We start from the raw sequence: 72,089 nt of genomic DNA on the forward strand, positions 1-72,089 counted from the left end.
CTGCCAAACTCAGTTCTATCATAATAATTCTTTACAAACTTCTTTAGAAGATAGTTATGTTTTTCAACCAAGCATCCTAAGCAATTAGAGGTAGTTGCTACCATTTTCAGAATGGTAAAAAATTTTTTATTAAATTTTAATTAAATTTAAATTATTTTAAATATGTTCCCTTTAAAACTACCTTAAAATATATCCACCTAATGCAATCCTGTAAGTTTACTTGCCTGTACTTGATACTTAGGGGAAAAGATAGAAACCAGTTGTATCTAAAATGATCTTGTATGCCCTTCTGTTTTCCCAACACCAGTGATTTACAGGCTTCTTGAAGCAGAGGCCACATCCACACCACAGTTTTTCCCAAAGAGCCCACCCTATACAAGTGCACCAAACCCTTCAGCCACTTGTCTGGACTAGCTGGGCACAGGAAAGGAGGCAGAGGACACTGGAGGGGAAGGGGAGTGCATAAAGGGGTTGTTTCACAGCAAGACACAGCTGAACCTGGCAGGAGCTGCTGGAGCACTTCTCTGGTGAGAGAACTGGGAGCTACACAAAGTCTCATTAGCCTTTAGTCCCTGCCAGCTTGACTTCACAGCTGGTGTGTATCTCCTGCACATGTGTGGTGTGTGGCAGCCAGAGGGGAGCTATCAAAGGCTCTGAATCAAGGGTTATGCTGCTATAAACACAAAACCAGCAGGATTTAGGGCTCCCTGCTGAGCTGCATTCAGGCCAGATGGAAGCAGGCAGGAAAAAAATTGTAAAGGAATAGGATGTGGGCGCTAGTTGATCATCAAATCCTCAGATTACATTTTATCAGCAGATTCTGACCCATTACTTGTCATTTTCAGGGCTGTGGCATCTTCTAAGACAGTCTCATTTTCAGCCTCATAAACCTATAAAAATTCAGACCTTTCCAGTGTCACAAGTAAGCCCAGTCAGTGAATAATAGCACTGTTGTATCTGAGTCAACTGATCTAATTATTTCTCATGGCTTAGAAGGGATTTCAGACATTCACAGCTGCTTACACAAAGCATCACCTTTTTAGTATGAGAAAACATGGTACTAAAATTTCACATGATTATTTCAGCTCAGGCTGAAATGTTGCTGGTTTAAGATTGGTCACATATTTGCAATTCACTTAACTTGTGTGCTCCTGTCCTCCTCATCCTAACCCCTGCTTGTGTAATTTATGTTGGTGCTCTCCCTAAGGCTCAAAACACATCCAACTCCATGCTCAGTACATCTCTTGCATGTCTCTGATAACAACCAGCTTTTCTTTTACTACCAAACTTGAGGTAATCTTTTAACATTAAATAATGAAAAATATTGATGTGTAAAATCCAGAATGTTGATATTATACAAGCACAGTAGTTAGAGGTAAATATATACATAGTTCATCTATCATCTCTGTAACAGATTTAGATCTGTTTTATGAAAATTTAAGGTTTACCTTTTGCTTACATGATCTACAGCCATTGACAGAAACAGTGTCCACAGCTGCAGGAGCATTTAAGCCCCTTCTGACTCTGTGCCTAACTGTGCCATTGTGCAGGAAGGAAAATGGTGTCTATTTTCCCCTCCTCTGCTGTGCAATCTAGAGATAGGATCCAATACTGAAATTCGTAATAAACATTCACTCATTGCTCTCACAGCTCCATGTCCTTCTCTACCAAAATGCTGTAAACACAAGTTTCCTGCTGGAGGACCCTGTGCTAGAAGAAGGCAGGGGGTTGGCATTGGGCATGTGTGCCATGGGAGTTGCCTGCCTCCAGCTAGACATGCACCAAAAAAAAAAAAAAGCCAGGTCTGATGGAGCCTGGAAATAATGTGAATTAGCTGCCAGCCATAGCTTTGGTACTTGGAAGAGGCCAGTGCTGGCTCCTGCCTCAGCTTGGGTTAGGTGGTGACAGAAAGTGGGACCAGGGACGAGTTTCTGTCACATACCAAGCTAATGTGGTAAGTGTGCCATGACCCAAGAAGCTCTGACTTTCAGTGTCAGGGGTTTTTTTTATTATTTTCTCCACGACCACCATTGGTGCCATCCTGTTCGTCCCAGTTACATTCTTAGGTGCATATAGGTTCAGTGCCTCCCAGACATCACAGGCTGACACCACTTATTTTGTTCTCATTATAACTAAGGAATGCTGCCCTGAGCTTCTTTTATTTATCTTTTCTTTCCCTTACTCCACACCCTAGCTCTCCACTCAGTTTCTCTGCTTTTTTTCTGAAGCCTTTCCAGCTTATCAATGCCTTCCCTATAACGTAGTGCACTGAACTCAGTGATTCTTTAAGTTGGGTGGAATTAAATCAACATGAAGAAACACAGGCCCCATCTTGTTTTATCAGCTGTAATTCTGATAGAAACACCTCAGAAAAGATTCGCAACTTTAGTTTGTAGCAGCCAGAGTGTTCTTCAAACTCAGCTGAATTTTAGTGTTCTCCCTCAGATTTAGGGTTTTTTCTGACACTTACCATTAACCTAATTTTTTCCTTCCTATTTGTACAGACAAAATCCTTACAGAACTCCCTTTTCCTCCAGAGATTTGATTTTTAAAATTCATAACTTTTAGAAATACATCAGCCTAATTCTTTGCCACATGGTATCATTGTTTTCTGTTGATGCTTTTTAGTCTTAGATTCTCTATGCATCTTCATTGCTGTTTGCGTTGCTTCCAATACTCATTTACATTTTAATTAATTAGTTTTATTTTATATCTTAATTTAGATCCCTCATTAAAAATCCATTACATTTGAGAAGTAACATTAAATTAATAGAATGGAATAGGAACATCTGGGAAGAATATAAAGCACATATAAATTATCTTCTAATTTGCCTGACAGTTTTCAAAAAGGAAAAACTGATGGAGAAATTCTCAGAACAAGGACTTTGAAGAACAGGATTACCCTTCGCTCTAAATGTATTATCTCTGATTTTTTTTCTTGAGATATTTAGGATCTGTGAAAAAAAAATCCTAAAGTTCAAACAACAGAATTATCACTCTTTTCCTATGCCCTTAGTAGCAACTGATGAGCTGTATTTTAGGATAGTAACAACACTTACTCTAAACCCTTGCAGAAAAGGGAAGTGAATGTTCCAGATAAGCAACTAGAAAGAGAATGAGATTCAGAAAGAGAGGTTTTTTTTATCTTGGGAGAAGCACTGCTCCATATAAGTATGGGCAGAAGGAAATAAAGAGTTGAGTAGAATGAAAATGGTGGAGATTCGTGTATATATATATATATATATAAATTTGTGTGTGTGTGTGTGTGTGTGTGTGTGAAAAAAAAAAAAAAAATATATATATATATATATATTCTGGGATATCAGAACCCCACCACTTGCATTAGAAAAATTAATTTTTCTGTTGAAGCGAACACATTGTGAACAACTGTAGGTCACTAAAGGCCACATTTATCACTGCTAACACACTTATTTTATTTAGGGAACAACTAATAGGCTTCTTATTCAAGCAGAATCTATAGATGAGGAAAAGTTACAATAAAAGTTTTAGTCTTGAACTATGTGGGAAAGTCTTTTCAGTACATGACTTTATGTTAAATAATAAAGGCAGGAAAACCATGTGGCTTGTGGCTTTAACTGCTGTGTTTTGCTTTGGCTTACCCTATGTCAGTCCAAGAGGAGTTTTAGTATGCACAGCTGTGCACCTTGGCTCCAGGGGTAGTTATGCTGGTATAACTGACAGAGCCTCTCTTGCAGGCAAGCCCCTGGTTTTCCAAGGTCTGGTGCATGGGGAACAGCCATGGCTTCAGGAACATCCTGAAACATTCACCCCAACAGATCTTGCCTGAGCAGCAGTTTAAAATATCTGCTGGGACACATTAGACTGCCATTTGAATGATACACTGTGATCATCCCAATCAAACCCAACTAAAGCAATTAAGTGAATAGCATTGGTCTGACAGCCTTCCAATTTTGCATTCTTACCCTTCTTACAGGCACCAAAAAGATTGTGCCTGCTTGGATGAGCAGTGACAGAGAAAATGCTTCTCTCCATTTTCTCTGGCAAAAAAAAATGCCTCTTTGTACTCAACTTTTGCTTGTGATATACATCCTTCAGCTTATCCAGGCTTTCCAATGTATCACACATATTTCACTATAACAGCCCCTGCTCTACTGCTGCTAAAATTCCAGAATAAAGAAAACATTAATCATCAGTCTTAACTTTCCTGTATTTTTTTCTTCCCTGTGAGCAAGTCATTACAGTATGTCTGATTATTAGGAACAAGGAATAAACATTTCCCCTCTGTGAAGAACAGGAAACAATGTTTGGAGAACAATCAAGTCTATTCTCCATGGAAAAAAAATGTAGCAATGGGGGAGAGAGGCTTGACCTTTTTCCAAATTAAAAAGAAAAAGAATTCCACTTTCATCTGAAGAAAAAGAAATTAGCTTATGTATTCACCCAGTCTGACCTCTTTTCTAAACATGTATTTCATTGTAAAGTACACTTAAATATCAAGTATATCTAGGAAAAGAAACCAAAACACTAGGAGTTTTGGACTTTGTATTTTGCTTTCATCTTGTGAAATTCTTGTTTATATCTGTCTGCCATTGTAAATTACATTTTCAGCTGAACATGAAAAAAATGCACAAGATTCAAAGAGAGGCCATTCCCCTCCATGAAGCACACATGAACATGCACTGCCACCTGCTCACAGCTGTGGTTTACATGGGAAAGTCAGCCTGGGAAATAATACCAGCAAAAGCACAGAAACTGCTCCCTGACCACACAGTCCAGCTGAGGTCTTGTAAACATCAACAGATCTCTGTGGTTTTCATTTTGTTCTGCACTTTTTCCAATTTTTATTAAATAGAAAAGAAAAAAAGGGAAAAGAAAAAACTTAAAAGACACAAATGAGTCTGGCAGCACTATGTGCAGTGGTACCTCCATTTCTAAATCAAACTCAGTTCAAAGCCATCTCCTGTGTGTCTCCTGTCACCTGTCCCATCCCATCGCATTTGGCACTACACATTTCTGTTGTATTTCACAGTCCTTCCCTTTGTACTAATAACTAATTCTTCATTGTGGGGCAATATGTAATTTTGTTGCCAGAGCACCTAAGGAGTCACAATATGGTTCCCAGCTTGGCCCAAAGGGAGGAAGTAACAGATGCCAATTTTTAACTGATGAACAATGCTTTCCTGTGTGTCAGCTCAGACATGTGGTTTGTGCATCTGGGAGCTCAACACGAGGTTCAGATGTTCCCACTCTCACCCCACACAGCAGAAATCCGATGGAAATGTTTCTCCTCACCGTGCAGTCCAACAGCTGCTCCCAGTGTTGCAATATCTCCATTAAAGCCCCCGGGCTGGTGCTCCCCCTCTGGCCCCACATCAAGAGCCATGAGAGCACTGCCACCTCTGTACACTGCATTTCAGAAGAAAAAACAAATCTGCCAGTCATATGCAGCCAGTCATACGCAGCAATGGTGTTGCCGAAGCTGATGGTTTTAGTATTAATTTTTCCCTTTTGGGTGGTATTTCCCAACCTGCAGCAGCAAAATGTCAGGGAAGGGAGACACCTCTATTTCTCTTTTTAAAGCATATTTCTAGATCTTTCAGTTAGGGGGAAAGAAATGTCTTGGGAAAAAATGAAATATACACAATTGTTGGGGCACAGAAGGCAGGGGGCCACAGCAAAGAAGCTAATAGCTCATTTTCATATTTTTTAATTCATCATTGTGGAAGGGGCTAACAGCGGGCCTGTTAGCTAAAGGAGCGAGAAGAAGCTGAGAAGTAAGAAGAAACTGATAAGGAGCTCTCTCCAAGGCTGTAACCAAGGAGACCGAGAGAGGAGGGACAGAAGAACTTTGCAGCTGGATGAAACATTTTTAGAAAGTTAATTAAGTCACCGTAACTTTTTCACCAATAGTATTATGTTGATCTATTGTGGCCAATAGTAAGGATAGAAGAAGGATAAACAACTGGAAAGTGTATAAAAATCAGCCATATTCAATAATAAAGTGTTGCCAACTGAGACTGCTTGTGGTCTCTGCTTTATGTCGTGACCGCCTCGACAGCGACACATCATTTTACCTGTGAACTCATTTTTACAGACGAAATCTTGGGGTTCAGACACCTGAGTTACGGAAACTGTAAAGAGAGCCTGCAGCCCCTCTGCATGCCCAAAGTGTCACATTTCCATCTCTGAGCTCCCAGCCTTCATTGCTGCTTAGCAGGAACAGTGTAGATGGTCTGATCTTACCTTGACCAAAACCAAGACAAGAAAGGGCAGCAAGAAGATCTGAACTGTTTATTCAAAGAGGTGAAAAACATGTTGCAAAGGAAAATACAATGAGTGATGTCTGTCAGGTACAAATTCCTACTTGGAGCATACAGGAGAAATGAAATATTGTTCTTTAAAAGGCTTCATACTTGAAAATTGCCATGAACTGTAACCCTGAAACTCATTGCCATTACACTACAAAGCTTGAAAAACATCAAGAAGATTGATGCATATAGGAAAATTCAAACACTAACATGCATTTGAATTTGAGCTAGTGAGCAGGAAATGTATGACGCAGTACCTGCAGCATGTAAAGATTACTGGGGTTTTATCCCAGAAAATAATACTCCATTGGTGCTTGCCAAAGCACTCAGCCTCCATCTGACATCAGACTGAGAGCTTGTTGATTAATATGTACAGGATAACCTTTCTGGCACATTTCTTTAAAATTACTGGTTGCACTGTAGCTGTGTTTCAGATTTTACTCCCTCCAGAACCAGACAGTCTGTTAAATGCACTCAGCAAATAATATGTTTACTGAATTTCATGTTGTATTAAAAAGCTATTATTCAAAGGAATGTTCTCAATGGTTCATTCAGCTCTGGGCAAGGCTCTGCCATATGGGCTGCTGTTGACTGAATTTGCAAATCCTCCTACACATGCAGCAAAATACCAAGGCATCCCAAGAACAAGTTAACTTTACAAATCTCAGTCACCTTTTCCCTTTGCTTGAAACAATGCTGCTATTTGATTATTTGTAAAATTCCACTTGGGATATAATGATCTTTAGTCCCAACATATCACTGCACTGCCACATATTAACTTTCACTTAAGCAATTAATCTTGCCAACTCAAAACATTTTCTCTTTTTGTCTAAGAAATCTCATGTCTGGGGGCTACTTTAAAAATATAAGGAGCAAATCTGCCAGTAGTTGTCTCAACACTGAGTACAGAGCAAAAGGCTGATAACCATTTCTTAAAGATTTAGTTGAACACATCATAAACTATGGGAATATTCTAGCAAGTTATACTTAGCATTCATTAATCACAAAAATTGATTAATTTATATTTTGACTTTCCATGCAGGTTTTAATGCATATTATGGACTGGATTCCACCTTCCTTGCGCACATTTTCTATTTTAACTCAGTTTTTAAACTGGCTTATTTGTTTTGACTGGCCTCTGGTTGATACCACCTCATTTGTAGAGTTAGAGTTAAAAAAGAAACCAAACCAGAAGCTGGCAGTTGTACACTCCTTCATATCTTTTTAATTGTCCTAAAGAAATTACATAGTATTCAAAAAAGTTTATTTTCCAACTGTATTTTTGAACAATACAAAATTAGGGCTCTCCATGGGCCTGTATAAGAGGCCATCCTCTGGGAAAACAATAGCACAGTGGTAGTGACACCATTTCTACTCTGGCAATGCACAGTCCAGAGCCTGTTGGTTTTGGCACCAGCATATGAAGGGTTTGCCATTGAGACATACCATAAAGTTATTGAAAGGAAAGACAATGTTGGCAGCTGGGGTGTTTGGGAATTGAAAGCTACAAGAAGAAGAGCTCCTGTGGTCTTTGCTAGTTTCATAGAATCATAGAATATCCTGCATTAGAAGGGATCATCGAGTCCAACTCCTGGCCCTGCACAGGACAGCCCCAAGAATCACACTGGGATGTGATGCCTGAAAGCATTGTCCAAATGCTTCCTGAACCCTGTCAGGCTTGGGGCTGTGACCACTTCCCCGAGGAGTCTATTCCAGTGCCCAACCACCCCCTGGGTAAGGAACCTTGTTGCAGCATCTAACCTAAACCCTCCTGACACAGCTTTATGCCATTCCCTCAGGTCCCATGGTTGGTCATGACAGAGAAGAGATCAGTGCCTGCTCTTGAGGAAGCTGTAGGCTGCACTGAGGTCTCCCCTCAACCTCTTGCAGGCTGAACAGACCAAATGACCTCAGCCACTCCCCATAAGGGTTTCCTCTTCCCCCATGTACACACTTCTCTTTTGGACACTCACTAATAGCTTTATGTCCTTTTTCTATTGTGGTGCCCAGAACTGCCCCCAGCACTCGAGGTGAGCCCACCCCAGTGCAGATCACAGCAGGACAATCCCCTGCCTTGCCTGTGATGCTGGTGACGCTGTGCCTGATGCTCCCCAGGACAAGGTTGGCCCTCCTGGCTGCTAGGGCACCATGACTCACATTCAACTTGCCATCAACCAGGACTCCCAAGCCCCATTCCTCATCACTGCTCTCCATCCCCTTGTTCCCCAGTCTGTCCCCACACCCAGGGTTGCCCCATCCCCACAGTGATAATATGAATGGCCCCATGCATGGCTTTAGATCTTTTTTCTATAAAGGCATGACTCCAGGTGTGACATGAGAGCTTGTATGGAACTGCCAGCTGTGGGTGCAAGGGAGAAGGCTGTGTCCTGGAGAAACTGCACAGAACTTCAAAGCTGAATCTGACGGTGAAGTTGCAGGTCTGAGTGAGAAGCTGGCTGCTGATGTTGTCCCCAGGGACAGGGGACATGTCTGCAAGGATTTGAGGAAAAAGATTCATATCTTCATTAGACTTTAGCAGCTGGCAAGAATCCCGTAAGATGATATCAGGCAGAGGCCAGTCAAAACAAGCTGGAGGTTTGATATTTCAAGTCAGTTTTAAAAATATAGACAATGAAGAACTGTTTGAAACAATGGTGAACTTTCAAGCTGCTTTTAGAGTTTGTCTTGAATTTTTCCCAGAAGAATGCAATCTTATCTTGGTGTGAAAAATGGCATACAAGAAGGAAAAAATTTCCTACATTTCTGCATTTTCAAAGAACAGAAAAGGATACAGAATTAATATATATTTGGTGCAAACTCCTCTCCACTCCTCCTAAGTGATCCTTAGCAGCTGTCCATTTCACTGTCATCTCCCAACAGAAAGTTTTGTATTTTCATGTTCTGCCTTCCACTGGAGAAAATCTGACCTTGTCTGAGCTATACTGTGTAAGTACATATTGCACACATGCTGTGCCTGGCCACATGGACTTGCCTGGTGGTCACTACACTGTTGGCTTGGTTTCACAGCACCCACTCCGTCCCTCTGGCTAGGGAGAGGTGACAGCACTTGTCCCTGCCAGCCTCATCTGCCAGTCTGCCTCCACTCCCATTGGTCCCTGAGATAAAAGCATGGGGTCATCTTCCACTGTTCTCCTTGCTCCCCCCACTCCTAAAAATGCAATTCTTTCTCTGGGGCTAACGCTGGGAACCTGCCTTTCAAGGCAAGGCTTTCAGCTGAATAGTGCTGAGATATGCTTACTCTTGCTCTTGTCTTCTCTGCTTGGTTCCATTTTTGAGCTAACTATATGACAAACAGCCCAGCCTAGATAAACAATCCCATACCTCAACCTAAAGAAGACAATTGTTTCCCAATTCCTATGTGGCTGGAAGATGCCAACATCTTTCTGCATGAAGATTTTGGCTCTGGCATTGTCTGTTTCACAACTGAATGCTCCCTTGCCCCACAATGTCTCCTTCATTAACACTAAGTGGTTCAGAGGATTTACCAAGTCGTGCATTCACTTCCCAGAAGAGCAACAGGCTCAGGAGAAACTTCCTTGAGCAGTTCTACCAAAGTGGGCAAAAGTTTTCAAGGAGATGCTTTATGGTGTTCATTTTCCAGCGGCTGACTTGACTTGCCATGCTCCATTAAGACAGCCTTGTGTACTAAGCACGCCTCAGAAATGGAAAATTGTATCTTACGGTAAATTAGACGCCATCCCCCCACAAAACAAGATTAATTCCTATAGGATATGTTCTGGCACAGTTTCAAGCAGCTGGGTTTGCACAAAGCAGCCTTTTCTTTCTTTAATAGATTCTGGTGAAGTTTTGTCCCTGTCTGTACAAGTTGCCTGTATTATCCTGAAAATAGAAGCAATTGAGCTTTCCCTGACCTGATCTGGAGGAAACATGAAAAAAGTTCATTTAGTTATGAAATCTATTTAAATTATGCTCTCAAAGTTTATCACAAAAACTTTGTTGAGAATTATTTGGGAAAGCAAGAAGTGCCTCCAACATGCTGTTAATTACCATCCATTTTGTGGCTGTCACCCATTCTGATTCCAGGGCAGTGCTCTAGAAGCTTTTTGTGTGCAACAACTGCACAACAGTATCCAAGCCAGACACAGGATTTCCTAATATACTCCAGTTTCATGCTGGGGAACTACTGAAAACATCTATTTGTGTGGCTTTCTGGGATGCAAGGTCAGGTCCCCAGCATCATCATATTGCTTTTGCAAATGAACACAAGCACAGCTGTGCCCGAAACAGAGATCCTCATCCTGCATGAAGGTTTTATTCCACAACAAGGAATATCTTTCAAACAATCACACCGTGTTGAATAGTCAAAAGACATTTAAGGATTTATTCAATTTTTAATTAATGCTTTCATGCTAGTTTTTGTTTTCAGTCAGATCAGCTTTAAAATGTTTATAAAGCGAGATTGGAAAGCTCAAACAGTGAGTTCTGTATGCCTTAATTATACAAAAATAAACAAAACTATAATTCTAACACCAAAATTATCTAGATGTCCTTTTGGATTTTTCATTTTCCATGGGATTTTGTTGTCTGGGATTCCTTTTTCCTTTTTTAAAGCCTGTCTTCAAAGTATTGCTCTGTTTTGGACCTTATCTCTTGCTTTAAAGAACTTAATTTCAAATATGTCTATAAAACATACAATTTTTAATGACATCACTCATTTTAATCTCAAAATTACACGTATTTCCATCCCCCACTAGATCTCTCTTTATTTGTTGAAAGTGTGATCAAGCCTGGATTAAGGAATTGAGGCTAAGTAAATGTTCAACTTGAATGTAGAAAGAAGTCTATGTATCCAATGTATGCCTCCCTTTATTGTAGGAGGCATCTTCATCTTTGAGCAAAGCAATTTAAAGAAATAGGTGATAGTTTTTGAGGTATTACTTGATACACTGGGAAAATATAGGCAAATTTTCAGGTGCAGAACCCTAATCAATTGTAACTCAATGATACCTCTGTTTCAATTTCGAATGTAGTTACTATCACAGGTCAATACACCAAGCAAGAATCACCATTTTCCCAGGTGAACCAAAGTGCTATCCAAATTATATTCAATTAGAGACTTAACACACTCACAAACCTGTGCTCTAGCTCTTTGCAGAAAGCATGCAGGGCATCTAAAGTGCAAGAGACCTGACAACTTGTACCTGAACTGGACACCCATTCCCACACAATATAATTAGGTCTTTCTGCCAATGCTTTTTATATGCAATTCGCTTTTTAACTCCTTGCATCTTACTTTCAGGCAGAAAGAAAATGACACAGAACAATAACTGTGTAAAACCTGAAGATAGATCTCAGACAAACTCTGCATGCAAACTGAATCTGAATTTGAATCCTTCCAAGTTAACAAGTGCTTCCAAGACTCAAATAAAAACCATCTGAATGCATGTAATTTTTAGCGTGCTCTGCCTTTTTCAACCCATCATGTTTCCTAAATGCTCTTTTATATGTAACTGAAATGTCTTAGATGTGTGAGAAGTTTCATACATTTGAAGTTCTGAACTATATCCAAGCTCCAGGAAACAGGCCCGTTTAACAGGAGGTAGATCTGTGTAGGTGCAGATAAACTACTTGACAGACAAAATGCCTACAGCTCTGATGCTAGGCTCTAACACTGATATTGCTAACTACTGAAACACACTTTTGTCCACTCTCAGGGCTACAACAAAAAATTATCACTACAAGAAACAGCTGCCTGTAGAGATACAGAAGAAACCCACAGAAAAGTAGGAGATGAAAAGGAAATATGTGTTAACAAGAGCCAGTGGAAGCACACAGGGCTTCATTAAGAGCCTTCTGGTCCCTTGGGGGCTTTGCTTCACAGCCCAACATCCCCCATCTGAGCCAAGCAGCTGGCAAGTGTCACCCCTTCCAGGACTTGGCTCCAAATCAGAATGGCCTAATTAAAGATTAATGCTCTCTGACAAAAATTAGTAACTCCTTCCCATGCTTCAGAGAATTCATAAAAATATTTTCATAAACTTTCAAGAAAATTAAAGCTACCTAATTAGAATGCAGCTTCGGGAACTGCAGGTATTCACCTGGACATACTCTTGTGATAGTTTCAAAGCTGATTTGAAGCTGTATTGTCACGCAGTGTACATCACTCAATTGACTGGCTTCCAAGGCTGCTATCAGATCCTAAGTCAGCTGTAACTCACAGAATTTTAGGAAATATTTTTCAATAGTAACATCAGGTTCATGTGAAATTTTCTAATTAGAGTTTAAAATCACCCATCAGATCATCAAAGGGAGAACTGAAAGGGAAGCCAACTGTCTCAGTGTATCATACTTTTACTAGAGTATATCTAAAATTATATGTAATGAATGTCCATTTTAAGAACTGTTTGATTGCATAATTCTGTAACTAATTAATTAATTTTATATGGCATCTAATATTACATCTTTAATAAAAAAGAAAACAACCAATTATATGAATGAGCCCAGAAAAAGGTATTATGAGCAGGCAGTATCAGAATCAATGCACAGTCCTATCCTTTGATAGCTTTTCCTCTGTGGTGTCAGGCAGAAATGACTCCCACTCAGTGATTAAAAGAAGTTGTCCTCTCAGAATGCATTGTGATGTGCACACACTTTGTCAGCAGAGATTCTGTAACAAGCAGGAGGGTAGTTTTTCATATGGCTACACTGGAAAATGTCAAATGTTTAAAGTTTTCCAGCATCTGTGTATTATAAGAGAACTCACCCACACAAAATGGAGCTTTCTCCAAGAAAACTTCCTTGGTTTTAAGCCTGTTTCATTTATTCATCTTTTCCATCATATTTAGACTTATTTTGCTGCTTTATTTTTCTTTTTTGTGTTTTGATTTTGATTGTCTCCTTGGAGCAAAGTGCTTGATGATCTTCTATTTTGGAAATCATAGATCTAACACACCATGCTGGGAAGACAGATTAACCTGACTCTCAACTGACTGTGTACCATCATTATGAGGAGCCTGAGCCAATGGTTATCATATTCCCTTGGACTGCTGCCATTAGGTCTTCAGGGAATGTCCCACCAGATTTTAAATGAGGAATGACCTCCAGATAAAATGGCTGCATCCAAACAGTTTAGACATCCTGTTTTAGCTGGAAATGCGTGTTGATCTGAAATTACCTTAAGATTTCTTTTCTGATGTAAATATTCTGCTATAATTGATCCATATTAATTTGCAATTTGAAACTGCAGCATTATGTAAAATGTAGCACCCAAGTTAGTAGCTTTTGAACTGATCATGAAACCTGAACAAGAACAGAACTTTAAATGGACAAAAGTTCATGATACTACACCTTTGTATTAATTCAAAGGTGAAAGATGTTTTAGAAAGCACTAATGTCCTTCCTTGTGAACCACATTTGCAATATCTAATTTACCATATCCTTCTATATTGGAGGCTGCAAAATTGGTTTAAATGAAAAACTACTCTGAACTGTATTTGCAAAATGTGTAGAAGAACACTTGGATTCACAGACCCATAGAATGTCTTGGTTGAAAGATCATCTAGTTCCAGCCCTCCTGCTATTGGCAGGGACACTTTGCTCCAGACCAACTTGATCAAAGCCCCATCCAACCTGGCCTTGAATGCTTCTACGGGTGGGGCATCTACAATTCCTCTGGGCAACCTGTTCCAGTATCTCACCACTCTCACAGTGAAGAATTTCTTCCTATTATCTAATCTAAATCTACTCTTTTTCAGTTTGAAGGCTTTTTCCATTGTTTTATCACTACATGCTTTTTGTAAGAAATCCCTCACTGGTGAAAACTTCCTATGTGGATAAAAATATATTCATTTTTCATGTGTTCTTTCGAGACCCTTGGAGAGCATTCACAGGATATCTCTGTGACGCATCCTTCCATTAACTCCAGATACAAGATTTTGTATCTGCAGCTAATGGAAAGATGTGTCACACCACACCTAATCTAGCAGTGCAATGTTATCAACTGTGCTTCTGAAAAGTTGATACTTATTTTAGCAAATATAGAATATATTTGGGGCTCATTTAACATGTTGAAGCACCTTACACTAAATTTCCTGTACAGAATTCTCTATTATATAACTGCCAGCATAAATAAGAACCAGAACCCCGTTAGGAACACATTAAGAACTAATGTGGATAATTTGAAGTCTCTATTTTTTGTGAAATCATGCCCAGGGGTGTATTTAAACATTGCTAATGTTTAGGGAGGAGCTGGGAAAATTAAGAGAGAACCTAGATACAACCCACTATTACCTAATCTTCCATTAGCCATCTTCTTTCCAAACTATCTTGCTAGCCCCTTTTTTGCCTGTGACTCATGATGTGAGAGACACACCACAAAACACAACTCCGACTGGCAATGTCCTAATTTAGCCAGAAGAATATGGTGAAAGCTGGACGTCTACATGGAGGAAATCACCTATTTTCATTGGGAATTAACAGCTGCAAACTTGGCCAAAAGGGTCTTTTTCTGGAGAATTCTAGTGTTTTTTCTCCACTGAAAAATATGAAAATTGCATAATCCATATTGAGTTCACTCCAGAATGCTTGAATGGATCTTGGTGACACCTGTTTGCCAAGTAAGAAACAGGAAACAATTGCAGAAGTTTCCCTAGAACTGGAGGCTCAGATGTGAGCCTTAAAGAATGCAGCCTTTGCTTTCACTAATGCAAGTAAGAACTTAATTACGAGTAAGGACTTGAAACATATGCATGACAAGGAAGGAATCCAGCAAAGCTGACCATACAGTGTGTTGTAACACAAGCCTGTTGTGGCTCCAAGAAGTTGTAAGAGTGGCCCCCAGGGATGGGGGCTGGAGGAAAGCAGATTACAGACAGCTACATGAGAAATTATGGCCTCCCTTTATCTGGATCCCACAGCGAAAGTCATCCAAAGTGCGGGACTTTTCCAGGCTTTACTCAACATATAGTGACAGGGAGGGTGGCAGTTTATAAAAAAAAATTGGTCAAGGAGATTCTCCTAATTTTCTTAAACATTCATCCAGTCCTTAAAAAGTGGAATAGCCACAATATTGAGCTCCACAAGTGATTTTTGCAAAACTGAATGAGTATCAAACAACATTTTCAGACCTACACTTCTGAAGTATGCTTTTTTCTGATGATCTGCAGTCCCTTCTTATAATGCATATTTACACAGTTTTTGGCAGGACTTATCCCCAAACCAAGAGAAAAAATTACTTATTTTTGTTTGCTAATTATACCATTACCTAAGCTTAAAATCAGGGAAATCAAATAGGTAGAAAATTTTACCCTAAACTATATGTGGGAGGCAGGTTGCCAAGAAGTACTGAAACACATGTAAGTTTTGTTTTCTTAGCAGGAAAGAGAGCAATTGTGAAAGCCCAGGGATATCTACACTGGGTAGTAAAGCTAACAGCAGAAAATCAAAGAAATCTTAGCACTAAGCCAACAGTGTAACAAAAAATAGGAGTCAGCTCTTCGTGGCCATGCAGATTATCACTCTGATAAGACTGTGATAGAGGGTAAGAATTCTTTCCCGGTATGGTGTTGACACTGCATAAGCTTTAATCTGTTGCTCTTTGGCTTTCAGATCTCTTGCTTCGCAACACAAACACTAACAAATTGACAAAAGCTGTGTTTGCACATTAGAGCTACTTGCAAACTAGCATTTCAAGTTCAAGTTTGGACACAAAAGCACACAAGGCAAAATGAAGTGGAAAGCTGTGATTTTAATGGGGACTTAATCTCTTTTGTTCTCTGACCTTTGGCGGCTCTCAGAATACATCAACGCTTCTGTCGCATGAGTTGCCTTACTGGCTTAGCTCATGCTGATACAGCCAAGCAAGCATTCAAGTGTGACTGCAGTGTAGAGTTTGATGGTGTATTGCACTCTTCCTAGCAGCAAGTACAAGAGTCTTATCAGCACTACCCAATGGGGTACAAATCCCATCAATCAGCCCAGGTCCAGCTGTGATCCCAAGTGCAGTGACTCCTGCAGCTGGACAGAAAGAGCCACAGAGCTCAGTCAGAAAGTAACTTTAGAAGGAATGGCTCAGGCAGCTGGCAGTGCATTGAGTCTGGGGGAAACACCAAGCCAGCTGAGTATCTGTCCTGCAGAAGGTCAGAGAAAGGCTGAACAGCACTGAAACAGGACTGCAACACAGTTCCATCAAGTCTGATTATTAAGAAAACAGAATACTGAATTTAGTGTATGTAATAGGGGAGGTCTATTTCCCCTTCCCTTTTAAGCCACAAAGTCTTCTCATCTAAAAACCCTGTAATGGAACTCTCCCAATCACAAGTGCAGCAGGAACTGAATGACTACAAAAGGAACTCACAGGAGAAAAAGAACCCACAGCAGGAGAAATGAGGGCTGCAATAGTGACCAGTCAAGATGGACCCAGCAATTCTTTGTGGATTACCTGTATTATAACAGGTCTAACATTCTTCCACTAAACTATTAAAGAGAAGAAAAAAACCCAATGACTAGGCTTCTGACATTTCTCATAACAATCCTTCTCTTACCTGAGCCCGCTTTTCAAAAATTCAACTGGGTACAGTCTAATAATGATACAAAAGAAATGAATTGGGAAGTTCTTCCAAGCATTTTTCTATCCAAGCTGCAACTGAAATTCTGGATAGTAGCAGTGATATCTGCAATAACAGGAACATTATATGGAAGAAAAAGATCTGGTAAGGGAAAAAGATGTCACATTTGTAGTTGAAATCTGAGAAATTATTGGTATCAATGCTTAGCATTGTTAGAGATCACCAAGAGAAAAATTCCTGGTTAATGATCAGCTGCAAAAGAGATCTGTATTTTGTAGGGATCAGATGTAACATAAAAAGTGCAGGTGTAGTGTTCAGAGTTTTTCATGTAAGTGATTCAGTCCCAGAGGGAGAAAAAGTTAAGCCTATTACATTGAAAGAACCAACAAAATTTAGGCATATACTGGGTATTCTAACACATTCTAATTCAATTTCTATCTAATTTCAAAAACCTTCATGTTATAAGCCAGTGAATTGTGATGGAAGAACTGTTCATGTGATCAAGAAAAGCAGTAGTAGAATGAGTGAATGGGAGTTTGGGGAGTGAGCTCCTACAGTCTTTTGGGCCTGATCATATCTCAGATCAAAAGCCCCAGATATCCCTCAGGGGATATCCCTCACATAATGAGGGTTTCTAAAGTTAAGTCTTGTCATATATAACAGGAGGAATCCTTTCATCTTCCTTCAGGACCATGTTTTTATCAGGCAGGTCTTGCTTTCGTTTGGGTTTCACCGCTGTACCGCAACTATGCCACAGCTGTATTCAGAGTATGCTTCAGCCAGTTCTCACTTTTACTTTTTGACTGCATATTTCTATTTTGGGAGACCTGAGGTAGGGAAAAAAAATGCCAGATGACCAGAAAGACCCTGTCTTAAGCATGAGATATGTCCACTTACATCTGAAAATTAAGTTGTGTGACCTGCAGCTGTTTCAGAATTCCCAGAGCATAGGAGCACGTTGGACTGCTAGTTTGTACCATCCATCTGGGATAATCCTCACACTTCAGAAGGCTGGACTTCACACAGTTAATAAATTCCATCCAAATCTCAAAGTGTTTCACATAGCCAGCTGAAGAATACCTCTGATAAGGCGCGTTTGGACAGCTTAACAGACCTCCATGGAATGCCATGCCAGCTTTTCCATGGAAGGAAACAGAGATAATGTTCCTGAACAGTGAATGCTGAAACAAAATGATTAAATAAGAATTAAATGTACTGCAGAAGACTAAAAAGGAAATAACTACTGAAACTGAACTAATTTTTAGAGAAAGCCACTTATTTCAGTCACATAATGGTACTGGTATACCCAGTGCCAAATATAGAAAGGACAATGCATCACAGTAAGGAAAAAAAAAGTTTCTGCATTTTTGTTCATTTTGTTTTTTCCAAAAGAACAAAATCCATGGAAATGCTTTTGGAAAATTATCTTTAGGCATTAGAAGTTTGCCCTCTGTTTTCCTTCTCTTCTTTCATCAAAGACAAAGCAGATTCACAATACCCCAAGCATCCCCATACTTGCACACAAAGATAATTCTATATATTCTTATTTATAAGGGGAAGCCTGAAGAACTTACAATATTGCATCTGGCTGAATAGCCTTCAAATACAAAGATATGTGGAATTTCCTGCTTGGTGCCACTCAGCCCAACAGTACAGCTCAGACTGTGAGCTGAGAACATGAGCTTGGGGCATTGGCTGTGGCCCCTTTCCCTTATATTCTCCAGCACCCAGAATTGTTGTATCAGGAATGTTAGAGGATAAAACCTTACCTAATTCTTACAAAGTCCATATATAAACTTGTTGTCCTTGAATTTATCTAATCCTCTTTGAATGTCCTGACACACAGAAATACAAGTGGAACAGGCTGAAAGTCTTCAAAGTACACTTGTAGATCCTTCTTGGATACCACAGATATTGTTTAGAGAACTTACATTCTAAGTTATATATTCATGCTATATTTCAGGAAACTGTCCATATTAATATGTCACTCTCCCAAGGCCTCACTTTGACCTGACAGTTCAGTTCTCCAACCTCTGAGAATACAGATTAATCTGACTTAAATTGTTTTATCTGGAAATGGGATAATTCAGTGAAAATGAAATTAATTCACACAAATGTATCTGACAGAATTTTACCTGAAGCATGCAGTAATGTGCAAAAATAAATAATACTTTTAATAAAACGAACTACTTTTTGTGGGAAAGAGAATGTTTTAAATGTTTCCGCATCTTTGTGTTTCCCATTAGTCTCTCTTGGATCGTGACAAAAACTAAAAACTTCAGAGGCCAAAAGTTTTTAGGCTACTTTAACTCTGTGTGAGTCTCTATACCACATGGAGTCCAGTGTCTCTCTGCTATTCCTGTGTTTGCTCATGGCATGTTGGAAAGTTTACAAGTCATTGACCAATGCTTCTGTCCTGGCATTATAAATGAGCATGGCCTTTTCTGCTCAATGTTTGTGTAAGTGGCTATTGTCGAATGGCTAAAGAAGGTAGCAAATACCCACGCTGTAGTAACCAGAAGATTCACAGCTACACTGAACAGCTTAGTGAGAAAGAGTTGCAAGTCTCATGAGTAAATAGCTAGAAAATATTTCTACAGAAAGATTCCTATGATCTGTTTTGGATTGTTTCTATGAAGAAGCAGTTTCAAGGCCATAGTTCTTTCTAAATAGTAACTAATGATCCCCGTATTACAATAATATGTATTAGGGTTCTTTTATTGGAACTTAGAGATCTGAACTGAAAATCTGATACAGATATTTCTTTATTTTGGATAGGTCTACATATTACATGACAATAGCAGCAGAGATTCAAATGAGTCATTACCTGTGAAAATACTGTTACTGTTACTGATTAAAGTACAAATAGACTTTAAAAATTCACAAATTCCAAACTAAAATGTAAATTCAATATCTAGTATAAAACATTTTTAAAAATCTGAGTTGATATCACTCTGGAAGTTTAGCACAGATACATACTGCTGTTTTACTCTACAACTGTCAGTAAAAAACTTTTAAGATAATATAAATGTGCTAGCAAAGGAAGAGTTAATCCTTTGAGGACAAAAGTTTCATCTATTATTTTGTTTAAACTTCAACTTGTGTATACCAAAAATTGGACTTAGGCTCACAAATACAATTCTTCATGTAAACAGTAAATTATATAAACAGCTCACTCTTTATTAGCCAAATTGACCATTTTATAGAAAAAGCCAAAGTATAAATACATGTACAAGTATTTTTGTGTCTGCATACACATATATGCATGAAAGTGTTCCCAGGTTTGCTGTGGGAGCCTTGTCCCTTAATGTACCCTGAATCTGCATTAGTAAGTTTGAAACCACAGAATTAATCTGTTATTTATTTATTTTAATATGGTGTTATATAGAATACCCACACAAGAAAAGAAAGAAACTGCTCTCACAGTGCTCCCCAGTTTTCATGTCCTCAGCTTCTGGAACATTTAAGACTATTAACTTGCTGGCAGGCTCCCAAGGAATTTTAAGGCATCTGTGCCTGCGCTACTTATTTTAAGCTCTGTCTTCCAGTGTTATGAAATCTCAAACTCTTTTGAGAGCAAACTCTTCTGACTTTCTTAGTAATTCCACTTCATGTGGTTCTGGCTTTCAGGCAGATTCAAGAATGACATAATCGCCTTTTCCCACCCACAGGTTTTCACTGTTGCTGTTGGTTACACCCTTCCACGTAATGTGCAACACGAATCCTTGTCTGATCCCAAATGCCCAGAAATGGAAGACAGCCCAGCAAAGAGGACTGAAGCACAGTTTCGTGGCTTTCTATCAATCATTATAGGTTGAATAAGGCTTCTTCTGGATTTTTCCTCTGAGTTGATATTACTTTAGCTATAGTGCAGTTCCTGTCAGTCCAAAGTCATGGTACTTCCAAAGGATGTGAACCAATTTTCCAATAAACTTTACCCCTGTTACTGAGGCAGGTATCTTAAATGTAGTAGCAGAGAATAAACAAACTTAAAGTGCTTCTTTTGTATTTTTTACTATATCATTTATGCAAATGCACTCAAAAAATACAGAATTCTTCATTTTTATTTTTAAAAATGCTAGAACTTGGCTAGCATGCATTCATAAGAGCTATTGCAATCATATTTTGCATTATTAACATTACTGAATTACATACCAAGCTCCACAGAAGCAAGATAAAAAGCACTTTCTGGAGTTTGTTACCAACATGAGAGAACTAGAAGCAACCTGCAATCCTGTCTCACAGTCCAATTTCAAAAAGAGTCTCCTGGCTTACCTGAAGACTACAAGAGTGTTTGTACATGAAATATGGCATGCTAACACAGCATAGGGAGTATTTCTTTGCCCTTGGAAAGTCTCCAGAAATTTTTCTTTTTACAGTTACGCTTTTCATACTTGGTCAGATTTTTAAGTAATGCACAGCATTGTGACTACTCAGTTCTCTTGAGTCCAGGACTACTGAAAGGCATTGGTTCAAGTCAGCTTCAGGGCAATTTCAAAGGCAATTATATTGCTGCTTTAAGAGCTGGCACTGAACTGCCAGGCAAATAAAAAAGCATGTATGATGCTCAAGGAACACTAGTCCACGTCCAGAAGAAATGGAGAAGAATGCATCAAGTTATGAGCATAAAAAATAAATTATCCAGCCTGGAAAGATAATGCATTTTCTTGTCTTCTTCAGCAATGAGCCAATTCTGGAAAAAAATTACAACTGGGCAATGACTCAGCATCAGGATGTGCATTCTAAAGATAGAAGAAAAAGTTCTCATGGGACCTTGTCATAATCAGCTACATTCACAACTCTGCTGGGCCCTCTCCTAAGTTCAGTGCAGCTGAGAGTCATGCCTTTCTCTCACTCCCAGCAATGAGGGATTATAAATTTGATTGCTAGAACAGGTATCTAGCAGGGAGAAACCTGTGAGACAGGCTAGAAAATGAGACAAACTGATTGTGATGGCTACCACAGAGTGAAATCCATTGCAACAGGAATTCCATGTGAAATGTATCCTGATGATTATTTATTTCTCTAGACTCTGCTCACAGTACAAGCCAAAGCAATATTTTTGTTTCTGTGATGAAAGTTATCTGGCTAATAAGTAACAACACTTTAAAGAAAGGGATGAATTCAAAATCCTGTAAAATTCTACCTTGGTGTTAAAAAGTCCAAGGCACTCTAAAACACATTCTCTTGAGGCGATAGTTAAGTTCTAGGAAGTTTTAATAAATTGAACTGTCCTTTGCTGACAAAATAAAATAAAAGATTATTTGGCTGACTAAGGTCTTAAAATTTTACTAACACTGCCTATAATGAGATCTATTTCTTCTAGTAATGCAATTATTGTTAATTGGTTTTCTGATACTAAGAAAGAAAACTGATTTTAGCTTCAGTGGAACTGTAGTTATTTAAAACATTAAATTCACCCATCCACATTAGCAGCGACATGAGACATTTTAATTTGTCATTAATAACATTACACATGCACTTTCAATATTCTTTCACACCCTATATATTTTTACAACACATAAAGACAAGAGTAGCTGTGAAAGCATCCAACTTCTACCATTACCTCATGGCAAAAAGATGATATTTCTCTAGAAAGATGGTAAGAGTGTTTCTAGACAGTCAGGTAGAAGATGGATGTGATGATAGGCTGTGTCAATTGATATTTACTTTTTGGAGCTTTTCAAGGGTAAAAATCTCAAGCACTTATCCAACCTCCCCTAACAACCACACTTGTGAGAACACTTGGGGCAAGTTCTCAGTTACAATCATCACCCCACAGTGGTCAATCTTAATGGAAACCCAAGCTTGAATTGCTGGCTAGAGCTGAGCGCACAGAATAAACATTTTCTCTGCTGGGTTTAACAACAGTCTAGTTAGGAGTTCTGCTTTTTGATAATATTCTCAAAAACTACTGTCAAGGTTTTTGCAAAAATAAAACATGTACTTAGTTAGCAGCATATTCATATAAAGATAAAGCTTTTTTGTTTTAAATATACAGTTAATCATTAAACAGAAAATATCAGATCATCCACCCCCACATCAGAAGAAATTGCATTGAAAAAAAATACATTGCAATGAGTGACTCATGATGAATTGTACTCCATACTGGACAAGTAAAAACTGTATTTGTCAGAATAAGCATTACTGCTAAAGCCATGTTCTCCTCACTCTGTTTTAAAATTCCCTCATGTCCAGTGCAAACACTTCTGCATCTAAAAGAGTTGAATTTAGTTCTCATATTCCAAAAGATCAAAATGAAATAAAGTAAAAGAAGCCCTCGGAAATGTTGGCATTTTAGAATACTTAATAAAAGAACAAATTCCTGTACTATAGATGTTTCAGCTAGTGTCATCAATGTATCAGGTGCTTACACATCTCTTTTCCCATTTAAACTTGCAATAAAATCTACTGACTTCAATGAGGGAAATAAGAGCAATCCAGCGTAATGTACTGAAAATCCTGCTGCTAATTTCCAAACACTTCAATAGAAAGAGTGTTCATGGTACCTCCATATTACTGCATATTATCATTTGGTTATTTTCATTTCACTGGTGACATAGAAGAGACTACACTGTGTTAAGGTGCAGCTGACACTTAAATGTTGCTTTTAAACCATGAAAAATTTCTTATTTAAAAGTAAACTTGAAAGTTTGGGAAAAAAATAATGCTATGAATTAAATCAATTTTACTGTCAGTTTCTGCCCCATAAAACATTTTTAAAGACTTTCTTTCAGATGGAAACAAGACTGTTTCATTCATTCATTCATGGGCAATACTTTGGCTCCATGTGCATTTATATAAGTAAGAAGAATTTTGGACCTCCTTTCTATTACATCAATAAGCTTTTCAATTCCTTTTCTGCCTCCTTGGCTCTCCCAGTATATTTTGTCAAGGAACAAAGACTGGAGCAACTTCTCACGTAAACGCTGGCTCCTCAGCACTGAAACTGCAGATGCAGGGAATCTGGAAAAGCACAAAGAAATTCATCAGGTTTTGCCATTACTCTGAATTGCAGTATTTATGTTGTGGTTTAGCAATCAATTCTAAGAATATAGGCTGCAACTCAGCAAAGGAAGTCTATGCATGCCTAATCATATGTATGTTAATTGTATCTTTTACAGCTGTGGGATTACTCATACATTTTTAGATACATCCTGTCAATGTCTTGGGCCAATGATATCTATTCCAGTAGCTTAGTTTCTCAAACTCAAACTGGGAAGAAATTATTAATCCTTTTACAAAATTGATAATTTAAAACTTACTCATTGATTCCTTGTAGTATTTTGAAGTCAAGATTGTCCTCATTTCTGTCAAAGAAACCCTTATTGTCTATGAAGGCCAAGTGCCTTTGGTCATGCCTTCTCTGAACGATGTGTGTCAGGTCAACAGCATCCTGATCATTGCATTTCAGCTTCAGTCCTTGCTGCATACAGGAATCCTCCTTGAGAGGTTTGAATCCACAACAATTTCTGTCTAGTCGATTATAGATCTAAAACAAAGTAGAGCAGAGTGCCAAGTGAAAACAATACCAAAGTACTTGGGGCAAAGTGTCACTGTAAGACATTGCTCTCTAACCCAGCTGACAGGAAAGCAAGCTCAGGACAAGTGTAATAAAAAACAGTGAAACAGCATTGAAGACCTGGTCCTCACACCTCAGGTACTGCTAAAAGCAATTTCTCATACTGTGTATTTTATCCATTTTATAGCCATGATCTATTATGTCAGTAGAAATTCTTTGAAAATAATGGAACAATACCACTGTGTAACTGGAATAACAAGATGGTGAATACAATTCTATTTTCTTTGTCAGAAGCTTTCTTTTTTTTTTTTTACATTTTCTGTGCTGGAGAACAATAAAAATAGCAGAGTCTGACACACATAGAGGATGATCTTCATTTTGTGAGATCTATTAGGCCAACAGTATGCAAAATAACTGAAAAGATCAGTGAGGGGCACAAAAACCCATCAAAAGCTATAAAATTGTTCTTACACTGTAAGAACAGTGTATTTATAACCACAGAGCAGCCTCCCTGTGGTATACACTTTGATGACATGATGGTCTAAACTATTTTTTCCCATGCAAAACCTCAATTATACATCACACAGCACTTAGCTGGAAAGAATACATAAATCTGGACTAATTTTGGTGGTGTAAATGTTAGGCATCTCTTTTGACTTGGTCGTTTCTGTTCCCTTTCATGAACAGTGACAAGAACAAGGCACATTCAGAGCAATGAATGCCCATTTTAGGATAACCATCTAATATAGGAAGGATAAACCACTCCTTGAAAGTGCTGCTACCCCTTGAGAGTAGATGAGAGTAAATATTCAACATTGCTACAGCTCTGATCACACAAATTTGCCTGGATTGCCCTTAAAAGCCTTCACCTTGGACTTTGCCCCTGGGCACAGGAGCCCCCTTTAAGCTCAGGCCCCCTTTAACTCCCCCTCTGAGTCCTGTAGAGGAGGGGATGTGGGGGGGTGTTTTGTGCTGCTTGTTCCTGGGTTGTTGGTTGAGATTCCTGCCTGTCAGTCCTGGAGCTGTCTTGTCTATGCCTGATGCTCACAGGGCTACAAATGGGGCCTTTGGCTTTCACCATCCTTCCTGCTGGCCTGCCTCTCCTGCTGCTGACCCTGCCTGTCCTGGAGCTGCCTTTGGCTCCAGCTCATCTTCCCAGACAGCAGACCTGCTCCTGCTAACAGGAGTTTGGAGAGTGCACTGGTCTGTGCACAGTGCCCTTCTATGCACTGGTCTGGTGCATATAAGACTTGATGAGTGGCTCATCAAAGTTCAATCATTTGTTCTGTCCTTTGTTGTTTACTGTTAATTCTTCAAACTGCTCTAAGCATAAAAGCATTACTGTTCACATAAGCCTTCTAAAATTACAATTTTATTGTTGTAACTTCCCAGCAAAATTAGGACCTCATCCTATGCAGAATTTTGTTGCATGTTGAAATAAAAAGGTCACCTCTTTAATCAAATGAAAGTCTGAGAATTGGGTTTGTTTTGATTTTGTTTGGGTTTTTTTATACGTAGTTCTATTTCTAGTTGTATTGTTGACAGTGTTTGTTTCCAAACACCAAAATCCTGAGGAAAGGAACAGACTTCTCTTCCTCTTTCTCCTTTCATGAGCAGCATTCATTATCTGAAGGCTATAGAACCCCCCTTTCTTCCAGTGTTCTCTCTCCTGGGATCTCTTATTCAATCCATCCAAAGGTAAAAAAGTAAAGCAGAGTCCTTCTAGAAAGACTGCTTTGATGTATAGACCCCATTCCTTTGCACTTCTCTGCATGCATTAAATAGACAAGGAAATCTTGTTCTTACAGCCAGCCTCTTCACAATTTCTTGCACATTTCAGTGCTAAGATATAATGATGGAACACTTTGGAACTGATGCATATAGTTTGGCAGAATCTTCTGTCATATATTTATGCACATAAGAGGTCCAAACCCCCAAAATTAAAGAATCCATTTTGCTTGAGTTCTTGCAGGAGGCAAGTAAAGGTCAACTATAAGCATTTTATATCCTGCTCCTATGTTGTATAACATTTGAAACCAGAGATTAGGAAGATCTATTAGAAGTGCCAAACCTATTCTTCTGAAGGAATTATGCTTAACAGAGAATACTCTTCACCATTATTCTTTATTTCTGAATGACTCATGAAGCACAGCTATTATTTTTCTTGACACTAAAACATTTCTTGGCTTTTTTTTCTTTTCAAATTTTCATATTCTGCTGCTGATAAACTTTGAGAGCACACAGATAAAACTGTAATCTTTAAGAACTATGAGAGTCAGTTTCACTCACTTTCTGGAATGCATGTTCTTGTCTGGTAGGCAACAGGAGATATAAATCCCTCTGATACCAGCTATTAGTACAAGAGTAATTTGTCTCCTGTCATGTGAAGTGCAATCCTGTTGTATCTTATTTTAACCAACCCCTCCTTCTGAATAATAGAACAGCAGATTTATCATTCATCAGTCACTGTTCTACTCCTTCTTTACTAAGTCACTGTCTAGGGTTTTTTTTTTTTTTTTAAAAAGGAAAAATTATCCACTACAACTGTTACCTTGCTCCAGATTGCAGCTCACCAAAACCACTTCAGTCACCTCTTGGGGCTGGGGAGGTGCAGGAAGGACCACAGAGTAAACAGAGATTTACAGTTGTGAACACAGTCAAGATCTCTGTTTGGAGAAACAAGGAGTGAAGGAGAAACAGTATACCTGACTCAATACGAAATAAATCAAGGCAAAAGCCTTTGCTTCCTCTTTAAAAAGAAATGAGTCAGTTATGTTTCCTGCCTAATTATAGGCTGCATTTTGGATATTTTAATCATAAGAAATGACCAGAAATAATTTCAAACTATGCAAATACCTCTCTTTCCTATTAAAAAAAAAATTAAACATACTAAAATTACTATTTCTCAAAGTCCTATGTTTGATCACATGACTTATGAGGCGAATAGTTGTGTTCAGTAAATATTTTACCTGCAACAGAAAATCAAAGAGTGCCATCTTGGACCATTCATGGTGATGAATTTCAGTACAGCCCCACTCAGCTTTGGGAACTTTACCATTCTGCCAGCATTTCTTCTTCAATAGCTGCTGATATTGTCCCCAGGTTAACCTCACTGAAGAATGGGTACTATTATCTGTTGGACTCAGTGAGGAATCCCAGAGAATAACAGGACAGGCCTGACCACCTGAAAAAAGGGAAACAAAATACCATTATTAAGTGCAATACTATCAGTTTTATTTGATTCTTCTTTAGACATTGCCTAAGCATTAGTAATTGTACCATTTTACAGATCTGGAAGGAGAACCAGCCAAGGACGAATATCTTGACATTCTTTGGTTAATGTAGTCTTATCCTACATCCATAACCAGCCACTGCAGGACTGGAAACATAGGCATAAATGTCTTCAGTGTATGGAAGACTTTCTTTGTTTGAAGCAAGAGACTAATGTACAAAATCATATACTAAACCAAAGTATTAAAAAGTGTCTAGGTAGGTTAAAAGCCTCCAATGCCACTGTGAATCAACAATGTAATTTCCTTCTGATTGCAGTGAACTGCTGATTTTCAAGAGCTGGAAACTTATGTCAAAGGGGGTTTTCTTTGCATAATGGACATAGAGACACCACAAATCCCATACTCAAAGTGGATTTATTTTGTTATTTTAGTATTTTAAACCTATAATGTATTACTCCACAGCTCTGAAAGGATATATGAGAATACTAGTGAATGTAAGCATAGCATGAATAAACAACTTCACAAATTTGGGCTTTTTACCTAGATATGAGATCTGTTTTGTATAGCAGACATTTTAGCCAAATTCTTTAGTTCTTCTGTGTAAAGAATATTCTTCTCTTCCCTGAAACAAATACAGAGGACTTCTCTTTGGTGACTTCTAGTGTTCAGCTTCACTGTGAGAATAAACCTCATCAAAGAATTTAAAATTAGCTTCTCCAGTATAAAACTGATAAATTTATTTCACACAGCATCAAGGAACAGATAGATCTATTTTATTACAAAATTCTCCTTTTATTCCTGATGCAATGCTACTGCTGCTGAACTGCTAAGGACCTAGGACTGACCGCGGCTTGTACATATTAAAACAAAGAAATCCTTTATATTTTAGGGTGTGTAGACAGAAAATCAAAATATGTCTTAGTACAGAGAGGAAGAACCATTTAACTGCAAAGCTTAAGTGCTGTTTACTAAAAAGTGTTGAAACACATATAAAGCTTTAAAATTATTCATATTTATCTTGAAGTTCATTGAACTTAGTCTACACTATTGCACAATTTATTGCATAGTTAAGTGCAGCCTAAATTGTCTCTTTGTCTTCCACATGCCCAGGAAGACAGAGACAGATTTGCAAAAAAGCTTTTAGAAACACATGAAGGCAAGAGGTCCAGGCCACCTTCTTCAGAAGCAAACCAGACAGAAAATAGCCCATGGAAAACAGGTGTCAGTGCCAACAGCAGGGTAAAAGCTGCCAATGTCAATGCTCCATTTGTAAGCAGCCAGGACTGTGAAAAACAATCTCCACACAGCTGAATCAAAAAGCAACTTGTTCAGAGGATGCTGACTGTTGTAAAACAACAGATAAGAAATGATCTTTGCCTGTACCTAGCTCTGAAACATGTGCAAAGTTCCATCTCCCGTTCACCAAACAAGCATGACAGACCGGCCCCGCATGCAATACAGCCCAATAGAAAATCCAGCTCCTTTCCAAACCAGAATGTACCTGATCTTCTCTCTGCCATGGCTTGCACATACAAGGTTGTCCTTCCAAAGCCAAGCCAACCCAACCACCAGCTCTTTGACTTCCCTTCTAGTTGCCCAGTGTTTCCTTAGAAACATAGAATGTGTCTTTCCATTAGGAACATCAATCACTCTTTATTTATGATCAGTATTACCTTTATCAGCACCATGTTCCACACTCTCCTCCACTAAAAAAATGAGCTGAGCACTCCTGAAAATCAGGCTTCTCCTCTACTGAGGTGTCTGAATGAGTATTTAGGTAACCTGTTTGGGAAATCCTACCCATTTCTCCATCTCTCTCTCTGGCTCTATCACCTACACTGTAGATGACTTTACCCAGGTTAGATCAGCTATGAGATAGTTTCTTTTCCAAGAAAGTTTGGAGACAGTCTATCTAAGCACTGGGAATTCTCACCAAAAAAAAAAAAAGACAAAGGGACAGCTTTCATCAGGACCAAATCTGATCATCTGATCTATTATTTTTGTATCTCCAGTAACAACTTATGTAACTATTCATGAATTCTTCCACAAATCAAATACATAAACAGTTTTCATAAACATCTCCTGTCTACCCAAAAAGGACATGATAAACAATAGTAATATAAATACTTGAAAACTATGAATAATATCATGCCAGTTTCCATTAAGATACAAAAACATTTTTAAAAGACTAAGGTTAAATACAGGAAATGTTTGCATTTCAAAGGAAATGGGAGCAGAAAAGATGATCCAAAAAAAAAAATCTTTCAACTCTGTAATATAAATTGGATTACAGGAATATGAAACAGCAGCTTCAGTAAAGAGCTGTGACTCAAATTTTTGACACTTAAAGGAAAAACATGAAGATGCTGAATTAAAGCAGATAAGGGGTCTGATTCACAGCTGCATGAATTGACACGACCCCAATCAAATCAGTGGAGTTTTTCTGATTCAAACCTCATTAGGATTGGGCTGAAGTTGCCTCAACAGTGAAGAGACCTACAGCCACATCTGGAAGGGTGAAGCACATTTCAGAAAAAGTCCAGTGTATTCTGTATGTGCTTCTTTCCTAGTCAGCTTTACATATTAACTCAGAGGGGTACTGCTTTTCTGTTGCTGCAGCTGCACTGCACTGAATCTCATCCAGAGCTGATTGGGTTAATTTTATTTTTATCTGCCATTTTAGATCTATATACCTACTTAACTGTCCAAAGGCAATCTTCAAAATTGTATGGGAAAGATTTTTCAAAACTCATGCTGAAACCATCTTCCTAGTTATTCATACACATTTTTAAACATTTCTAAACATTTTGAACATTTCTAAAAATGTCTTGGCTAAGTTGAAAAAGCTAACACAGATGAAACCTCAGGCTGCTGAGACTAGACCACCTCAAGGAACTCCAACTGCTTCATGTGCCGCTCGCTGACGTACCACTGCATGGCTTCTTCAACACAGGCATCACCTTAGATTTCCACACCCCACATCACTTTGAAAATAAACTGCATGCTTCTGAACTTCACGTGGTTAGGAACCACATTTTGCTCTTGCAAACATTTCTCTCCTCATGTGCTCTGACTTATAGCTACAGCACTTTTTCTAACTTCCTCAAAAGAAAATATTTTCAAACATGCCCAGAAGATCAACGGTAAAACCAGAAAATCTTTCATGAGCTAGTTCAAGCCCTTTCTCAAACTCACCATTGTTCACTCTAAGGCAGTACATCTCACCACTGCCACATTTACAAGAAGAGTTCAGTTTTCCATGTATTAGCAAGAAAGGATAATTTAGTGTGGAAAATGAGAGGGACCAGCATACAGAGAATAATTTTGAGGGTTTAAGTTTTTAGGGAAAATATAGGGAACAGAAGCAGAAAGCAGAGAGAAGTTGGGACATTTATTTTTCTTTCTTCCCTATGCACCTTATTGCAATGTTCTGTCCTGTGCTCATATGGATGTCAGCATTAAGGAATGCATGAAATGTGCATTAGTTGCTCTGTAGACTATGGCCTGCATTATTGCTTGTACATTAACTTCTCTACCCAACAGAATACTGGAAATATGCCTCTCACACCCCTTTGAGAGGTACAGCACTATGTGAAAGTATTTTAGAGCACTCTGAATGCATAAAGCAGTGTTAGGTTTTTATTCTTTGCCCTGACATTGATGATTAATAATGCATAATTTAAGATGGGATGGCAAGAGCAGGCTGATAGGAGAGGATATAACACATAAAAAAATGGGACATGTTTTAGAGTCATGCAGAGGCCAGTAAAGCAAAACAAGTGCAACCAGTGGAGCTATCATCTCATTCATCTAATTGAACTAAACTAACCACGAAAGGTGTTACTCAAAGGAAGAGTTTCTTGCAAGTTTGAGGAAAAAAGGAGGTTCTGGACAAATAGTGGATTGAGTACACCAATGCTGATTATTCTCAGTTTAGTCAGACTCAGAATATCAGAAAACCAGAGGGGAGGAGAAGCAGCCCTCAGCACACAGTAGTTCAGTTCCTCAGCAAGAGCTGCAACAAAACTGCATAGCAACAGCTATTATACCAAAAGCCATCAAAGCCTCACTGCTACTATCCAAGGAGCCAGAGCACTATCCTTACAGCTGTCAGCTCAGACAGAGAAGCCAGCCTGCCCCAGCCCACAAACTCCAGCTGTAGCTCAAGCCTAAAAAATACTGCCACTCTCCCAGCCTGCAAATGCAGTTACTGAGCTGGAGGCCACACACGCATTTGACTTAGCTCCTGTGCAAGGGTCATTAAGGTAGGGCTGCAACACCAAGCAAGGTCACTTATGTCTCATATTCCTCAGGTTAAGGTTATGAAATAATGAAGTACCTTAGTGCTGTAGTATTAATGTGACCATCCTATAACTCAGACACATAAGGGTCAGCCTTCATTTATTCCACAATAGACAAAATTTTATTATTATTTCCTGGTGTTTTACAGGATTGTCCTTCCTTTTTAATAGGAGATATTTTTCACATCTTGTAGGTAGCAATGGAAGTAATGAATGACTGCTTGTGTATGCACAAAATCATGCCCTTTTAGACTTCTATGCCCAGCTCAGATACCTATACTACTCAGGCTTTTTATATTCAGTCAATTCATTGTAAAAGTATGAGAGAAAGAGTTACCATACCTGATTTTTCCATCCAGGATGGATGATGGAAAAATTAGACAAGCCGCAAAAAAATTCAGTTAACACTTAAAAGGGTTTACAGTTAACAAGGGAAGGTGAGGGCAGCAGACAGGGAACTTAAATACAGTATTTTGCTAGACTTTAAAAAAAGTCAGTGTCAGATCTGTGGGAATAAGGGAAATAGAAACTGTACAGGGATTTACTAAGCAGTTCTTTGAAACTGCTTTTGACAAAATGAATGACAGTTTTGAAAAGCCCATTTTTTAAGATTTTAATGCTACATCAAACATGTCTTGTTGGATCACATCACAACTGAGGCAAGCTAAAGGGATGTGTCAGGGAGAGAGAAATGTGTATAGAAATAGTGTATATTCATACACACATGCAGTCTCTAATCCTGCATTGCTTGCTTTCCCATGTGGATAATTGATTCACACAAGCCACTCTGTAAAAAACTTTACAGTGCTCACCTATCTTAACATATCTAGGTCATTTCAGTGAGCTAATTACTAATATTATTTTTAGGAATTATATTTTTGCTCATTTTCCTACCACAAATATTTTCACATTATGCCAGACACAAGCACATAAATAGTAAAGAACTTAAGTATTTATAAGGCATCTGAGTTCCAGCATATTTCCAGGCTAAAGAAATCATGAGAGACAAGGTACAGTCACTGTTCCAAATGCTCTGTTCAGCCTTTAGCTGGAAAAAATGAAGTGAGACCAAAATAGAGTTATTTCTCTTCTCATCACCTAGCAACACTCCTCTTGCAATAGGAACTTAGCCAGTTATGAGGAAAAGAAAATTAGAGAGCAGAATGACACACTCTGTCCCAGACAGTCCAAAACATACTGTAAGGTGACAGACACTGAGCAGCACAATGCACAATTAGCCTAATAGCAGTTTTCTGAGGTTTGCAGTCTGTCATCTCTGCAGCCACACTGTGCAGAGGTCCCCCATCCGAACTGCCTTAATGCCTTATGACAGCTCTGTAGCAATAGATCTTGTTCCTAAAAATAAAATGGGCATAATGTATCTTCCATGCTCTGCAAGTATGAATAATATTCAGAAGCCTCCAAACTGTTGTTCCTAGAGCTTCATTCCCATTGTTGTACAGGCTGCCAAAGGGAAGGTTTACAAAGAAGGAAGACACTGGAAATCACGAGGTTGTCTTCCTGCTGACAGATTTTAAAAAATCTTTCTAGCATTACTTTTCTTTTTAAGAAATGCAGACTGATCTAAAACTATTTAGTATAACCTGATTTCAAAGCAAGAAATGAACAGCAAAAACATAGCTAGCTACTTTTGCAATGATTCACTAAAATGCAATATAGTCCTTTTGTTTTGTGACTGTACAAAAATAGGGCTTATGCTGAAGACATATTTAAGAAGGTAGCAATTTTAAAGCAGACTTCTAGCTCACATTACATGTCTGAATTCTACCTTTAATTTCACTAAAGGCTAAAAATCAACTTTTTAATTGGAAACTCTATACGAATCATGTAATAGGCATATTGAGGTATTTACTATGTGTGTTTCTTTAGATAATATATATCTGTATATATGTGGGTACTGAACCTCAAAAGGTACAGCCGAATTCACTGAAATGTAGTTTGTTTGGGTTTTAACTGAAGAAAGGGAACCACTTTTTAAAAATTTTCAGTTCCCAAGAGGATTAGTGCCATGAAAGAAGATTCAAGCTTCTGCAGGCAGGTTCCCTACCTCTCTGAGTAGATTATCTGACCCCATTCCTACCACCTGAGAGATGAACTTTTGTGAAAAGTTCCAACAGTATTTTATTAAAGTCTATTCTAAAAGATGAGAAGTATATTTTTAAAAATAAGAAATACCCATTGAATCACAGAGATTCTGGAATCTCACCAGTTTCACTTCAGGCAGTCTGTACAATGTCATGCAATCTACTGATTGCTCCTTCTCTTTTTTCTTGTTCCAGACTCGTGTTAGGAAACTCTTACTGCCCTCAGCAACTCTATCATATTTGAAGCAAACTTTGGGGAATTCATCCTCTGGACAGAATAACTGCACTGCAGAAGTTACACACATACACTGGCTTTATTTCCCTGTAACAATGGGGTTAGTGCTCAGGCTCACAGGAGTTAAAGGGGGTGGCTGCTGCTGCCCCATGTCTAACACCAAGCGGGAAGGAAACCTCTGCACCCCACCTGCAGATGCTGAAAACCACACAAACGTGTTACCTTGGAAGAACTCTGATCTCCTGCTTACAGAAGGTAAGCTCCTGTTTAGCCCCAAGATCCTGTCCAAATGAAAGGCAAACACCTCACTCATGTCCAGAGGTCTTTTGACAATTCCACAGTGTCCCTGATCACAAGCAGTTCCTGTAGTGCTGGGACCTCTTGCAAATACTGCCAGGACTGCTTTTTGTGAAGGAACTTCTTGAATGCTCTCTATGGGAGAGTCTGCCAGCATGCGCATGTTTAGGATGTCATCTTTGCTCATCCATGAGGGAGGGCTCTCACTATAAATCCTGATATTGCTTTCCTCAGGCTGGAGTTGTGCCTTTACAGCTCCAGAAATCCTCCCAGGTCTCTGGTGACCTCTCTCCCTGATAGCCATTCCTTTATGCCCGTGTTCATCCAGTTGGTACTTTCTTGCCTCCAGAGGGATCGCTGCTCCCTTGGTGCCGGTGGCACGTGTGGCACGCCCTGGCTGTTGGGCAAGGGCCTCTTCCCAGCCCATAAAAGTGGCTTTTGGAAAGTGCTGCCCATAGGACAAAGGGATTGCATTTTTCTTCCTGCGTTTTGGCTTCACGGTGCCTCTGATGTTGGCGGGCTTGCTGCGCTTGGACCGCAGGGTGATATAAACTACATTGGGTGGCAGCAAGGTCCCATTGCTACCAAGCTGGGGTTCCTGGAAATTGGGTGGTGACAGGGTGCCATCCAGTGGGATGCCCAGAAAAGGAGTTTGAGCTGCATCTTGGAGACTCCTGGAACTGATCTTTTGATGTCCTCCTTTGTGCTGCGGTAAAACATGACCCACTTGGCTGACAAGGAATCCCAGGTAGATCACACAGGCAGTGCCCACGAGCAGATTCCTCCTTGTCCTCGGGCGCCTGCAAGTCCAGAGCCTCAGCAGCCGTGAGTGCCACAGGCAGCAAATAAACAAGTTTTTGATTTTACTTGGCTGATCAAAAGGGGTCATTTCTCTAGTGAATCCACATGATGAAAACAGCATAAAGTCTTCTGTACATCCCAGCCAGGATGATGATGCATTATTTCTCTTCCCCAATTTCTATTTCTCCTTTTCCAAGTAGCTTCCAGCATGGGTGATGGACAGAGGCTACTGATATGCCTGGGAAAGTGGTCAGCACTAAGGATGCTGACACTCCACCTTCTCAAACTGTAAATTCTTATCAGCCACCACAGAGGAAGTGATTGGCTTCAGAGAATGAATGGAGCCAGCTGCGTAAGCAAAGTTTACTGACTTGTAGTCTAAAAGATCTATGTATCTTCTCTGCAAACTGCAAAAAGAAAATAGTAGCATTTCCTTTCATTACTCACACATAGCATCTGTGGCTCTATATTTTTCAGAGAAAAGAAGTTCTAGATGAGACAGTATGCATGTAGGAATTTGTCAGGATAAATCTTTTACTTTCTCATTACAGTATAAATCAAACACCAAAACCATTAAATACAGGCTCAATTTTCAATCTCAGCTAGATGTAGTTCAGCATTAGAAGAAATGCTTGTCAAATCCAGATCATTATCTTTTTCTTACAAGACAAAGTCTTCACTAAACCTCATGTTATGGAAATGCTGTAAATGATCCAAATATGAACCAGTCACTAGTAGTTAAATATGCACATATTCACTGATATAAAAATATATTAGCAGTGCCAAATTTCCCTAGTTGACTATGAATATAGTTCCCATAATTCATAAATACACATTAAAATTGAAAGATGGTTAATTTTCTTCACTCTTGTGAAGCCATAAAAAGAATCTAGCTAAAGTTTTAAAAATAAAATGACAGTGGCTTATATATCCTTTCCAAGAAACAAAGAATAGGTGCACATTACATACAGATTGCTATAAAAATAAAATTTCTTACCTATTCAGCTTCATACATCCTTTGTTCTGGTAAACTCCTTAGGTTAATAAAAGTAACTGAGTAAAAGCTGGCATCTAGAACATATTTCACTTTTAAGTATGGTTCACATTTAGGTATTTCATTGCAAGCTAGGAACTGTTGAGAAGCTAACTTTACTGAGAAATGGTTGCATATAAACTGCTGTAAACTTACATGAACCTCATGTTATAAAAAAAAAAAAACCAAACCAAACCAAACAACCCCACACACAAAACCACAGCAACTTCTATTTTAAATTCTGTAATGAAAAGTCCTGTGAAGTATGTGCCTTTCAAAAGTGCATTCCATCTATTTCTAACTCCTGAGAGCCCTCTAGTGCACTGCATGCAAATGTACTAAAGAAACTCCCTTAGCTGCATTTATTTTTTTGGGGTTTTTTTGAGTGTGAAATACCACCCACTCCCTGGATTTTAGAACTTTAGAAGATCATATATTGATGTGATGAGAAGTGAAAAACCAGCCACTTTTAAAATGCTCTTAATCTGCTACTAAACAGCTCAGGAGTGTCTCCTATTTGCGCTTTCTGGAGCAAGGCATAGCAGAGTCCCTGTACAGCTGGAAAAGCTGGGGCAGACAGAAGTTAAGGGCAAACTTCTGACATCTGACTCCTTTCCTAGTCTAAGTATAAAATAATAAAATGTATATGTTCACTGTAATTCAAAGAATTGAGATATTCTCTTCTCCATAGCTTCTACTAAAGAATAGTTAAGAAATTAGTTTATGTTTCATGTTGGTCCAATATTAATTTATAAAAATTTTTGAGTGTATTTTTTTTTCACAAGCCATCATTTATCATTTATCCTTACTTTTTGTCTAAATATGTACTGTCAAGTTAAAACTGCAGTATCCATGCCCATTAACAGTAAAAGAGCCTCCCTGTGACCTATTTTTTCCAAATCTGAGTTTTTGGAGGAATTGAGATTGTAACAAACCTCTTCATCCACTTCAGTTCTTCTTTCTTGTTTTGGTTCAAATTTGACTGATGGGACATACCACAAATAAAGAGAATTTATTCCAAAATCTTCAGACAAGTTGCTTGAGTTGGAAATGCATCACACTGCAACAGTTGTTTTCAAATACCCAGTTCCTGCAAGTACACAGCACCTGTCTATTAGAACCAAGCAGCACCAAAGCACTCTACATTCCAGTCACTAACAGCACCCCTCTGCTGTAACAATTCTCTGAAATTCTCTGTAATCTAAGTATTCTTTCTACTGCTAGTCTTTAAATATTATCTGAAGGAAATTATAAAAGGATATGGAGGGTCATTCTTCATTTCTCATTTCATTTGTAGCCTTGAAATCATAATGTGGTGTACATACTGATGTACAGTGTTGACTGCTGGGTTTTTTTGAGGCTTTCTATGTGATAATAGCAATGGTAGTTCCTTTATTTATCATGTTCAGAAGAGAGAACTCAGGTACTGGTATGTTCTTTGGAATGGATGGTGGTAGAAAATAAACTAGATAGAACACAGTACCTTGTTAGTTTAACAAATGTTTGCCTCTAATTTTGGATCCTTAAAAGGCAAAATATCAAGTGATTTTTTTTTTCAGCCCCTGTGGTGTACAGCTCCAGTGCCCTAGCAGATACTATAAAATAAGGAAGGCTAAGTTGTTTGGAAAAAAAACTATGGAGTTGTCTGGAAAAAAAACATTTCATCATGTTTCACAAGAAACAAAGAAAATGGTTTTTGTTCAAGTGGGTACTATTCTTCTCTCTGGAATCATTCTAACCCAAAGCTACAGCAAAGCACTAAAGAGCACTACCAAGCTGAAACAGTACTTCCTCTGTGGTGATAAAATATTTAAGACAAACTTTCAGAACAGCAGTTGCTGTCTGACCAAATTCTGGCCTGCATTATTTCACTTTGCTACCTACAGCTAGCCTGTAGTATCTGTCAGATTTTGTATTTGCTCCTTGCTCTAAACTATAACTGTGATATTGCCATCTGCATCCACTAAATTCAGCTTTTCATGTAATTTCTTCATATACTCATATTTCATGGTCAGTGTTGTATCTTCCTAAGGTAAGGAATAAAAACATATAAAAACTAATATAGGAAAATAGCAAAGAATGGAAGAGGGGAATTAAAGAAGTATTTTCTAGTCCTTCACAGACCTAGGTATACTTTTTTCATGTGAATGAATAGCTGGATTAACTGTTTGCAATTATTTTCTTCATTTTTTTCCCCTCTTTGTTTTGTTTTGTTTTTTGTTTAACTTTGAAATTCACCTCCACCTCCACCTGCATTTGAAGAGGTTTTCTGCTGGTGGTGGACAAGCTGCAGAATCTGAAGCAGCTGGTGGCCTGCACTGCTCCAAGCAGGAGGCCTCTGGCCAATTTGCAGAGACAGGTGGAGTGTGCCAATGCCCAGCAGTCACAAGCTCCTTCATGTTGACTTTATCCCTGGGCACCTGAAAGGACGTGGCTACAGACTAGGCTCCTTGATGTGTGTGCTCTTGCTTTCCATGTGCAGGCACTTCAATGGAATAGGTTAACATTTTTCCCATCAGTTCTTTTCAGAATAAAATAACACAACACATATACTTGCACTGCCCTTAGAATTCTTTTTTCTGCATGCTACTGTTGTGGTTATGATATTATTTCTCTTAGATGCACTATAGCCATATTGTTTCCATAGAGATGTTCTGCTATTCATCTCTAAATCACACATGAACAGACATTTATGTTAAAATGATTGATAAGTGGTGTATTCCTAGCTTTACTGAATCCATACGACTGACAACTTATTCTCCAGAGAAACAAAGTAAGCCCTTATTATGGATAATGCAGATTTGATTTGCAGAATATGAATCATTACTTTAGAAGGCTCGTGCTGTGTTTGTAAGGAGATCAATTTGGGCTGCCATCTGGAAACTGTACTTCAAGAGTGCAGAGAGAAATGTTTGCTTTGTGACTAAACATGCTGACTAATAGTCTGTGCTTTAACTGGTCCGGATCAAATCCTTACAGGGAAATCTGCAAAGACTCTTCTTGACATCATGTAAAAGATTTTTTTTCTACTTGATTTTGCTTGCCAAACAACACAGGGGCTTCCAGACCAACAGCTGGTAATTTTTGTGCTTAAGAAAAATAAAAACCTGGATGCCCTGACCAGGCTTGGTGGTTTCCTTGAGTTGCTGCACACCACAGTGTAGGGAGATACAATATAAGAAAATAAAGGTAGTATAGAAAGTAATCTTACCCCCTAAAGAGTTGCAGCTGGGTTAATTATTAAAGATTAGGAGCAGGCCCGATTTTAACAGGCACAGCTGTAGCCAGTAAGAAGAGTATTATAAAAGAGTGGATTGGTTGGTTGAGGGGAACTGGAGTCAGTTGGCTGCTGTGAGGATAAGGCAGAGTCAGTGCCTAAAGGAGCTGCCTACAAGAAACATCAAGGAGGTATGAAACTCTAGCAATATGGAACCCTTGCAATGTAATGGCAATAGACCTCTTGAACTATAATGACAACACCACAGGGCCAGCAGCTGTTGTGTGGCCTCAAAATGTCCCTGCCTGTCCCCTCTGCAGGTGCCTGCAGCCTCCAGCAGCCAGGGAGACCTCGGGAGCGAGAGGAGCTGCGGGGAGGCCGAGCTGTCCCCTCGGGGGCGAGAGGAGCTGCGGGGAGGCCGAGCTGTCCCCTCTGCGAGCAGTCCCATCCTGGAACCACGTCTGTGTTCCTGGGCAAATGCTGCCAAAACTCGGCTGCCTTTTCTGGAACACAAGTCCTGTGAGGAGCAGCTGAGGGAACAGGGGGTGTTTAGCCTGGAGAAGAGAAGGCTCAGGAGAGACCTTACTGCTCTCTGCAACCACCTTGAATGGATACTATAGCCTGGTGGGGGTTGGCCTCTTCTCCTAGGCAGCCAACAGGATGAGTGGGTATAGCCTCAAGCTCGGCTTGGGGAGGTTTAGGCTGGACATTAGGAAGAATTTCTTCACAGAAAACATTGCAATATAGGGATTTGCGCCTAGGGAGGTGGTGGAGTCACCATCCCTGGATGTGTTGAAGACTGGATGTGAACACTGGAATGAACGCAGGGAGGTACTGGAGGTGTTTAAGACAGGATGTGGCACTTAGTGCACTCCAGGGTCTAGCTGGCATGGTGGTCGTGGGTCACAGGTTGGACTCGATGATCTCCAGAGGCCTTTCCCAACCTGACTGATTCTGTGACTCTTCAGTTACGGTCACAGCACCACCGGCCTGTGGAGTCCACAAGCTGCACTTCCCACTCGGGAGGGACTGTCTCATCCGCGCGCTTACGGCCGGGAAGACCAAAGGCGCTTTTATCACGACATGAGTGCATTAATTTAAATTTTCTCTTAGCGATTCTTCCCCGCCAGATGGGAAGCCGCCATGGCGGAGAGACAAAGGCAGTGGAAAACCACCCCCGGCTCGCCTCCGCCCCGCTCCTGGACGGGGAAGGAGAGCCCAGTGGGCAGAAGCGGATGGAGGCGGGCGGGGCCGAGGCGCGGGGCGGTACTGGCGCGGGCGGGCGGCCGCGGTGAGCGGCGCTGCGCGAGTCCCGGCGGGCGTGGGCGCGGAGGGGCAGTGGAGCCGAGGCCGCACGGAGGGACGGGACCGGGGATCTGTCGGTATGGGCCCGTCCCGGCCGCCTTCCGCCCCGGAGCGGAGCGCCCTAAAACCCGCCGCGGCGCTGGGCACAGGGCGCTGGGGGAAGGAAGGAAGAAAGGCGTCCGCTTGGAGCGGGGTCTCGGGTATCCTCTTGGGGTGCGGGGCCGAGGGCTGGGCCGGGCCCCGCCTGCAGCCCGGGCCTGCCTCGCCGCAAACCCGGCGCGGTGGCGTCAGTGAAGCCCCAGCGGCCCGGGTGGAGCTCTCAGCTGATCGTTTTCCTTGTTCCGTGATAGCGCTTAGAGAAAACAGTGCCCGAAGAACGTCTTTTAAAAGAGTTCACCCCAGGGAAGCGAAGATACATTGCTGGAGTAAGGGTTATGGTGTCGCTTTGGCACGTTGATCTGAGCCACCTTGGAACCCATAGGAGTGCCCTAAGTTGAGGGTGAAGGTATCCACCCTTAATGGTAAATGGATAGTAGGAGAAATATGCAAATGAACAGTCAGTACGACACGCAGCATTTAGAAAACCCCACTTAATTAGCAAAGAGGTTCTTTAGAATCTTAGCAACAATTTGGTTCACCATTGAGATGAAGGCTCTCAAAGACAGGGCCTCTTGATTTTGTCCCTCTGCAGAGATCACAGTGATGCATTGCTGTTCCAGTGAGTGAGCATCGTGGTTTGTTGTGAGTGCCATATTTCTGAGGGAATTGTGGAAATGCAGAGCACAGCACTCCAGTGGGGTGAACCAGTGAACTTAGGAAAAGAGCAGTGTGTGCCAACAATATTTCAACATCTAACAGCAAAATTGTATTTTTTCTGCTGCTGGGAATCCTGAAGTGCCTTTCAGGAAGGACAACTTATTGAAAAAAAAGCCTTCAATAACAGTATCAATTGCAGCTACCTTTGCTTGAGTTTCAGATACAATCATTATGCTTTAAGAGCATAGCAGCTTCAGCATTTGGCATTTGTTCTGGTTTTGGCATTTGTTACCTCTTAAGTCTTTGGAGGGACATATGCAAGTCCATCTGGCAATAACATAGGATTGAAGAGAAGAGGCTTCTAGTGAACTCCCAGGAGCTCTCTGATGCGGAAAGCATGTAGAAAAAAAATATAGTTGGCTAAATGTTGTGTAACAATTTATTATTTACTCTTGACATTTGATCATACAATATTAGAATTATTTAGCATGGAAGGGGTCTCTGTAGGTCATTGGTTCAATTCCCTGCTTAAAGCAGTGCTGTTATCAAAGTTAGAGCAGGTTGCTTCAGGCCTTGTTTGATGAAGCTTTCTCGTGAAGGATTTGAAATGGAGTTGAAAGTTGGGTGTGAAATTTAGCCAGATTTGGAACAAAGTGTCCCAAGTTTTGCAAAGTTAGGTACACAAAGTTGACATTCTTATGGTTGTCCTCAGAGACACCTTTTCTGTCAAAGTGATACTCCATATCAAAAGTGCATGTGTGGGCTCATCTGTTGAGTGTAACCTCAAGATGACTCACTTTAAAAAAAGTCAGAGATATTCTGGGATTAAAACAATCTTTGCCTTTCTTACTAAACTTATGTGGAATGAATGAGGAAATTTTAGAGGCAGCTTCTCCCTTTGCTTCCCCACAGAAAAATGAACCTTTATTCATATTTAGTATTAGCTAGAGCAATCCCTGTGGTTCCCTTATGATTCCATACTGATCTCACTGTGGCACCTATAGAATCTCTGCACCTGTTCCTGGCTTCTTGACAATGGGTGTGCTGTAAATGCTTCTGCCAGTTGAGATTTTGTCTAACCCCATTTTTGATGCACCCCATTGTGACCTCCCCCTTTGACTATGTGAATAAGGAATATTCTGATAGCATCTCACTAAAGCATCAGTGCTTCCCATAGCCCTCACAGATTCATAACCTTTGAGTGCACCTCTACATTCTTGTCTTCAGATAAAGCATACAATATTGGGGGTTTCTTTGTTTAACTGTTCTTAAGTCATTTTATTAATGTTTTTTTGTCTGGTTTTCATGGGGTTCTACATGAACCTTTTCTGCATTAACCTCTTTGCAGTTCATAGCAGCTTTGAGAGGTTGATAAGTAGAGTCCTTTAAGTTTCAGATTTCTAAACCAGGTTGGTATTAATTAATAGTCAACGTACTTAATTCCACTCTTTGATTCCAGATTCTGCCTGGACCTGCAGCAAAACGACTCCACAAAAAGAAACACCTTCAGAACAAAGATGAATATTGGGAAAGCTTACAGTGCTGCTAACATCAGCAATGGAACAGATCTAGCTATTGGCTTTACCTCTTCCACAGTAGCTGTCCTTCTGTTTGGGACAAACTTTGTGCCTGTCAAGAAATTTGATACTGGTGATGGTAAACTTAATTATATTATTTTCTTTGGCTATTTTTGCTTAAAAGAATAATATTTTACCAGCAAATTACTAGAGGCTATCATCACAGCCTTAATCCAGAGAGTATGTTCAATTTTGTCTGCTGTTGCTAGGGTATAAAGCAGAAATACTGCTTCAGGATGTGGCACATCTTGAGAAGGGCCTTTTCATAAGTTGTACACTTTGACAGTGATGATGTACATTTCATGAGAATTCACAATGGAAGGTGCAATGTTCTTTGTTCTACCCTTGTGGGGATTATCAGATAGATAAAGTGTTATTTATACATGAGGTAAAAGTTATTGGACTTTGGAGCATTACCTTTCAATTGTGCGCCTAACATAAAAACAAAACCTGAAATTTTAGTTATTTTATTTGCTGACTTGTTCAGAGGAAATTTTCATGTTTATATGAAGCATAACCAATTATCAGATCTGTAAATTAGTAAATTTGCCATTTTGTTATTGTAATATGGTACCTGCATTGCAGGCTGGATATAGCCTGTGCTCTTTATGCCAAATATGACCCTAACAAGACAAGCTTGGGCATAAAGTTAACTGGTCTGCCTAATTGAATACTACCCTTCAAGAATATACAGAGGTAGAAGAGATCTGTTACTGACCATCCTCAGTGTCTGGGATTACCAGAAGAGCTTGAGCTTTGAAAAAGTCTCATCCTGTCCAGTCCTCTGTGTTAGCAGCTACTGGAGTGGTGGGAGAAGTTTACAGCAACTGACTATGACCTTTGTCAAAAGTCCATCAAAATTTTCATGTGTTTAAGAATTAGGGCTTGTGTGAACTTTGGCCAGCAAAGTGTCTTTTGCAATTCTGTAGGAAGAATTCGTGATAAGGAAAAGGTTAACCAAATTATAACCCACCCTAAAAATACATCCCTTGAATAAATTATAACAAGGTTCCCAGCATTCACAAAGGCAGTGGCCATCTCTTTGGGTTTTTTTTTTATCTACTAGTGTATCAAAGATAAACATAAACTGTTAAGATAGTCACACATGCAGTATTCTACAAATTCCCTGTTGTGTGCATTTGATTTTTCCTCAGGCATGTTTTTCCAGTGGATTCTCTGTGCCTCCATATGGATAGTTTCTTTGGTGGTCAATTTGATCCAGAATTGCCCCCGGTTTTGGCCCCTGGCTATGGTTGGAGGTTTTGTGTGGGCTACAGGTGAGGATAAAGAGATTCCAATTCTTGAAACTTTTCCATATATAAGATATTAGTTATTTAATAGTTATTCAGTTCTTTAAAGCCTCACTGTTAATGGAACTGTACCCCTATAGTAAATACTGTTTTACTATGCTTATTTTATAAGAGGCAAATTCACACCAAAAATAACATTTAAAACTATATGGGGGAAAAGTCTATGTTCAGTTTATTTATTTTTGAAAACATTGTTTCATACTGCCTTGTAGCTTCCTAAATTTCTTTGCCTTCCAACCAGGCAGAGAACCGAAAGTGAACATATAGAAGATCACATTCTAGTTTTTACTGATTTCAGTTTTGGTTTTTGTATTTCAGGCAATGTTACAGTTGTCCCTATTGTTAAAACTATTGGCTTAGCTCTTGGTCTCTTGATATGGGCTTCTTTTAATTTGCTAACAGGCTGGGCAAGTTCAAGGTAAGTATGTTTTAAATCTTAAGTCATTAATTAATAACATCATTAATGTTGCCAAGGCTGCATTTATAAGTGAGAACTCACCTGTAGAATCATAGCCATTCAGGTTGGAAAAGACCTTTAAGATCAACTCCGCCATTAATGTAGTGCTGCTAAGTCTACCACTATCCTATATATTAAAACTTTTTCCTTCTTAGTGGAAAGTAGTCAGGTTAACTGTTTTAGCTTTTTGTATTTCCTCTGTTTTAATAGAAAGAAAAATGCCCAGTGATGTGATTGAGTCAATAAATAATGAATTTCTTCATGTAAAACTAGTACATATTTGTATTTTTTTTCTTCTGCAATCTGGTCTGATAAAATAACTTCAGTTCTTAAATATATATCTTCTAAAAATGCATGTTAAATTAAAGGTTGTTTTTGTAAAGTAGACATTTTTTGCAAGCCAACTGAAGCACTGATTTAATACTAAAAATACTTACTTAGGCAGATTTATTTACATGAGTCAAGACTTCAAGGACTAGGTTATAATTTAGCTATTTGTATAGAGCCCATGCATCTAAGTGAAACTGGTTAAATGTTCCAGGTTTGGTTGGTTTGGAATTGACCCGGAAGAGGTATCAAGACCAATCTTAAACTATATTGGAGCTGGACTTTCACTTATAAGGTAGAAGTTGATTCTTATAATTAATATCTGTTATGTAGAATACATATTTAATAACCAACCACCAGGATGCTTTAACAAGGGAACAAATATATTGAATAATCTTTGGCAAATTCATATACTTCCAAATTTGTGAGCTATCCATACCTAGTTGGTCAGTGTTCATGTAGAAACAGACATGTTATCCAGCACAGGGGTGAAATGGTTATCCATTAACACAGAAATATTTTTTTTTTTTGCTGGTAGGCATGTTCAAGACAAAGCAGAGTTGCATGGATTGCCTCTCTTCCTAGCTTATTCTAATGGTTGACTTCCCCAGATCCTGTCAGAGGACAGACTGACTAAAAGAATCTTGTTGAGAAAACCTTAGATTTCTGATCTCACTTCACTCAGTCAGGGGTACAAATCTTAATCTCATAACAATAGAATATGCCACAGAACCCCTTCCCAGGTAGTTTAAGGTCCATGGAAGGCCAGAGGCTTTGCATGTTTTCCTGTCTGTAATAGCTCTGTGTCATGTAAGTCTTAAGCCACACTTCCAAATCCCACAGATTGTCTTCCTTCAGGATCTTTGGAAGGACTTTATTCTCTCTTTTGCTTGTTTGCTCTTTGTGTGAATGCGTATTGTTTTGGTCCAAACACAGAGGAAAGAGGATCTTTGTTATGCAGCAGTGTTCTTGCTTTCCAGCTGGGTGGCTGGGAAGATGGCCCTAAATCCAAAGGCTTACTGTAAGCATGCTGGCAGAAGATTAACAGAATGCCTTTCAAAAAAGGAGGGTGTTAAGAACATGAAAATAAGCCATTTCTGACTGGTAGGACAGAGCTTCTGCCTTAGATTCATGATTTTGGCTTCCACTTTCCTTCTTTTCTAAGAGTCTGCAGCTTTGTATCCATTCCTCTTACATGTGGCACGTGATTTTGGGAGGTACTGAGAAAATAGCAGCAGTACTGCTATTCCTGCCTGATGGATTCATGCAGATCACCACCTGCTTCCTGTTTCTGAGATATCATGGAGGAGTGACCAGCAGGGAGAGGGATTGTGAGCAGACATGTTTCCCTGGCAAAATGCACAAAGCCTGTGCACGTTGCTCTGTGGAGCCCAGAAACAAGCTTTTCATTTTAGCTTCCTGTGTGAAATCTTTGTTTCCTCTGGAGGAAACTGACATCCTTGTATAACTATGCTTATTCCATCAGTAAGAAATGAATCCTTCTTCAAATGGAAATATTCCGTTTACAGCTAGGAGAAGAAATTCCTAGGGCATTAAAATGTTTTTTCATAAAAGTAAAGAACAGATCCTTGCAGTTCTGATTGCAGGTATTTACCTGGTCTCCTGGAGACAAGGTTAAGAGTAGTAATATTACCATTTTTCTCCATTTTATTCACTTAATGCACTGAGCAATATCCCTTTTCCTTCTGTATGCTCACAAGGCCCTGTAGCAGCAGTATCCCATTCCTCACATATGATGGAAGACTAAACATTAGTATTTTTTCATGAATACAGAGGCAATTCTACGCAGGTTTAAGCTGTTCCATATAGAATTTTCAAGCATATATTCCGTTTGTGTGGGGTATGGTACAAAAGAGCACTGTTAGCTAAAGCATCTGTTGTTAATATGGTTGTAACTACATACTGTTAAAAGATGATGTTTCAATAATACATAAGAAGAAAGATCTATAAAGTGAACAAAAACTGCTTTATTTACTTTCACTTAGATTATCTTTTAGCTAAGTAAAATTAATAACTTTAAATTATTACATTTACGTATTTTATGTATATATAGTCATAGTAAGTTATGACTTTAAAGGAATTGCATTTTTAAATATACTGCAGTGACTCTAGGGTAATAATGAAAACAAAGGAATATGCCTCAAAATAGAACTTTTGTCTCTGGACACTAAATGTTCTTATAACTGACATGGTATTTATTGGTGTATTTTTCTCTTCTGAGTGCTGTCATATTTCTTTTTATAAAAACTGAAGTCCAGAGCTCTTCAACTTCATTAGAAAGCACACCTTTACTGAGAGAAAGTGTAAGTACTCTACAGTTGTTATTTTACAGCAGTGAAAATACATATCCATTTTAAAACAAAAAATGTGTTGGTTACTCAAGTTTGCTAGGATTTATGATAGACTACATAAAACAACACAAATATGTACTGATTGTATCTTAATCTGGGGATCTTGGACATCGTTTTTGATATTAGCAAAAGATATTTCCAATTGTTCTTTCTTGTTTGTCAGCTTTAGATGGCTTAGAAAGTCCTTCTTCATTATGATGGAGATTATATAGAAGAGTGTATTACTTTCTTATATGAAAAGAGGATGCAATTTCATTCAGACATTAGCTGTAAAGCTGTGAGGGTGCTTAGGTGAAAGGCCAGGTTTTTGCCCTGTTGCAGAGCCAGGAGGCTGCCAAGAGTTGCTGACTGTCATCAGCTGTGGCACAGGCTGGAGGCCAGTGAGGGGTACCAGACTGGCTGTCTGCTCCCTAGGGAGCCCAGAGTATGCAAGGAGAGCTGGAGAACTACAGGCTCCTTTTCTATTAATGTAGATTAATAGAAATTAATGTACCTTCCTGCTGGAGGTCAGTGCTCAGTGGCTGCCTGAACAGAGAGCCCTGAGAGTTTTCTAGCTGTGCTCAGTGCTCACTAGATGTTCAGGTCCACCAGACTGAATCACAGAAGACTCTTAAAAAATTGCATGTTTTAAGAAATCAAAATAAACTAAATTTGCATTGGTTTTTTGCAGTCTATAAATGTTTCTGAAGACACCACTGAGGACTCATGGGTGAACAAGCTTTCTCCAGCAAAAAGGAGACTCATGTAAGTTGCTCACAGTTCTTTTGCTGATGCATAGAAAGTAGCCAGAGAGTAGTAAAACACAGTGTAAGAGCAGAATTTGTGATTTCCTAGCAAAGTCACACAATAAATGACAGGTTTTTACATACAAGTGTAGTGTGCAAATCTGTATATGAATAGTTGCACAACTATTTAGATTATTCCATTGGCACTGTTGAGTGTGTCTAACCTTACCAATCAGGTATTAGGTACTACTGTGAAAAATATAATTTGGCAAAGGAAATAACAATATCAACTCAGTAATTACAGAGCTGGGTTTTAGGACCTAGTTGATTAGCACTCTAGCATAGAAGAAGCCTGTGCTAATGACATGCTTCCAGGTGTGGTTTCCAAGTGAACACAGCTGGAGAAGGCATGGCAGTATGGTAAGGACACAGTAAAAGTGCTTCAAAGTGGAAGCAAGCCAACAAGAAGCCTTGTGTGGGGAGTGGAGACTGCCAAGAGTACAGCAATATGGAGATGGAGAAGCAAACTGAAGAGTCAATGAACCTGGAAAATTATAAAGAGTATATAGATGGCAACAACAAAGGTGAGGGTGGGAGCATTTTCAACTGAATATTTGTTTGTTGTCCCCTAGCTCTGCTTTTAGGAAATCCTAGTTATTTAATTTCCTGTGTCGTTAATCTAGATTGCTGGCTTTTGCAGCAGGCATTGTTTGTGTTGTTTGGCTACAAAGTAGGAGGGAACTACATGAACCACTTCTCTACCAGAAAAGAAAAATGTGCTAAGATGTTTTATTTTTATGGCTAGCAATTTTTATATGATGCACAGTTTTTATGTGCACTACTGGACTTACACATGTTGTCTACTTCCTTAACTCATGCAAGGCTATTTTTCTCCTATTTTTGTTCTTTTAAAGAGGCTGTAGCCTGGCTGTAGTGGCTGGAATACTCTATGGTTCCAGTTTTGTACCAGTACTTTACATCAAGGATCATGGAAGAAGAAATGAAACTGTATACACAGGAGCAAGTCAGTTTGGTAAAGGCTTATAGATCACTTCTACTTCATTTCATGATTGTGTTCTCCTTTTTTGAAGGCATAGGATGAAGTTTTTGATATGCCTGAAAATATACCATGACAATTTATCCATTCTGCACTACTTTAGATGTTGTCATAATCATAGCCCTAGCACTCCCTTTTACTCAGAGGTTAATTACACCATAAAAAACACTGGGAAGCAGCCCAAAGACTACCATACTTAACTCACAGGTATGTTTCTGAAGGCATTAAATACTAGCATTCTCAAAATACAGAGTTTGTATGAGTGGAGAATGAGGACAGGAGCTTGCCAGTTGCCAACAGCAATAAAGGAAGAGAAGATTGATCATAACAGATGAGGAGAGCAGACATGTAACAACATAAGTAATTAAAACCATGTTGGTTTTTAAAATTGAAACCGTTTAATATAAGCCTAATTGCCATTTTCAAACAACATTCCCCCAGAAACATTTTCCTTAAGGTTATACTCTTATCAGGTAATGCCTGAAGCACCTTAAGAGCAAAGTACTGCTGAGAACACATAATGTCACCATTGTCATATGCAATTTCTCTTGAATACTACAATGTATATATTCCCCAGCCAGGCAAAACAGATGTTGTCATTACCATAACTGCCTTTCCTGTTGAGAATTTATAGCTCCAAGGAGACAAGGACCACCTTGCTACATGCTTCTGCTTCACCAAGTTTGAAATACACTCTTAGCATGTACAAAATCCATAAAGGATTTGTTATTGTTCATAATTATAGTGATCAAAATTATGATACATCCTTCAAGATTAAAAAAGGACAAAACTGAGCTATATATAGCTTACATAGTCTGTACAGTCTTGCCTTTAAATGTATAGAACAAAACAAGGATACAGGAACATAATTACAACTTCTCTTGACCATCTACAATTATGTAGAATACCCTACCCAGTTTTGTAGCCTCACCTGTGGATTTTCTCAAGGTTGTATTAAGTTTATTCAGGAATATGTAATAGAGTTCTGAAAATAACAGCTCATAGAAATGTTTAGAAGCCTGTAATAAGTCAACTCAGCATTTAGTTCATGTTTAATAGGTGTCACTGATTGTATGCATCCACAGACTGGCAGCTGTGTTCAGCACAATGAGATTTGAATTTGAATTCTTAGGAGTAGCACCTTTGTGCATTTTTGTCTATATAAATGTTATCAGTGAATATAATTTTGTTAAAATTAATAACTGGTGTTTTTACTAACATTTTGTAATTTCTCTTCCAGATTTAGATTACGTTTTTGCACACTTCAGTGGAATATTTCTTACAAGTACCGTCTACTTTTTGATCTATTGTGCAGTCAGGAAGAATAAACCTTACGTTTATCCCCAAGCCATATTGCCAGGTATGACTGTTTTTAAATCAGCATTTCACTTCAGCTACTTTTTTGGACCATTTTGCAGTGATTGGTTCAAGTTATGTTCACCTTTCAAGTATCTTCATTTGACTTCTTGTCTCTTTTGAAAGAGCACTATTAGGTTACTTAATTAAGGGTAGGAGACAGCAGTAACTTTTGTTCTAATCTGAAAAGAGAACAAAGTGACATTGCAGATTTTCAAAAACTGATTGCCAGAATGGAGAGCACATTGCCCAGAAAATAATAAATTGATTTGCTACTTCAGTTTGAGTAGCTGATTTTTATTCTTTGAGCTTTGGTTTAGTTTGGCAGAGCCAGCTTGTTAAAGTAGTTAATGTACTAAACTACTTCTATACAATTGCTGTATTATGCTACAAGTATGAAACTTCCACAAACTGCAGCCCATACCTTGCTATGCATGTTTTTGATTGGGATTTATTTTTCTAGGGTTTGTTTCTGGTGTGCTTTGGGCAATAGCCAATTGCTGCTGGTTCCTGGCCAATCACTATCTCAGTGCTGTCGTCAGCTTTCCAATAATTACTGCAGTAAGTATATAAAAAATAAAATCTCTAACTAGAATTAAAAGTGAATGGGTTTTTTTACCCTTCTGTCTTTGGATTTCAGTTGAAATTATGATGGGTCTAGAGCATTGTTAGTCAAAATTATGCAGTGCCTACTCTGCTTGTCTGCACTAATCTTTGGATTTTTAGGAACATGAATGACTGTGACAAGCACCACCTTGGTCAATGTCAAGCATAAGAAAAACTAGATGAATTGAGAGTGTGAGTCTTCAGGTTATGTAAAAGCCAAAGCTTTGTAAACAGAATTATATCAATATTAACTAATTGAAGTGATTTTAAGAAGAATTTTTTATGCTTTCATCCCAGGAAGTACATTTTGGTCTGGATGTTTTTGAATTTGTGAATTTTATCCCCTAGTAGTCGTTTTGCTTGCTTAAGTAATTTTTTCTTTTTACAGTTCGTGAACAAACAGAACAGATTATGTACTATTGAAAATAATGTTCTTATGCAAATGTGTGGAAAATAGTTTGGCCTGTTCTGTCTCTGTTTTATTCCTGTTCATGATGTACCTTTAAAGCATAAATTCCAATTACTAGGTAAAAGTGAACTTTGCATTTACTCTCTTGACACTGCACTAGTTGGTAATACAAAGGTGGCAAATGGGAGTTAATAAATATTAAGGCCAAAGTTTTGCCTAACAGCTGTATTTTGGGAGCAAACTAATGAAACAGCTTTAATAGGGATTAAGCTTTGCCTTAAGATGCAGTAAGTCAAAATACACTCTGCAGTGTGCAAAGAAAAAAAAACCTTGGGATCATTCTAATTAGAAATTGAAGGATTAATGGGAAGCAGTTTTAGTAATTTAGTTATCAGTATGCCTGAAGGACAAGGATGTAAAATCACAAAATGAAAAATAAAAGGAAGCACTGATGAGAAACTGCCTATCTGGACCACAGGTTCAGAACTGCTGCTTTACTTCACTCTGGAGAAAATTTTTAGAGAGGTATTCATCACATCCCTTTAACACTTTGTTCCATTTTTTTCAAAGTGCATTCCTCTCACAGCGCTTATTATCTATAAAGTGAAATAACCCCTCAAATAATAGTTGGCAAAGTCACTAGGAAACAGCACCCACACATATATTCAGCATGAGACACTGCTTGCTGCTTCTGTGTCCCATCAGCTGCATTGAGGATGAAGAGAGGAAGGTCACTGGCCAAACATCTGTCAAGTTTCTCAGAACAGCTCTAATGCAAGGCATTAACAGAGCCAGTTTTTGCTTCATGCTCAGATATTTTCTCATGAGAGATGAAAATTCCGATCCTTTGTCCCTCAGGGGAAAAACTCTATTACCAAGAGTGCCTGGAAGTTGCTGTTGTGTATCAGTGTTTGCTGTTAGCCAGGAAACCTGGCTACGACAACATCACAGAAAATCAGGAGTTTCCCTGACCTGTCTCCCTGGCTGCCTTTGTGCTTTGTCCAGATGCCAGCTATACAGGAAATACATCTATGTTTGTTGCTTGATAACCTACTGAGTGATAAAATCAAACTTTGTCCAGTAGTTAGTCATGCTAATAAAGGAAATGTTAGGAAACATTGTGGACTCTTAATTTGGACTAAAGTGAGGCATGTTATTTGGAGTCCACTGAAAGAACATGTAACAGCTGGAGCAGACTCTGCAGTGTAATGTAGAAAGAAGTTGTGCCTACTGAAGAAAAACAATTTCTTGACTCTTTAGCCCTTCCTGAAGATTTTATTGTATCTTACTTAGTAAATATTTCAGTGATGTTTATGCTTTTGACATGAGTGCTTTATTTATACAGAATGGAAAGACTTAAATGTGTTATGCAGACAAAATTCAACCACCCTGAGAATAGTAATGAGACAGAGTAAAGTTTAATGAAGTGCTGCAATGTACATATTAATCTTATTCTTTAGGGTCCTGGCCTTGTTGCTGCAATGTGGGGAGTCCTTGTATTTAAGGAAATCAAGGTAATGTAATTAGGTCTCTCACCTAATAACTCTTGCTTGCCTCTATCTGTAGAGACAGCATGACTTGGTATACAGCTGTATCTCAGATTCCTCCTCCTTACAAGTATTGCATTATTAAACTGAAGGTGATATCATGCCATATTAAGTTTTCCAAGAAACCTGAAGAACTGTGAACAATTTTTAATAGGAATGAGGATTTTAGTTCCATGGCTGTATGAGGGGCAGTGGATGTAAATGAAGACTGTAGCCAGGAGGCAGGATGCTAGGCACTGCCTGAAGGCAGTTTGCATTTGAGCCAGTTCTTTCAGTGGAGCCAGGGGAGTGAGCAGTTGTCCCAATAATGCATCAGCAAGTAGATACATTTTTAGGGTCAGGTTTACAAAGGATGTAAAAATGCAACAGCTATTGTAATTACAATTATTATTACATTGTTATTATTATTATTAGAAATGTTATTGTTGTAATGACCTTTGTAATTAGTGTAATGTAAAGATTCTAAATTGATACAGTAGTGGTTGTCTACAGCAAGCTAATTTACTGGATTTTAACATATAGAGCAGAACTTAGTTTTCTAGTGGAATCTGAAGCACTGGATGATAGCAGTGTAACACCAGATTCTTTTTGCCAATCTATCCAGGATCTATTGGTGCCTAACTTGGATCTAGAACTAAAAGTTCTGTTTCCCACTGCAGATTAGTGTTCTACCAATGTAGATCATAATGTTCATTACCCAAATCTTTTATAACTCTCTAAGCCTTTCATTCTTTTCATATAATTTCCACCTAAATGAAACTTAGTACTTTAATACCACTTGAAAAAAAAAGTAAAACAATAATGACAAGATGATATTTTCCTTTTTCTCTTCTTTTGCCTGTGCAGGGACTGAAAAACTACATGCTACTGTCAGTATCGTTTTGCATCATTTTGGCTGGATCACTTTCCACAGCTTTTTCTAAAGTTTGAAAAGACCTTCTGGACCAGTAGATGGTGCTAGCATTTAACACAAATAGAAAGATCATGTTGGTAGATCACAATACATAATAATTTTCAAAATGTATGTCCAACATTTACAGTAACTTACTTCAGCCAAGTGGAAAATGAAAACATTTGGCATGAAAGAAAATCTGGAAATATTTGTTCCTGTTTTTCTTGGAATAGTAAGAAAATCAAAGGACTTTGATTAATCAAAGCTAAATGATTTTATTGTTAGTAATTTTTTGATTTTTTTCATTCAGGTGCTAAACTTCATGTCATCATAAATTCTGGATAAATTGTTGTGATAGTGGATAGTGATTTTAATGTTAGTTTATAATACTGTCTGTATGTGTTTGCAAGCTGATTTGTTTTATTAAAACATTTTTCTTACGGGCTTGATTGAGATACATCTTGAAATATTCCTTATGAAACTGATACACATGAAGATAATAAAGCTTTTCTTTTATTTAGAATCATTATTCTTTACATTCATTAGTTTACATGAAAATATTATCTTCCAGTCGCTTTAGATTTGTGAAGGAAATTGAGTAAAAAGGGTGCTGCAAAATAAACTACTTTTGTTTCATGTTTTCCATAACCACCACTAACAGGGACAACTGTTTATTTTCTTACTTGTGGCAGCTAACCTTCATGTATGCAGAGCATGTTATTTGAATCTCCCCTTAGCCTTTTCTTCAATACATTGGACAACCCCAGCTCCTTCAGTCTTCTCTTGCTTGTAACTTGCTTGCAATTTCTCTGTATCTTTCCTGATAATAGAATGGTTTGGCTGGAAGGGACTTCAAAATCATCTAGGTCCAACCCCTCTGCTAAGGACAGGGATGCAGTTCACTAGACCAGGTTGCTGAGAGCCCCATCCAACCAGACCTTGAACACTTCCAGAGATAAGACATGAGCAGCTTCTCTGGACAAGCCTGTTCAGGTCTTTCACCACCATCTGAGTAAAGAATTTCATGCTAACATCTAATATAAACCTAACCTCTTTCAGTGTAAAACCATTGCCTCTTGTCTTGTCACTGTCTGCCTGTATAAAAAGTCCCTCTCTCTCCTTTTATACAGCACCTTAAACTTCTGGAAGGCTGCTGTGAGGTTTCCCTGAAGCTTTCTCCATGCTGATCTCTCACTAAATGGACTGGGTCTGTATAGAATACCAAAACATGGCAGGCTAGAGTCTTGTAGTCAAAAACTAGGAAGAGCAGCAGTAAAGACTATGGGTGTTTTTTGCCATCATGGCTTGATATTGTTAACATGTTTAGATTGCAGTCATAATTTCTCCTTTCTCCCACCATTCTTTGTCTGCTCTGCACCAGATTTGATTTTAGAACTGTTACTCAACCTGCTTTCTCCCATTTTCTGTTGTTTATTCCTACCTAGGTGTCAGAACTTGGTGTCTGACAGTTTTTTCCCCTTTAAGGCATTTCTCTAATTTTGGTCTGTATGTTAAACTTGTCCTTCAACAAGGTGGCAGCATTTTTCAGCCAGATGTCATCTGCAAATATAATAAATGTACTCTCTAATTACTATAAATAATTAATGAAAATGCTGCATGTTACTGGCCTTTACTTATATTTTGGTATCTAATACTTCTTTTTACTCTTCAGGGAACAATTGATTAACCTTTGAGTACAATTTTCCTATGTCTTGCAGTGCTTTTGTTTGGACTGCATTCTCAGAGCTTTTACATAATATCAGGTAGGAAAGTCAAGGTACATGATGTTTTCTACCCTAATACCTGATATTAAACTGAAAATTGGTATTTTTTTTCTGTCCAGTACCCAGGTCAGGCACAATTTCTCCTTGACAGGCTTTGACTGTTACTTACCTAGCCATTACTCGATTGACTCAAACAAGGTAAAGTAATATATTCACTGTGGTTTTGAAATAACTTGAATTAAACAGGACATTTATTAATTTCCTTGGTTCTGTTTAATTTCTTAAAATTCACAGTCTTAAGGATTCCCTTCTTAAATATTCCAGAAGTTATTCCATGCCAGAAAGTTGCTGATAGACAAAGAATTGGAAAAACCAAAACACAATTTCCTCAGGCTCCTCAGATTTACAGATAGGCTTTAATATGGTGGTGAGGTGCATACACTTCGCTAGTTTATGTACAGTAAATTACTAATGCTGTAGTCCTGCTCCCTGGGAGGTGCAAAGGCCTTGGGCAAGCAGGTGACAGCAGAGGGGCAGGTGCCTGCCCTGCACAGACCCTCTCCTGGCCAGGGGCAGCCACGCTCTCAGCAGTGAACTCTGCAGGAAATGTCCCTCCTGCTTCAGGCAGCTGCTCTGGGCTGTTCCAGTGCCCCTGCATGGAGGATGGCCAGAGGGTGCTGGTTTTCCAGCCATGCTTCCAACAAGACAACACCTGCTCCACCTCAGGAGCAACACAGATGCAGGCATGCTATCAGAGTTTTGGAACTCAAGGGCTTCGTGGTGTCTACAATTATGATCACTTTAGGTAAAGAAATGTCACTTTTAGATGAAGAAAAGAAACTTGGATGCAGTATTCCATGCTGAGCTGTACAGGAAATGTTACAAACTGTACATTCTGTTCATCATCTCTGAAACAGCTCTGACTTTAAAGGCTTGGGATATTACATTTACTACAGGAAAAAATCCCAACCAAACTAGTAACCAGCGGGGTTTCCTTCACAAATAGACGTAGACCTATTTCAGCTATGGAGAAGATACATGCTCCTGTGGCTGCCATTATTTCCATGATGATGAGAGACAGAACTTCCACCCTTTCTGTTTTCCCCCATCCTGTATACATTCCCTGGGATAGATGATCTTACAGCCTCTGTTGTCTCTCTTGGGGGCTGCTGTTAAATTAACTTCGAATACAGGCACAGCATTCATCTACTGGATATGATTACAGGAAACAGTTAAATCTTCCAGGGCAGGAGCACCTTTGCATTTCCTAAATTTTGTACAAGATCATTGATTTTTTCTGGGGGGAAGGGAAACAAACACAGAAAAAAAACAACAACCAAAAAAACCACCTGAGCTCCTGTCCATAGCAATTGCCATGTAAATAAATGTTTGTAGTCTGATGCAGTTCTCCAGTCTATGTTGTAAAGCTATCAGATGTGCAGGCTTAATTGCTGACTGCTAGGATGTTAATTAAAAATCTTCCTTATGACAGCTGAAGTATGACCTTTATTAAAAATTTTTTAGAAGCTATCCTATTCGATTTGACTTTTTGACTGCAAGATAAAAAATCCCACCTCTTCCAGCACTTTTCTGTGAAAAGTCCCCTGTGGCATTCCAAAATAATTTTTGTGATGTTCACTTGGAATATGTTGTATAAATATTCCACTCATTTCTGAGATTTTTCTTGGTCTTGACATTTCCATTTAGAAATAACACTGTTACTTCTTTCATGTGAGGATGCTGGATTAACAGCATGTTTACAGAGTTATTTGTACAAAATGGTCTGGAAGTAACTGAGTTTAGTAAGAGAAAAATCTACAGCTAATATAAATTGTCCTGGTTCTGTTTATATCAACTTGTTTTTGTATAATTGGAAGAATCATATCTCTTGGAGAAAACTAAGCTTTCAAATATTTGTTTATGCCTGTTCAGCAACTTTTAAGAATATATTTGAGCTTGCTTTAAGAATTTTTCTCTGGTAATACTTAGAGGCAAAGTAGCCTGTAAAATATAGGGAAACTGGGAGTTTTTGAAGATTTTTGTGCAGTCTTGTGAACTGGGGAACTCGGTGTCATCTTTTTTTAGATTTCTTTTACCTCTTTAGTCCTTTACCTATGTTAATTATCAATGGATATTTTGAGGCTCACTGCCCTTCCAGAGTTTAATTCCCTCATATTCTTAGTAAAAATTATTGTAAGTGGAAAAATAATTTAAATTCAATTGCTCCTGTCTTCAAGTGTAAACAATGAAAACTGGTGCTTTTTTAATCCTAGATACATTTTATATTTTCTTTGCATCATAATTTTCCTTTTCAACTGATATTCAAGGTTGATTAAATATTATTTCAACTGTCCGACCTGATCCTTGAGCTTTCTTGCAGCTGGCCTAAAAATAAAATGAAAATTAAGATGATGCATGCTAACAATTACTGCTTTTTTCTTTTCATTTTGGCCATGTTTTCAAATATAAAACTGATGTTTAATGCCCTATTCCATAATTACTGAATTACTAGTGGATTATACTTTCCTTTAGCTATATGTAATGCTGATAGATAGTGACTTTGGAGTATATTATTTTAATTGCTGAAGTGGTGATTCTTACATTCTTCATGCTTACCATAAAATATTTTTTAAAATCTAAAATATATTTAATTTTTAATGTAAATACCAAACAGTTCTTGTGTTGCTTGCTGCTCTGAAGGGCCTGTTTGAAAGTCTAACCTGAGAGAGGAAATAAAGGAAACAGGACCTGCATTAGTCCTGCTGCTATCAGTGATTCAGGCAGTCCTTGGGCAAGTAATTTGGCATGACCTCAGGTTTTGGTATTCATATAGGTACCAATTCACTGGTACTGACATAAACCATACCTAGAGATAATAAAGTTATTACCCATGTCTTAGCATTTTTCATGTTGTAGATCTTCTAAAAACATTTCCTGCAGAACTGGGAAACAAAGCACACATCTTCCAGGGCCAAAGCAGGGAAGAGGTACAGAGGATGAGATTTTTCATCTTACTACTTAATAAAATGAGAGAGCTTGTGGCAGCAATTTTTCTGTGCCCCTTGGTTTGCTGCAGTGAGGGAATCTGTCACAGCTCTCTGAGCTAGTCTCACTGAGCCTGTAGGCAAGCCTCAAAGGATATTGTTCATTGACACCATTCAGGGATCAGGATAAAAATGTTGCTGTTTGTGGATAGAGGCTGGGGAAGAGGAGCATTTGTTCAGGAGTTGCAGAATGATAACTGTTCCCCACCTATATTTGTACACCTGAGCTTTGATCCCAGCCAAGAAAGAGCCCTGATAATACAAAAGCCAGAGGCTCTTTGCAGATCCATCTCAAGAGAAGGGCTGATCTATTCCTTAACTGGATGGCAATATTTCACATCAGGTGGTGCTCTGACTCTGCAGGTTATTTTCCAGTTGATTTTATGTGTAATTGAAAGGTTGGAACTTGTATAAAAGCATCTCATGGCTTGTGTTCCTTGAAGCATTCTGTGCTTGTCAAGTTCAAAGGAAATGGTTTAGACTGTTGGCTTGTCTTACTTCCAGATGTACTTGCAGTGAGCATGCATGACCTCATCATTAATTTCTGCTTCAGATGTTTGTGTGTAGCATTTTCAAGTAGTTGAAATTTAGTGCATAAATCCAAAAACTAGCATTTCTATCTAACCAAAGCTTTATGTGATTAAAAAATAGCCTTGTTTGGATGTTTCTAGAATTTGGCAGCATAACACATTACGTTATGTGAACAACGAGATATTTATTACAAATAGGTTAAGCACTTGCAGCTTGTGAGTTGTAACATACATTGTGTTTCCTTGACTTTCGAGAGGCTAGTCACCACATTCTACTTATGCTCTTCAACTTTGCAGACATTGAAGTAAAATGCAAATACTTGTCCTTTTTTCTTCCTTGGTTACATTGATTGTAGTTCAGAGGCAGATAGATTCTTTTTCTTAACTTAGTGGGCAACAGTCGATTCAATAAAGCAATAGCGAATTTCACAGAAAGGAGGAAAAGCTGAACTATGTAGACATATTTCTGTAAGGGGTTGGTGATATCATGCCATGCTATTCTTTAGCAGATCACACCTTTTCATACTTTTATTTGGTAATTGTCATGTCCCCAGCATTTCCCTTTTTTTTTACAGGAAATAGCAATAATCCAGTTAGGCTGATCCAATTAATAAACTTCTGCTATTGAATCTGGATTTCACTCATTGTTCTCTTTATGTGGGTCAAGTTGATTAAAGATTATGCCACTACCCAGCTGTTTGCTACTAACAGACACCTTGCAGGGAAGCCAATGGATAGGATTGTGAGGGAGGTTGTGAACTTCTTGGCAAAAAAACAGCTACATTAACTTTCTTCACTGTGACAAGGTCTCCTGAGGAAATTCTGGGGGTGGGGAACAGCACTTTAACCTAGCACATTAAGAGCATGTCCCTGCCACTTTTTATCTGTTTGTTGTGACAGAACTGCTCTTTCCGAAACCCTTTTGTTTTCCTCTTTGTTTTACTTCAGTGAGAAGATTCAGCTTAATTTTTTTTTACCTGAAGCTAAGAACTTTGCAAACGTCTGTAAATTTACCATGCCCTGCAAGGCTTGCAAATTTATTTGCTGCTTGTCCTATTTGGTATCATTTCCATGCCTTTACAGATAACATCTTGATTTTACTAGAAATTCAGAATCCTGGCTGTTCTAAGCACAGTTTTTAATATGATCTTTTAATATTATATGTTATTTATTAGCTATGCCTTGCACATTGCATCTTAAATATTGTCTTCTGTTGATGGCTGGGGCTGTTTAAGGATGAGATATGCAAAGTTTCATAGTCTCTTTCAGTTTTAAGTCTTCATAAAGTGTCATTGTGATAACTGCAACTTAAAACACAAGGAATTATCTTGTTTGCTGGGCCTCCATGAAATATGCCCTGACCAAGATTTGGAGATCTCTTGCATTTCTTTCATGAGGAAGATCCAAAAGAGCATGGTTAGACTCCAGCAAATGGATTTCTGAGTGGCTAGAAGGCCCAAAGAGCTGCCATGCCATGAAATTACTTCTGAAAATTTAAAAGAATTAAGCACCTCAGTAAAACTGTTCCACTCTCTTACATTAGTTACGTCTATGTATCTGTTGCTAGAAACCTTAGCTTTCACATTAATGGCAACTTGCTGATGGAAAATTAGTCAGAATATCAAGTTTTAGGGCTACTATCAAAACATTTCAAGGAACATCACAGATTCAAGTGACCAAGTGTATATCTACAAATACCTAAAAGTGTAAATATCAATATATGTGTGTAGACATGTAGAGATAGACTCTAAATTGGGTCCTTTTAGTTCAAAAAAGATCTGGGAGTTTTTGCAACTAGATACCTGAAAATGTCAATTCAGTGATTAACAGCAGCTGAAAAATGCTAGCATGTTTGAAATTATTAAACAGTAAGTGAGGAAATATCACTATGCCAGTGTATAGTTTCAATTCACTGATCACTGAAATACATGTTTAATGGATTTTTAAAAGTCATGCAGAAACAATAGATCTTCCCTTTTACAGAATAATTCCTACTTTAAGTAGCACAAGACCCAGCCTGGATGTGATAACATTATCAAAATGTGATAACAGCATGTCCATACATTAACAAGAAGAAACACGTTAATAGGGATTGATTAGTCACTGTGGGTTATGCAAGAAAAACTGAACACACAATAAAGTTATTAGAAATGAGGTTTGGAAGACAAGAGTGATTTTTTCAAAGAAATCATAATCAGTGTTTTGAAACTTATTCTCAGAGGATTTAGTACCCATTAGTATTAAAAATGGGTTCTGAGGCAATTAGTGAAAGATAACGCCATTTCTGACTATCAGTCACTACAGCTGATCTGAATGGAACCTCTGACTCAAGCCTTTCAGCCACCTGATTTCCAGAAAGAGCTGTTTCATGAGAGAAAACTTTTGGTTCCAGACATAATCATTCAAAGTCCAATATTTGCAGACTTCAGCTATTCTACTACATATAGAGAACATACAATATAATTTCATTAAGGTGGTGATATAAATTCCATGGCAAGGTTTAGCACTAAGCACCTTTTCAGTGTAATTTTTCAACTCTCATTATTGGGATGTTCCCAAACAGTGCAAATGTTTTGGGTAATACTGACATCCAATGCTTAAATTAGAACCTAAATTTTATCATTTAAAGTCTGTTTACATTGACCAAGACCATTAGATTAAAATTCAGAACTTCGGTAAAAACTTTGAAATATTCCTTCTAATGCAGAGTTTGCACAAAGCAGAGGCTGTTTCTGGCAGGTATCATTCACACTAGCAGCTCTGTGAAAGATTACACTGTTAGTTTGGTTTCTATCTGCTGTGGCTTCTGTCCTGTTGCTCACTGCCCAGCAAAGAAATTTCTCCATGGACTCAACGTGTGATCATTGGTACAGGTGGGGGACTACTTTTGATTAGGGGTGATTGTATTTTTTCTTCAACTTCTGTCCAAATTTGTCACCGTGGTTTGTGCTAATAGTGATGACAAGCACAAGGAAGTCAAAAGGCAAAACTCCAGAAGATAGTAAAACAGAAAATATTAAACAGAGATAATTGAGAAAAGCAGAAGGAACAAGCTAGTAGAAATGAATGTGATGAGAAATATAAGCAGAACATTGATGTAGGACTTCCACTAGAAGGACAATGAGCTTTTAATTAAGATGTGGCAGAAATTCAAGAAGTACAGATGACAGATCAAACCAAGATGAAGCTGATTGTCTTTCTACTGCAGTAATAAAATTAAGAAGCAATGAAGTTACAATAACAGTTTCTGATTATCTGAATTAAAGGGACTTTCAGCAACTCTCTGGCATATTGAACTGATTATGCTTCTAATTTAGGGACTGTGGAATGTTTTAGCATAACTTTGCTCAGATAAAAACTTGGAATCTGTCTCTTCCAGCCTTACGCAGTGAAGTAAAGGAGGCTAAAAAGAGCAGTCTTTGTACAATTTTATCAGGGAATGCTTTCAGTATTTCTCCCCAACCATTGCAATGTGTCAGCAGCATAACTTATTTTCCTAGTTACTTGAGTAATAATCTCATTATTTCTCTGTGTGTGTATTCTCAAAATAAACATGACTTGGCAAAAGTTTCCATTCTGTCTTCATTTTGAAGCCTGTAGGCAGTAAAGCTGGCTAATAATATTTGAACCTATTAGAGAAAGGACATAATAGAAAAGAGAAATAGTGGTTTAGTCCTCTTGTGGCTTCTTAAATGACTATTAGAAGCAAATTAATATAGAAAAAGTGTCCTTGTATGTAACTAAAAATATGAATGCATAATTAGGTCATATTTCTGTCAGTTTCATAAGGGAAATAAATGTTCTAGTACCAGGAAAATAATCTTTCAATTTAAAGTATAGTTCTTAACAAATAGTCTTGAACTGAGCATCATGCTGTCATTTTATTGATAAGACAGTGTCTCAGTTCTAACCTGATCATTCTAAATAAAATAGCTTCAGGGAGGACAATATTTCTGCTGGTTTTGTGATGTAAACTCAGCTGGTTTTCATATTTTTTAAAAATTTAAGCCTAGGCCCAGAGCCACTGCCTGGAAACAGGTAGTATGCATGTGTATACCATATTGATGCCAGTTTGAAGGGATTATTTTATTTTCCATTATCTTGTCTTCCACTTTAAAATGAGATTTGAGACCATGTCCTTCAGCTGGACAAGTTTCACAAGAGGCTCTGGATGAGCTGTGTAACGAGCTCAGCAGGGGGTGGAATTTAGTAAAGGTAGCTAAGATGTGCCAGTCTTGACAGGAGAGTGAGTCAGGTGGACAAAATGTGTGTGCCCAATCTGTTCCTTGTGAAATGAAGTGCAAGGGGAAAAAAAAATAATTTCTTAAGAAAGGATATTCTCAAATGCATCTTCACTGGCAAGAAGCAAGGGCAAGGTAATTTTAAGGAGTAACAACGTGCTTTGGTCATGAAGTGATAAAAAATATCTCTTAGTAGCCGGGATGCTTTGAACATTTCAGTAAAATGTTCTTATTTTGACCACACTGGTGTCTGTAAACACGAGCAGCTGCAGGGCAGAAAGGGTGGGTGATCTGTCTCTCTGTAACCACACCCTTACGCAGCAATGACTTGTACAGAAGATAGAAAATCTGAGCTACTCCTAGAATCACTGCCTGTTTCTGGGGTAAATATTAAAGAGATTTTTTTTCATCATATTGCAGCAGGTATCAGAATAAACCAGTTTTTCCCTTCTAAACATAGATAGGAAAAAAACCTATTGATTACATAGCAATATCATCATCATTGCTTTTTTATACTCCCCTTTAATTCTTCTATACTTCTACATTTTGCAAGATCAAGTAAATGTGATTATCTCCTGCAACACTTACTCTATATTTTTAGTATAAAAATTTTCCTATCAATTTCAAATACTGAAGATTCAGAGAGATTGTCAGCACCTGAGGTGAGCTGTCAAATTGTTTAATAAGAATGATTCAAAACATCAGCATGGGTTTTTCTGGTTTGGTATTTTTTGCATTTTTTTACATTTGCCATTTGTATTTATCTATGGAAAATCTTTTTATGGAACAAAATCTGAGAAAAAAAATATAGATATTTATGTAGACTTGAAGCATAAATATGTATATATAAAGAAGACGAACTTATTTTGCTACATTAAAATTCACAGCAGTGAAAATATGCATAGCAGCATTACAAATCCAAGACTGTCAGTTCTCTTAAGCAGAGATTTCTAATGCAATTTTCTCAAAAACAAAAGCAAAAATCAAAGATGTTTTATGGCAAACAAACATTGCAGATTGACATCCTGGGTGTCATCACACTAAGGAAGAAAAATTATTCTGGCTTTGCTAGTAAGATGGAAAACCAGCCTAAGGAAGTTATGCTTGGTCTGTTCAGTGCTAGGAAGAGGAAAACTTTGAGCACTGTCCAAAGCAATGTATGTAGGAATGCATTTTTAAAATGTTTTTGCAGAAGAGTTTTGTGTGCCTCACCAGAAGACCTGTTTAATCTTAACTTTCTCCTCTTCAGCAGTGTGATCAATAAGCAAGCCAAACAAATAGAGAAAGGACTGTTGTTCATGGATGGTTTTGCTTTTCAGTCAGATTGAATCAAGGCATCCCTGACCTGTAATGGGTTCGTGACATCTGAAAAATATTGGGAAAGAAATACAAACATGCTATGAAACTTCCATTTGAAAACAGTAATAAGGGTTTGGGTTGGAGGTTTTTTGCATTTGATATCGTGGGGAGGTGGGGGTGTGTGTATGAATAAAACCTCTTCTAACCCATAAAGGAATCTCCAATTTAAGTTACTTATGTGGTTTTCGGGGGGTTTTTTAGGTTTTTTTTTTTTGGGGGGGGGGGGGGGTAGGGTTGGGTTTGGTTTTGTTTGTTTGTTTTCTGTTTCGGTTTTGGGTTTTTTTGCATATCTCCTTACAGCAAAGAATCAAAATGAAGGAAGAAGTAGGGAGGAAACTCATGTGCTACAAAGATTTTGTGAAACACCTAAAATGCCTAAACTGCAGTGCAAATATAGAGAGTTATTTTCATTATATCTCCAAATGAAAAAACAGTTTATTGAGATAAAAAATTTTTGTGCCTAACTTATTCCAAAATACTGCTGCAACTAGGAAAGTGTCATGGTGATAGGAGAAAAAATGTTACTGTAGCACAGAGGATTCAAATATTATTCTTACATCAAAGCATAACAAAGGCTGTAGACGAGTACAATATTTCCATATTATTGCAGATTTATAAAGAATATGTATTTGTTATTTTAGGTATGTAGGACTCCCACCACTGGCTGGTAATTCTGCTTCTTGGAGGTTTTTCCTGAAGGAGAACTGGTTCACAGCAGTGCAAAAGGGTCAAGTGTCAGAACACACAGGAATAGGTCTGACATTATGAAAGCTGAGCAATATACCATGAGGTACTTCAGGTAAATCTTGACAAGACTTAGTGGGGGAAAAAGAAGAACTCTGAAGAACTGTTAATTGCCATTCACCTTGGAGTCTAGGAGATCCACAGTGTTGGCTTGGTAATGTGTTTATCCCTTCTGCCTGGGCAGAACTGAGAGTGTATCTTAAGATTTTGATTGATTTTCCTTCTAGGAAACACAAGGGGAAGAAGAAGGAAAGAAAAGGAAAAAACCTACCTTCCTAAATTATTTAGACAGAATATATTCAAAATCAATAGAAAAAAATTATTGTTGTTGCTGCTATCGGCTAACTAAGAAACTGAAACAAATGAAAGCTAACACATGTAAGAGAACACTGTTTACATTTTTTTTCTTTAGAAAAGAGAGACACCTGCAAAAGAAAAGGCATTCCCAGGTAAAATATGAGCCAAAATTCAAAATGCCATCAGAAGAAAGATGTCTAACTATTAAGTTTTAATGTGTCCTTTCTCACCCCAAAACATCTCAAGAAATGTATATGTTAAGCTGCTGGCTCTTGCTTCTAAACTTTTTCAACTCATAGACTCCCAGGTGTGCTCCTCTGCAGGATTTTCCAGTTCAATAGCTTTCAAATTGTTTAGTTCCATATAAAACATGAATTTTAAATATGTGTAAATTAAAAGTGCTCTTACAGTGAAAAACATTGACTTCAGCAGATTCTCATGAATGGAACATGAGCAATTATCAGAACAACAGCATTCTTGCTGAGAGTCTGCCTTAAACATCCCTATTTCTGATTTTCTCCTGCATTCATCTTTGCCCAAAATTGACTTATCTCATGAGCTAATCTTTTTGTTTGCTTGGTTTTGTTTCTAGGCATGGAGTTTGGATTAAAATAATTTAAGAAGATGTAGGCATTTAGGAGGACAAAAAATGCACTGGAGAAGTGTGTGGGGTTTATTTGACTTAGGTGCAAATAGGGTTTTTAAAACACAGTGTTGTTTGTTGAGCTTCTAACTAATTGTTTGATAGGAAAGCATTGAAAAACCATCTGTTGAGGAAACAGCATTTTAAAGATGAAAGCTCATAATGCAAGTCTTAACAAAGAGGGAAATGTGTGAAATAAGCCTTCTTATATGATTCAAGAGAAAGGAGACATTTCCTAGGGAAATTTAAAATGTTGCAGGCTCAGAGGCCAAAGCAATTTGGGGTGCAATCTTTGAGAAGAAGTGACTTCCCTCTCCTCTCATGGTTTAAATCAATTAAATGAAGGGATATAAAATGAATGGTCATAGTCTCTTTCAAAGACTTCAAATAAATCATCCTGTTAGGTGGCACTCCTTCAGATTCCATTTTACCTCTGGCCCTACCTCATTTTCTCAATTACACAGTACATCAAGTTCCATTTTTAGACTATCATAGAAGACATATATAAGCACTCAAAATTCAAAAGTTTCTTATTGCCTTATACTTTTCAGATGTCTCTTACATGAAAAGTTCCTTTATTGCAAAATATATAAATACTTGTGTCTTTATGGTAAGAGAATAAAGATCAGTATCCATAATATTATTTACTTAGAATAATTTATCTAATGATTATTACAAAGAAAAGTACATTATATGTCTCACTCTTTTCTTTTTAAAGGAATGATTGAATTTTTGACTGTGGTATAGAATAGCTGTGCTATAAGGCTTGAAAAAAGTATAGAATTACATATAGATTAAAAATTCTTAATTTCTGTAAATCAGGGACAAGTCCTCTAAGAATCAGACTTCTTATCTAATCCCTCTCTTATTTAATTAATAAAATCAAGTCTTTAAATCTAAACAACAACTTCAAAATTCAGCTCTAGGTGTATAACACTATGTATTAGCAAATAATGGTAAAAGTGGTAACATTCAAGTAAAAGAAAAGGGAGGACAACTTAGTGATGTTGAATACACCTTTAAAAGGATCTTCTCTCTGTTGATGGCTGAGCATCATGTCCTTAAACATGATAATGAGGGCACACTGAAGACATTCAGTGATTTTGCTGTCACTAAAACTACCAATACAAAGTAAATAAGACATCATCTGCAATACACAATGACAACGATTAATTAAAGATATGCTCTTTGTGCACATTTTAGTCTTATTCAAGATCTAATATAATATTTTTAATTTTACCACCCACCACCCCTCTAAACCAAACAGTCACAACTCCTCTGAGATAAATAGAACTCCCAATAGAACTCTAATATTTTTATATTAATGCAAATCTACCTTACCTGTGGGCCATAAAGATAAAGTGACACAGAAATCCAGGCAGCCAGGTATTTTATTGCTTTTATGCAATTTCATAATTTCAAAGTGTTTATTTTGAAGTGCTGAATAATTGCAAAATCTTTTGTACAGGTTATTTATTAAGGTGAAATGATGAGGGGAGGATTACTTATACCCAAAACAAAGAAGGAATTCCTGGCACATCCCATTCTTTTCTGACGTGACATTTAACAATGTTTGATTGCTGGGCTTAAATGGCCAAAGTTATTTATGTAGCTAGATATTATTATTATTATTACCTTTGGCTTCAAATTAAAAATTAATTCACAGGCATCATTGCTGCATAGTCCTTTGAATATACTCTAAGGTCTTCCAGCTGCATAAGCTTTAGCATTCTACCCTAGCACCTGTCACAATGCATCCATTTCACAACTGCACTTTATTTAGACATTCATTTCAGAAATTGTTTCCATGAATTTTTGTTTGGGGCTGTTTGAGTTCAGCTCACAAACTGGGATTCTGCTACACCTTGTGCTCAAGGAAATTAACATCTGAACAATATTTGTTTGTTGATCTACAGAGTGATTCATTACAAGCTCTGAATCAGTTACTTCTGGGAAGGCTCCATATTGTTAAAGTGTGCCTTGCAGTGAGTAGAACTGCTGAGATAATTACAATTTGAAACTTGAAACTTTAAGGTTACTTCAGTACAAACACAGGGAGCTGAGGTTTGGAGGCATTTATGTGAATACATGAATAATTAGAAATGCTCATATGCATATGCAATTGAATTTATTAAGAAAAAAAAATGCTTAATATCATCAGGAAGGTAACTGGGAAATAATTTTGTCTCCATTATGCTAGGTAAGTAATGAACCAATAATCTTGTTCTCCCAGACCATTATATGTGTCTGTCTCCCAACATGTTTGCACCTGTTTTGCAATATTGTTCTGGATGTACCTTGGATCACCGGAAAACTGAAAAAGATAAAAAATAGAGATTTCCTAAGATGGAAGATGGTATAACTATTACTAGATTAGATTTTTTTACTTCAGTAAAAAACAAAAAATTCTTTTTCCTGCCTCTACAGTAGACTAACTACAGTAGAATTTTCTTAATTGGTTTTGAGAGTTTTCTAAAACCCCCTTTCTCATAGATGGAATTTCTTAGATTTTAGTCTTCTATAGAAAGATATTCTGATAAAACTGTTAGATGCTAAGTTGAAGTTATATTAAGAAATTCATAAACTGGTGTTACACAAATGTATTTCTATTTATTTTCGCCAGGTCTCTAAAATAATTTCTAATGAAAATATAGGGCAGCTATAATAAAGAAAAAAAATCTTTACAAAATGAATAGTTCAAAAAATAGTTCAAGCCTAAGTTTTAATTTGTAAATTTCAAGTCTGATTCCCATCTGTTTAAATTCCATATTGTGTCACACAAACTGATTTGCAGACAAGGTTATTTGTGATGCTGCATTAGGATGTACAAAGAGCAGTGTGATGGGCTCTGAGCTCTTCCATCTCTGGGGCAGGGTTTGTAAGGGGGCCCTGAGGTTCATCTGGCAGGAGCCAGCAATGGGGGAAACCCTCTCAGTAGTTATTTCACCCTTTCTGGAAAACTTTCTTTCTTCAGCATGTTACTGACTTGCTTATTTCTACTGGCAAAACCTAGGCCTGTAAATGTTATTTCACTGGGTGAATATTCTAGCTACTAAAAGTTGTTCTCTCTAAATAAGTACAAATTTTATGTGCAGGAAGTGAAAGTGAGTCCTCTCAAAATAATTCTTCTTTCACCCTCTTCAATGTATCCATCCACAAAGAACCTCATACTGAAATGATGGGGAATGGAGCCCAAATTGCCATAGTAGGTAATTCTTAAATTAGTAGGTAATTCCTATATTGCTGCCTTTGGGGATCTCTTTTTCCACTATGTAGCCACGTGGTGCATTTTTAGGAGACCGAGTAGACCCATCCTACCCTTTCAAACATAAAAAAGAGGAGATTTTCCACTATTTTTATAAATATGTTGCAGTTAGGAAGCATGTATGATTTAGTTTCAAATGCTGCTGGTAGAATTGGTGGTTTAAATAAAATGTTTGTTTAACTTACTAGACTAAAGGACACAGTATTTCATTTCACTCTGTGAGACAGAAAAATACTTTATTTAATCAGTGTACCAAAAAGTGTAGCCTGCTGGGAAGGTAAACTTGCAAGAGATAATAAAGATTTTAGTGCAGTTCTGTGAAAATATAATGCTTGAGTCTAAAGATAGAGATTGTAGCTTTTTCAGAGAAAACTTTGTATAAATTCTGTATGTTGATTATGAGTCTATTCATTACTAATTTATTTCTATAAGTTAATGCACTATGAATAAACAAAACAGGACCAGGAGCTCTGGTTCTCTCTAGCAGACATCTTGGGACCATAGAGGAGAAGAGGAACAAAACCAGAGATACTGAACAGAGACCTTTAATGTGGGCATAAAGTGCTAAACAAGCTGAATAAATCTAAATATAAGAGAGGGCTGACATGAAGATCCTAAACAAACAGGTGAGTTAAATTGAATTTATGCTCCAATGTTCTTCAATTATCAGTTCATTGATCTTGAAAACTAAGGCCTTCTCAGAGAGAAGGAGGATTGCCACATATCTTTGTAACAGCAGATTATTTTATTTGTGATAATCTTTTCAGTTGTTAGAAATGGGAATTAACAAAAACGTGTTAGCATTAAATTCAGAAATAGTTAATAACATTAGCAGACTACTTCTGCATTTTGGCAGGTGTAGGAAAATCTGCATGTTCATGGATTTTTTTTCTTCTCAAATTAAAATGAAATGTTTTGGCAACTTGACCAACCCTGTTTCTAGTTTCTTTCTTGTCATAAATCCTCCATTCTTCTCAAACCATTCTCCTACTTTCCTCTTGTAAACTAAATTCCTTATGCAATTTCCTTATGTTACCACATATTTTTAACCCTCTAGATCCAACCTAGATTACCCTAAATGCACCTCAGTGAGCTTTCTGCTGCAGTCACCATGAAAATGAGAGCATGGAACTGTCATGAATGCAGAATTTGGATTTGCTCAGTTTGGCCAAAACGTAATAGAACAGTGCACATGTGCAGGAGTGTTTGACAACAAGGATAAAATGAAGCCATTGACACACTTTGCTTGTAGGGCTGATCTGCTGAAATATCTTAGAGGTTTTCAAAATGAGAGAAATAAGTTCGAGTTCATGGGAAACCATATGCAGAGTTCTGGATGCAAGTGTTGAAATACCAAGGTAAGCCCTGGCCAGCCCTTGTACCACCCGGTGCTACCAGACATTCCTGTGTGAGAGATCTGGGGCCTCCAAAACCTTTTATGTTCACTCTCTGCAGTAATCTATGCAAGGGAATTAAAAACAAACCAGAAAAATGCAAAAGAAACATATCAGAAGCCTGACTTTGCAGGTCTCACATTATTTAATTAGGATAAGGTTATTTCTGTGGAAGGGGACAGAGAGACTGGTCTGGAATGGGCAGCTCTGAACATTTCTCAGAGAATCCCATTGAGAAAGGGTCAAGCCTCAGTGGGCCCTGTGTTTCCTGATGGTTGGTTTCAATGTTTCTCTGTGGTTACCACAGTGACATCGTTTTGTTGTGGTTTACTAGGGAAAGTGACTTGTTCTTGATCCCAATTATTCACATTGCATTAGTTTCTGTTTCCTCTTTCCTTTATTTGTTTAAAATTAAATTGAAGAAATAAGTATTTCATGAACATTTTAATTTAATTGTGCAAAGGAATACAGAAAGTAAGAACCAAAAACAAAATGCATACCAAACAACAATTTTGGATTACTTTTCCAGAATACGAGGGAAATTCAAAACTCAGAATTATAATGGGTCCAT

General features: G+C 38.2%; 2 protein-coding genes across 3 annotated transcripts; one reads left to right on the plus strand and one right to left on the minus strand.

The window, feature by feature from the left end:
* Positions 1 to 19,584: 19,584 nt before the first annotated feature.
* Positions 19,585 to 36,767, minus strand: GASK1B (golgi associated kinase 1B). The gene is made up of 5 exons (XM_071431955.1): positions 36,329 to 36,767; positions 34,456 to 35,738; positions 27,329 to 27,543; positions 24,103 to 24,329; positions 19,585 to 23,803 (listed from the first exon to the last, which is right to left on the minus strand). The coding sequence occupies exons 2-5, from the start codon at positions 35,450 to 35,452 to the stop codon at positions 23,596 to 23,598; spliced, it is 1,647 nt and encodes a 548-aa protein (XP_071288056.1). The 5' UTR covers positions 35,453 to 35,738; positions 36,329 to 36,767; the 3' UTR covers positions 19,585 to 23,595.
* A 3,796-nt stretch (positions 36,768 to 40,563) lies between these two features.
* TMEM144 (transmembrane protein 144) lies at positions 40,564 to 54,902 on the plus strand. 2 transcript variants are annotated; one of them, XM_071431958.1, is made up of 12 exons: positions 40,564 to 40,872; positions 43,102 to 43,298; positions 44,374 to 44,496; positions 44,848 to 44,947; positions 45,528 to 45,608; positions 47,556 to 47,637; positions 48,356 to 48,429; positions 49,325 to 49,443; positions 50,708 to 50,827; positions 51,287 to 51,384; positions 53,299 to 53,352; positions 54,232 to 54,902. In XM_071431958.1, the coding sequence occupies exons 1-12, from the start codon at positions 40,712 to 40,714 to the stop codon at positions 54,313 to 54,315; spliced, it is 1,293 nt and encodes a 430-aa protein (XP_071288059.1). In that variant the 5' UTR covers positions 40,564 to 40,711; the 3' UTR covers positions 54,316 to 54,902. The 2 variants fall into 2 exon arrangements, with proteins under 2 accessions (XP_071288059.1, XP_071288057.1); XM_071431956.1 differs by having other exon boundaries at positions 40,576 to 40,963.
* Positions 54,903 to 72,089: the final 17,187 nt, after the last annotated feature.

This window comes from Agelaius tricolor, unplaced genomic scaffold (assembly GCF_023055355.1).
Source record: "Agelaius tricolor isolate 1412-34295 unplaced genomic scaffold, bAgeTri1.0.p SCAF_8, whole genome shotgun sequence".
Classification (NCBI taxonomy): domain Eukaryota; kingdom Metazoa; phylum Chordata; class Aves; order Passeriformes; family Icteridae; genus Agelaius; species Agelaius tricolor.

Bases quoted from the DNA above. Each gene is read 5' to 3' on its own strand.
- GASK1B (XM_071431955.1), bottom strand. From the start codon at position 35,452: ATGCTGTTTTCATCATGTGGATTCACTAGAGAAATGACCCCTTTTGAT. The intron at 27,544-34,455 runs GTAACACGTTTG...CCCTTTTTTCAG, and splicing joins GAGATCAGAGTTCTTCCAAG to GTGGTCAGGCCTGTCCTGTT. The intron at 24,330-27,328 runs GTAAAATATTTA...ACTTTGTTTTAG, and splicing joins TCTTTGATTTTCTGTTGCAG to ATCTATAATCGACTAGACAG.
- TMEM144 (XM_071431956.1), top strand. From the start codon at position 40,725: ATGGCGGAGAGACAAAGGCAGTGGAAAACCACCCCCGGCTCGCCTCCG. The intron at 45,609-47,555 runs GTAGAAGTTGAT...TTCTCTTCTGAG, and splicing joins GCTGGACTTTCACTTATAAG to TGCTGTCATATTTCTTTTTA. The intron at 51,385-53,298 runs GTAAGTATATAA...CTTATTCTTTAG, and splicing joins GCTTTCCAATAATTACTGCA to GGTCCTGGCCTTGTTGCTGC.